General features: G+C 36.8%; 4 protein-coding genes and 1 long non-coding RNA gene across 9 annotated transcripts in view; 3 read left to right on the forward strand and 2 right to left on the reverse strand.

Moving 5' to 3' along the window:
- Positions 1 to 2,023, forward strand: part of LOC107800136 (aromatic aminotransferase ISS1) — a 5,151-nt gene extending 3,128 nt beyond the window's left edge. For both annotated transcript variants that reach the window (XM_016623292.2, XM_016623291.2), the window contains 2 exons: positions 718 to 826; positions 1,353 to 2,023. In XM_016623292.2, coding sequence (XP_016478778.1) covers positions 718 to 826; positions 1,353 to 1,805 — 562 coding nt within the window. In that variant the 3' untranslated portion in view covers positions 1,806 to 2,023. The remainder of the gene's footprint in view (positions 1 to 717; positions 827 to 1,352) is intronic.
- Positions 2,024 to 7,561: 5,538 nt separating this feature from the next.
- On the forward strand, positions 7,562 to 13,020 carry LOC107815069 (cyclin-A2-1). Of its 4 annotated transcripts, none has more exons than XM_075256353.1 (13): positions 7,562 to 7,759; positions 8,459 to 8,811; positions 9,299 to 9,398; positions 9,482 to 9,557; positions 9,942 to 10,078; positions 10,601 to 10,693; positions 11,128 to 11,261; positions 11,622 to 11,697; positions 11,957 to 12,033; positions 12,121 to 12,154; positions 12,256 to 12,405; positions 12,500 to 12,634; positions 12,737 to 13,020. In XM_075256353.1, the coding sequence occupies exons 3-13, from the start codon at positions 9,360 to 9,362 to the stop codon at positions 12,794 to 12,796; spliced, it is 1,011 nt and encodes a 336-aa protein (XP_075112454.1). In that variant the 5' UTR covers positions 7,562 to 7,759; positions 8,459 to 8,811; positions 9,299 to 9,359; the 3' UTR covers positions 12,797 to 13,020. The 4 variants fall into 4 exon arrangements, with proteins under 4 accessions (XP_075112454.1, XP_016496069.1, XP_016496071.1 ...); XM_016640583.2 differs by having other exon boundaries at positions 7,563 to 7,759; positions 9,482 to 9,571; XM_016640585.2 differs by having other exon boundaries at positions 7,563 to 7,759; positions 9,482 to 9,571; positions 9,966 to 10,078.
- A 1,638-nt stretch (positions 13,021 to 14,658) lies between these two features.
- Positions 14,659 to 18,122, forward strand: LOC107815070 (D-glycerate 3-kinase, chloroplastic). Its single transcript, XM_016640586.2, has 12 exons — positions 14,659 to 14,997; positions 15,716 to 16,101; positions 16,230 to 16,309; positions 16,385 to 16,436; positions 16,515 to 16,556; positions 16,645 to 16,723; positions 16,805 to 16,836; positions 16,917 to 16,985; positions 17,235 to 17,309; positions 17,395 to 17,511; positions 17,602 to 17,652; positions 17,762 to 18,122. Exons 1-12 carry the CDS (start codon positions 14,760 to 14,762, stop codon positions 17,903 to 17,905), a joined length of 1,365 nt encoding a protein of 454 aa, XP_016496072.1. The 5' UTR covers positions 14,659 to 14,759; the 3' UTR covers positions 17,906 to 18,122.
- A 696-nt stretch (positions 18,123 to 18,818) lies between these two features.
- LOC107815071 (uncharacterized) lies at positions 18,819 to 21,552 on the reverse strand. Its single transcript, XR_001654692.2, has 2 exons — positions 21,375 to 21,552; positions 18,819 to 19,071 (listed from the first exon to the last, which is right to left on the reverse strand). It is a non-coding gene; the product is annotated as an uncharacterized LOC107815071 (long non-coding RNA).
- A 37,764-nt stretch (positions 21,553 to 59,316) lies between these two features.
- LOC107810577 (protein CDI) lies at positions 59,317 to 60,895 on the reverse strand. Its single transcript, XM_016635369.2, has 2 exons — positions 60,745 to 60,895; positions 59,317 to 60,579 (listed from the first exon to the last, which is right to left on the reverse strand). The coding sequence occupies exon 2, from the start codon at positions 60,557 to 60,559 to the stop codon at positions 59,720 to 59,722; it is 840 nt and encodes a 279-aa protein (XP_016490855.1). The 5' UTR covers positions 60,560 to 60,579; positions 60,745 to 60,895; the 3' UTR covers positions 59,317 to 59,719.
- Positions 60,896 to 72,089: the final 11,194 nt, after the last annotated feature.

The following is a 72,089-nucleotide window of genomic DNA, read 5'->3' on the forward strand; positions in this document are numbered from 1 at the left end:
TCGTCCATGACGAATGATGTCTTAGAATTAAAGATGGTGATGTTGAATGGAATGATCCTAGAATACTTCTGGTTAGACCAGTAAGAGACTGTGAATATAAGCCAACGATATAGGTTTTTGTTGGCATTGTGAGAAGAATATTTATGCTTTGTGAACCTGAACATACATATCCAACATTTTAGGGTTGTTGGTTTCAAACAGTTCGCTGTATATTAGGACTAGTTTGGTAAGGAAACTTCAGACTGCACTAAATTTGATAGGCAACAAAATTTATGCTATCCTGGGATCTATTGCATGATAATTTTAACTGCTAAGAAGAGGAGGAAAGGAAATAGCTGAGGTGACAGAATGATCAGGTTTAAATTTGTTTGAGAGAGAAATCAATCTGAATCTTAATTTTCAGAGTCCAGTACGCGACCAGTTTGTCATTACATTTCACTGAACATGTCTAGGATTTTTATCTGTATTTTCGTCCATTTATTGCTATTTGTTCTCAATTATTAGATGACAAATAAGCCTGGAAAGTTGTCTTTGTGGAGAGCTAAATTATTAAGACACGTTGCTATTGAGTCTATGCTCCTCCATGAATGCATTTTTCTGTCAAGCATCATCTCTGTTCCTTCTTTATCTTGTAACTTTGTTCAGTACACTTTGCTTGTGGTGTATTATTTTTCCTGAATGATATATTCTTATATATATGTAGCAAATCATTTGCAGGTATTTCATGTATGATGATCGGAAACATGTTTGCATAGAAGGAAACCACATAGTCAACATCTTTTCCTTCTCTAAAGCTTATGGGATGATGGGATGGAGAGTTGGATATGTAAGTGATGCTTGTTCTAACTTATATTTAGACCTAAGAATTTTCTCAGGCAAAAAAGTGATTATTATTCTGCTGGCCGACTCTTGATAGTGTTTGAAAGATGATTTTTCTCTGTTTTCCGCAAATGCATCTCCTTGTCTCATGAACTCCCTCTTGTCTTTACTCGCACATCTATTTTAAAAATCAGTAATACGCCACCTCTGATTAATCTCGACTTGCCAGTCATTAACTTTTCTAAAGAATACTGTTGCATGCTGTCATTTGTGCTTGGCTGAGGAATCTGCTGGGATTGTATGGTATAAAATTGGTCTCAATCACTACCAAATTTAAGTTTCCTTCCGCAACAAAGACAAGTTGTTCCAACAGATGAGACTTATTGAAATGAGACATAATTGCTTTACAACATGTTTTGGCTGCAACCCATACATTTTGCTGTGAATTCCTCTGCGAACTTTTGTACTGAATATTTACTCCAGATTCTAAACTCACAAAGTACTAATACCTGTCTGTGTCTTAATGGATGCAGATAGCATACCCATCGGAAGTGGAGGGGCTCGCAGCTCAACTCCTTAAAGTTCAGGACAACATACCTATTTGTGCTTCTATAATCTCTCAACGACTTGCTCTTTACTCGATGGAAATGGGACCAGAGTGGGTAACTGATCAAGTAAAAGACCTCGTCAAGAACAGAGAGCTACTTCTAGAAGCTTTATCTCCTTTGGGAGAGGGAGCTGTTAAAGGGGGAGAAGGTGCCATTTACCTGTGGGCAAAGCTGCCAGATAAATACGAAAACGACTTCGAAGTAGTTCACTGGCTAGCTAAGAGGCATGGAATAGTCCTGATCCCCGGAAGTTCCAGCGGTTGTCCAGGTTATGTTAGGATCTCCTTCGGAGGATTGATCGAAAAGGACTGTCGGGTAGCTGCCGAAAGGCTCAGAAAAGGTTTGGAAGAACTGGTAAATAGTGGAATGGTTTCATGATTTTCTCTTGAGTAAAAATTAGTATCAGCTTGTTCTCCTGGACACCAGTCATCAACAATACAGGAAAAGACACTTTTAATCCTTAATAATTGAAGGGGTTTTCAGCTTTTGCAACTTGATCATTGGAACTGCAGGTTAAAACTTGCCATTTGTATAGTTTCAAACAATGTACTCATATGTACCTGATTTTCTTAAATGGATAGTGGAAGTGTCTCATATATCTCTGAGCCTGTCTCTTGGAACTATTTATACATATAGGTCAGTTACCAGGTTGTCAGAAATTGCCGAGGTCTAATGGCACACGGTTCAAAACTTGGTAGATAATCGGCCCGTCTCTCTGTCGTTCTCCACTTAATTATAGGTTGATGTTAGCTAAGCAAAAAAAATGGACTTCTAATGGACAGGGTATTTTCACTTAGATGGACGTGCTATGATATACAATTGAAACATGGCACCTCTCTCCGAGGGGATGACCTAGTGGCTGAGGCATGCGAGTAATCTAGAAATATAAGGTTGGAATTAATGCTGTATTTTGTCCCGGGCCTTAGTGGGCCTAACGGGCCGGGCCTCGCGGTCCCGGGCTTCGTGGTCCCGGGCTCTGGCGGTTCCGGTCTTCGTGGGCCTAATGGGTGGAACCGGCCCGTGACGGGCCTAAGCCCACATGGTCTTGTGCTTAACGGGCCGGGCTCGTGGGCTTCGCGGACCTAGCGGTTTTTTTTCTTTTTTTCAAGACAATTTATTGTACTATCATGGCTATATTAAAAATATATATGTAGTATATATGTATATCTAATTATTAAAGTGCTTGACGAAAAAGAAAATAACAAAACAATAGTAAAACACTAAATTGTCATGCATAAATATCACTTCTTGAAGTATATTATATTGTATCTTATGTATATATATTCTCTTATATATTTTCTTTTAGTATATGTATTGTATCTTATGTATATATATTCGCATAATAATATATTTTCTTGTAGTATATATATTGTATCTTATGTATATATGTTCGCATAATATATTTTCTTGTAGTATATATATTGTATATTATGTATATATTGTAGCATAATATATTTTCTTTTAGTATATTATATTGTATATTATGTATATATATTCTCTTATATATTTTCTTATAGTATATATATTGTATCTTATGTATATATATTCGCATAATATATTTTCTTGTAGTATATTATATTGTATCTTATGTATATATATTCTCTTGTAGTATATATATTGTATCTTATGTATATATATTCTCTTATATATTTTCTTGTAGTATATTATATTGTATCTTATGTATATATATTCTCTTATATATTTTCTTGTAGTATATATATTGTATATTATGTATATATTGTAGCTTATAAATAATTCTAAGTATAGACAAAGAAATATTGCGAAAAGAAGCTCATGGGTAGAAGCAATAAATTTTATTACCAAAAAATGACATATCTTTCTTAGTCATCCTTCCCCCAATGGAATGAGCACAACAAGGTACTAATACCACCATTAGAAGGAAAAAAACTAAGGAAGATGTGCCAAAATACAAGTTACATATTATTCTATGTATTATCTCTAACAAATCTCATAAATCCTTCAAGGTTCGGAGGAGGTTGCGTTGGTGGTGGTGGAAAAGAAGCTTGTTCATCACCACTTCCGGGCGAAGCTGAATCCTCCGCAAGTTCCGCTATCATTTCTTCATAAGCTTCATCTATCGCCGGTTGTGCTTCTGCAATTCCAAAGTTTCTTCTTTCCGAGCGGATCCAATCTCTAAACAATACTGATTTTTCCAAGCTATCCCTCATAGACGCTCTATGATCACCTATTTGCAGTCTTGCTTGACTGAAAGCGCTCTCTGATGCAACAGTTGAAGCTTGAATTGATAAAATATCCCGAGCCATCCTTGCAAGAACAGGAAAATGTTTTTCCCTTGCCTTCCACCATTCCAAAAGATCAAAAGAGCCATCTGGATTCTCCTTTTCAAGTCCCCGAGACAAATAAACTTGAAGCTCATTTAGATGTGAAGTTTCATCATAATTTTCACCTTGAGACCCCCTGAACTCCGTCCAAGATTTAAGAGCTTTTAAGCCCGTAACTCTTTTAGAGGATTGTGAGCTAGACGAAGTAGGGGTTGGAATAGTTGGCCTAGCATGCTCTAAGGCAAGTTGATAAGCATTATAAACTGTTTGAGCGTTAATCTTAATTGAAGCTTTTGCATCTGCAACTGCAAGTGTCGCAATTTCCTCATTTGAAAGATCTAAAGCCTTATAAATATTTGAATACCAAAAATGAGGACCTCCCAATTTCATTGTAGGATTTAGCATTGCAGCAAGACCATAAATAGGAGGGATAGGAAAAAAATATTTTTTAAACTTTTGTTTCATTTCATTTATAGCAAGTTCATAAATATCCCCACCCTCACTAAATTCAACAAACAAATCAGATAGTGCTGCAATATAAACTAAACAGTTTGAAATAGTAGGATAATATTGCCAAGAAAATGCATTTGTTGCAATTTGAAAATGTTCTAAAAAATCTAAAAGAATTTTAACATTAGTCCAATCTTGAGTGGTAAGCATTTCATCATCATCTTCACCACCTACCCGAGAATTAAACGTTGCATTAATTGGGTTTCTATATTCATATGCTACTACTAAACTTTCGTACATACAATTCCATCTAGTCGGGCAAGGTTTATGAACCTTTCTTTCTCTAAGGCCATATTCATCACATTTTTTAAAATACTCTCTAAGTCTACTTCTACGGTTTGAATAAAAAAGCCAATTAAGAGCCATTCTAACCTTTTCAATTTCTATGTTTAATATTCGCATACCATCACCGACAATTAAATGATAAATATGACAAATACATCTAACATGGAAAATATTAGTAAATGCAGGATTTAGTGTTGTTGTAAGCATGCCTATAGCACTGGTGTTACTAGAAGCATTATCCATTGAAATTGCCATTATTTTATCGCTAAAGCAAAAATATCTACAAATATTTGCAACAGTGTTAGCTATAAACTTACCTGTGTGATGCGAATTAATTATTCTATATGCAATTATGCGTTTTTGCATTATCCATTCCTCATCTATCCAATGACTTGTAACAGTTAGGTAATCACAATCATTACCACTTCTACCAATATCAGTAGTAATAGAAATCCGATTAGGTATATGAGTAAATAAATAACGCAAATATTGTTCATATTCATGTTTGAATTTATAAATATCACTCTTAACTGTTGCGCGAGGCCAACCTTTATAAGTAGGATTAAACACTCTTCTAATATAATGAACCCAATTAGGATTAGAAGCAAAAGTATAAGGTAAGCACATAACAGTAATCATCTTTGCTAATTCTTCACGATCTCTATTTGGATCGTAATATAAAATACCTCCAGTGACAGTGTTAATTCCTGGTTGAACTAGATTTGAACCTGTACTAGGGTTAACCGCAGAATCTACACTTGTCCCCTCTAGATGCGCTTTCATTTGAAAAAATCTAGCCTTATCTCTAGGGTGTGTTTTTATGTGCCTAGTCAAACTACCTGTGCCGCTACGGTCTCCTACATATTTATGCGACATTAATTTCCCACAAGTTTTACACTTAGCTTTATTTTTTTCTCTTACTTGAGTAAAAAAATTCCAAACTAATGATGTTTCTAAGCGTTTAGCAGGTTCTCTATTAAAAGTAGGAGTTTCTACAGGTGGGTCGACCGGTGCATCACTTGGGTTATTAAGAGGACTAGTAGGTGTATCATCTAAATCCGGTGCTTGAGTTTCATCATCATCCTCATTTTCCTCATTATTTTCTAAGATGGTTTCATTAGGATAAAGAGCATTCATAATTTCATCATCTAATCTATCACCTGGTGCAACATTATGATAAAATTCACTATCGGTAAATTGAAAATAAGGGTGATCACTATCAAGAATTACGGAAGGAGGAGGACGTCTAGGTTGGCGACTACTTTCAACTTGCTTATCATTTCTAGGTCGGGGAGCCGGGGGAAGGGTAGTTGGTTGGCCACTACTTTCACCGGTTTTATCTTTTCCTTTACCAAACATTTTTTTCAAAGTAAATGTCATATTAATTATAATTATGCAAACTAAACCACACAAAAATATATTCTAAAAACGTAAGAGTTGAAACGAGTTTACCGGATTGCCGAACAACTTCTTGAAAATTGAAAATCGTTGAACACTTGAAAACTTCAATTCAACAACTTCACAATTTTTCACGAAATTTCAACAATAAATTAAGTAATTGTAGTAGAGAGATTGAGAGAGATTGAGAGATATTGAGAGATATTGATGAATTGGTGAATAAAAATGAAAGAATGAGGGGGTATTTATAGTTGAGAAATGGGGAAAAGTGTAATTATATAAAGTTTGGGGTTAAAATAAAGTTTGGGGGCCAAATGGCCATTTTTTAACTTAAAAAACGGTCATATTTTCAGCCCAAACGGCTAGATTTTAAATATGGCCGTTGGAGATTTTTTTTTTTTTTTTTTTTTTGAAAAATAGCCGTTGGGCCCGCCAGGACCGGGCCAGGCCCGCCTGCCGGTCCCGGGCTAAACGGTCCCGGGCTCGTGGGCTCAACCATGGAGACCAGCCCGTGACGGGCTCAGGAGGCCCACCAAGACCGGCCCACCCAGGACCGGCCCACCAGGCCCACCAGGCCCGTTAGGACCGCGGGCCCGGTCCGGTCCGGTTCAGGCCCGACCCACCGAGCAGCCCTAGTTGGAATCCTAGTTACAACACTCAAGTATGAGTCCATCATCTTTAAATTTCGTAGAAATGACACCAAGTTAGCCACTCTAAAGGGCTGCTCTTTCGGAATTAGCCAGTGCATCCTTAATTTTTTTTTCAGTCTATTTTTTTAGGACTAAAATGTCCTGAGTTGTCCTGAAGTTAAAATTTTTAATTTAAAATTTCAAGACAAAATAAGTACTGGCTAATCCATGAATAATATCCTGAGAATTGCTATTTGTGCACTTGCCCCTTAAATTTTGTGGGTAGGATTAAGGTGGCATTTGAGATACGCATAAGCTAACTCATTAATTATGGTATAAGTATGCTAAAAATATGGCATGAAGGTCACTTTAGTAGCTCATTGTATAATTTTGACCTAGTGAGGAGTAACAGTAGCTAAGTTACAATGCAAGAGAATATTAATTAAGTTTTTTTTTTCTATTATCATTCTTTATCGCGCAATCTTGTATGGATTTTCATTCATCTTACAAATTTTCAAGTACAAAACTATGTCAGCTCGTGCTATACTTACGGTAAATATTACTGATGTTGTTACTAATATTTTGAGCAAAATCGATTCAAAAATGGCAGTGTATAATATATTTCCTAAGAGTATGAGTAAAAATACCAAATTAAACTTTATTTAACCTAAGCAAGTACGAATTGGACAATTCATTTTAATTTTTGAAACTCTATTGGTGGAATCACTCGGAAAGTACATCTTAACAATCAGTTGTAACTTGAAAGTTGTGGTTAATCAAATATCATGAGTAACAATATTAAATTAAAATTTATGAGTAGATAAGGACCAAATGTGTATAATTTTCACAAAGAGGGGGGGTACGTCGGTAATAAAATAGCCAGAAAGGATGGCCTTTGCAATTTACATTTTAGACCGGGTTACCTTATAATAACCAAACATATTAAACTAAACTAACTCCTCGTCTCCTCCTATAAAACCGTTTTGGTCAAACGAGTCAAACCTCTTTCTGTTATGTCAGAGGCCATTACTGTAAACCCAAGATAAGGAAATATATTTGGATTTCTAATTTCATTTTCTTTTTATTTTGTATTTTCATATCCCTTCTATTTCTTAAGTTTTAACTTCAAACTCAACAGCCCGCCTCTTACAGTTCAATCTCCATTTTTTTCTCGATCACTTTCTTGAAGGTGAGATTGCAAAACAAGGTACCTAATCTACTTTTTTATTTAATTAAATTGTTAATATGGTCTCTGTAGTTTCTTGAAATAATGAAATCTTAACTCGCCGTTTTTACATTGTTATTTTTTTTTCCTATTTGATTGTAGTGGGTTGTCTGATAAATTTGAATTCTTGGAGTTTTCAAGATGTGGTTGAGTAAATAAAGAAGAAGACTGTAGGCAAATTTCCTTTTTGGGTTTTGATTATCTAGATGTTTGGTAAAGAAAGTATTTTGAATGTTGCTTTTAGGAGAGCGTAGTTTAATTTTGAACAACATTTTAAATTCTTGATGTGAGGTACCTGCTGTTTAAATTGAAAACATTTTCATTAGTGGATTATTATTTTTATGAATTTGAATATGGAATCTTGGGTGTTTCTTGTGCGCATGTCATTTTGATTGGTATTATCTTGTGAATTCGAATTCTTGAAGCTTAAAGTTTTCCTTGGCTAATTCCAAAATCTGCTTAAGGAAATGTTATGTCCAATATAATTTGATAAAATTAGGAATTAGGGAGAACAATTTCTTTTGCTGCAAGAAAACAAAAGTTTAAGCTAATCTATGCTAATCATAGTGTCACTTGCTTTGATAGATGTGAATTAAATTCTGTTACCACTCTTAGTATCAACTTTTCTTGAGCTGTATGATTCTTGATATCACATTGTTACTAATTTTAACAAGTTTGCAGGTAAATGAGCGATCAGTTCAACTTAAGAGCAAATTGACTAGCCAATTTCCATGCCTCCACTTACTATGAAGAGAGAAAATTCAGTAATCTCTGCTGAAAACGAGCCCATGGTTCGAATTACAAGATCTCGAGCTGCTGCCCCTGAAAAATCCACGCTTGCACGCTGCGCAGAACTGCCAAAGCCACGGGGTCAGAAACATTCTCTGCAGATAAATTCTAACACAGCAGTCCTCAGGGAGAGGAAGAAGAATGCTCCACTTGTGGAGAAGAAATTCCGGACAGTGCTTAAGGATGTCACAAATCTATGTTGCAAGAGTTTAAATGGAGACGGCCTCAATGCTGCCAAAGTCTCAGTTAGTAGTTCTTCTGTTTTACTTTTATTATCTACATTGCCATTGACACAATCCCGTGTCTTATTACCTTGTTGTTGCTACTGTTTGTTTATTGCTTCATTTTTACTTCTCTTGAACGGAGGGTCTTTCGGAAACAGCCTCTCTACCGTCATAAGGCAGGGGTAAGGTCTGCGTACACTTTACCCTCCCCAGACCCCGCTTATGGGATTTCATTGGGTTTGTTGTTTTTGTTGTTGTTTCCATTGACACAACGTGAAACAAGTTTCATAGTTTGACTGTTGTAGAGTCCCTTAAATATCAGAAAGAGTTTTGAATTGATCTGAAATATTGCATATAGAGAATACTAAGGTGCATTAGCTAATTCAAGGATTTATGTCTTTATGTGCTTCTATTTCATCCCAATAAAGCTTTGGTGATATTGTGTTTGCTCCTGCTGGTTCATGTTATTCCTTTTATTATCTGATTTAGTTTATTATATAATTTTCAGAAGAAGATCATGCGAGTTGGAAACAGTTCTCTGAATTTGTCTAAAGTGACCACTTCAGTCAATGCTGAGGTCCATCAATTTCCAACCAAGTTACCACCAAGTAGGCTGAGAGCATGTCTTTCTAATATGAGAAGTACTATTTGAACCACTTTTATGAATATCACCTGATTTGACTAACTGCAGGGAGTAGCATTAATCAAAGTTGCTCCGACCGAAAGTTCCATGAACAACAGCAAGGAAATCCAACAGAAATCAAAAGGTTTTCAAGACAATGTTAGTTCCTATTTAATTTGTTTCGCTGAAACAATAAAACTTTTGATAACTTGTGGTTCTACTGACTATACAGGATCATAAAGAAAGAGAAATGACAATAACAAATGATTTTTCTGTAGTAACATTTATAAATCATAGAGGAAGCCTTGGTCTTATCTTTGTACTTTATTCCTGAGTACTAAGTGAATATGTTTCTAAGTTAAATCTAATAACAGGAGTTCTCCACCACACTTTCTTTTTTGACTTTTTTCTCTGGAGAAAGGATTTATATCTACTAGTTTCCTGTGTTTCCATGTAATTGCAACCATGTTGGCCTGTTAATTTTTCTCCTTTTGCGTACCAAAGTAATTGAACCTTTTAATGGGCACAGTTGAGAAAGCTCTTCATGATGCAGCACCATTGACGTCAACAAAGTTGGACTTAATAGACATTGATTCTGATCAAAAGGATCCACAACAATGCAGCCAATATGCTCTTGAGATATATAACAATTTCCGGGTTGTAGAGGTTCGTTGAATTGATATTCTTGCACATTTCTCGTGGTTTCCTTAGTTGTTCAAATTGTTGTGAGATTGCATTTTCTCAGACAAGATAGTTCCTTTTTCCAGCTGGGAGCTTTTAGAATAAAAAAGTAACTGACACTTCGGCAAAGGTCATCTTTGCACAACTGACACAAGGATGCTTTTTCACTGTTTTGCTTTAAAATTCGAGTTAGACCAATGAACTTTTGATTATAATATCAGTGTTAGGTGTAACCACTTTAGTACGTTCGATGTATGTTCACTTATGAAATAATGCTGGACGCTTTCGCTCTGGAATAGTGATGCCGGGTATGCTGCCTGCTTATTGGAATGTTTCTCAGCATTATTAATAACTGTATGCATAATTTTCTGAATCCAAACCTCAACCTGTATAACTTCTGAGATTTCCTTGTTTTGGGATAATGGTGTCAAGTCTTTCCCTAGTCTTTTCAGTTGACAGTAGAGAATTGTAACTTTATAATACAAAGTCTGATTTGTGTTTCTCCAGCTAATGAAAAGGCCACAATCAAATTTTATGGAAACGCTGCAGCGAGATATCACACAAAGTATGCGAGGAATCCTTGTCGACTGGCTTGTGGAAGTAAGTTGATGTTTATCTCAGAAAAAGAAATTGAATAGTCAAAGTATATGCTGACATTTTCTAATTATTAGTACATGATTCGTCTTGAGCAGATAAATGTGAAGTAAACTAATTTCCTAACAGTATCTGCTCGGATACGCAATATCACATTTTCATTTTGGCTTTTCATCATCCACTCCTGATCTCATCTTAGATTGGTTTGAGAATGACTTGTAAAGATCTTATGTGTGTTTTTCTTAGATAAAAGCATTCATAAGATTTTTGTGAATTGTGGTGCTAGTTAACTCTGTGTAGTTTCAACTTTGTGTTGGACGCATCCCACCTCTCTCCCCCTTCCTTTTGATCTCATAATGCTTGTAAGTCTATTCGCTAATCTAGAAATGCTAATTCACGAGAAAGCTGGTTACTGAGGTCGTTGTCTAATCTTGTGTCAGGTGTCCGAGGAGTATAAGTTGGTGCCAGATGCACTCTATCTTGCCATTCACTTCATCGATCTATTTCTCTCTCAAAACTATGTGGAAAGGCCAAAACTGCAGCTCCTTGGTATCACTTGCATGCTAATTGCCTCGTAAGCTCGGTTCAACTGTTTGTACTACTATAGGTTCTTTGTAATATTACTTTTTAGTAAAACACTTTCTTGAAATACTTCAAAGAGAAAGAAATTCAAGCCGAAGAAATATGGGATCTTAGTACTCCACTCATTTTAGAATCTGACAAGCTCATTATTCCAAAGATATGTGTGCTTATGAAGAAATTCTCCTATGTAAGCACATTTGCAGTGTGACCTTCACCTGTAACAAAAATGATATCAAGTCTTTAGTGCCATCACTTTGCATGTTATAGTTGAAAATCTTTTCCCTTTTATATCTGAATAAAGGTCAATATATTGTATCTGGTGGCTGAACGTGGCTTTTCTTTTTATCTGAAGGAAATATGAAGAGATTCGTCCTCTACATGTTGAGGAGTGCTGTTTTATCACTGACAATACTTACACAAAAAGTGAGGTAGAATACTGCTCTTTCAAGTTTTGACTATTCAGGATCATGATAGTCAAAACACAATGATTTTCTTGTGTAGATTTCAGAAGTTAATTTTCTCGAATGCTACTTGAAAATACATCTTCATGAAAACTCATGGTTGTACCAAAGAAGAATGTTGACACTTTCCCGTCCCCCTTCCCTTCTCTACGATCTTACAAAATCTGATAATTATTATAATACTACTTGAACAAACTGAAGTTTCTGACGATGTAAAGTGGATCAGGTCCTGGCAATGGAGAGTCTTGTGCTGAAGTTTCTTGGTTTCCAGCTCTCAGTTCCAACTGCAAAGACCTTTCTTAGGTACTTTAGCGACTTGCCCGCCCTCTTGATCCATTTGTCTTTGTGAAAATGAGAACTTCATTTTCTTATGTATGATGCTATTTGCAGGAGATTTTTAAGAGCAGCACACGCTTCTTACAAGGTATTACATTAATGTGCATAACTGGATTTCCTGAATGATAACAAATATATTTTCTCTTGTTACTGAAATATAACCGTGGTCCGAATTATACATGGTTTCAGAATCCCAGTTTGGAGCTAGAGTGCTTGGCTAATTATCTAGCTGAACTGACATTGGTCGCCTATGACTTCTTGAAATTCCTCCCTTCGGCTATTGCTGCATCATCTGTATTCCTTGCGAGATGGACACTAGATCAGTCAATCCACCCATGGGTTTGCTCCCTGAATTCTTGCTGTTTAGTTTACTTCTATTTCACTAGCTTTTCCTGCTACTGATGTGTAGAACCTATGCCTGCATCAACAACAGAATCCGACATTGGAGCACTATACATATTACAAGGCTCGGGATCTGAAAACCACAGTAGTTGCATTACAAGGCTTACAATTGAATACAGAAAACTGCCCTCTAAATGCCATACGTGCTAAATACCGGCAAGATAAGGTACTTTTGTGTGTTATTATTCAAAGTTAGTATGGTCTATTCGTTTCGAGTTGTTACTATTATATATGGTCCTAATAAGTCTCTTTTTTCCTCTGCTAACAGTTCAAGTCTGTCGCGTGTTTGTCTTCGCCAAAACTACTTGAGACATTGTTCCAAACATGAAATTTGAAGATATGATACTTAACCAAATGGAGCACTGCTGAAACTGACAGGGAGATGAGCTTTTTTGTAACTTAGCCCATTTTTGCTGTAAAGATTTTGACACCCTAGAGATATACTTAAATTGCAAGTTTAGCAGTAGAAAAGTAGCAACTTTCTCAGTTGTATATTCAAGAATATATTCTTGTACATGCTATTTTTAACAGAGTTAATTTTGCCATTTTTTGTAATTTGGGATGGTCGATCATCTCCTTCAATGCAGCTTCTAAATGAAATTTGGGAATTACTACAAGTATTGGTAACTTTTTTCCTTTCAGAAATAAGCTCTAAAATTTATGCCGTAAACTTATATAAACTACTCCTTTCCCACAATATATGACGCTGTTATTCATGGGGTAAAATATTTTTGAAATGATTTTTCATTTTAAAAAGTACTTTGCATGATTTATACTTTATAGTATATTTTACGAAATTTAAAATAAATTTTAGGCGAAATACATAAAGCGCCCCTTAAGTTGTCCCAACGATCATTTGAACAACTTAACTTGCTATGACCAAATAAATACTTCTGCTTGGTAGAAGCATATTCTCTTAAACCCCACATGGCAAATATTGTGTGTTACATTTAAATCTAAAATCTTTAAAATTAAGTTTATCTTTTTTTTCCCCCTAAAATCAATGTGGAACCCACCACCTCCTCCAATTTTCTCATGCATCTTCTGCCATTGCCCCAAATTATCTTCTCCATCTTCACCCTCCGGGAAAAAACACAAAAAAATTTCATCACCACCACAATCACCGTCCGTCATTAAATAAATCCAAAAACAATAAATCTCCACCACTAATTAATTGACTGTAAAGTATTTGATATGATACTTTTTTGGGAGAAAGAAGATGATGAAAGGTGGGGAGAGATCAGGGAAGAAGACGGGGGATTTAAGTCTGATTTGGGAAAGTAGGTCTTTTTCTTATTTTTTGAATTAAAAACTACAACTATTTGTTAATATAGACTATAATTTATTTAAGAAGTACACATGTCATTCAATAATTTGTCATTCGTGAGTGTAACTCATGAGGCTTGTTAAACTCGAGTGTTCACGAGACACACCTGTATTAAATAGAACTGCATGTCTGGTCATATGGCAAGTTAAGACGTTCAAATGATCGTTGGGAACAACTTAAAGGGGCGTTTTATGTATTTCGCCTAAAATTTAAGAAGATGAGGAATCAAGTATTCTCTGACCCATACTGTATATTTCTTTGTTCTTTTTTCACCCTTTTCTTAACTTTAAGGGGTCGTTTGATATAATGGTGGGATATCCTATGGTATTAATTTTGTACCTTCTATGTGGGATAACTAATCCCATAGTTTTAATATAAAAATTATCTGATGATTAGTTAATATTCCAAACCAAACACATGATAAAGTTAATCTTCAAACTATATTTTGAAATTATTATTCTTATCTCACATGCCAAAAAAATATAAAGTGTAAGATAAGGTGCTATCTATAGGTAATAGTTAGTACCTAATTAGGCAACGTATAAGGTAATCACAAATAATTCATAAAATAACATAAGGGATAGTCTTTAACTATTATTATTCAAGGACATTTGTGCCATAGTCTATGACTCATAGACCCAAACAAAAATATATATGAAAATCATTAATTGATAATTTGATAAATTTTTAACATTACATTACACTGCTAGCGTAAGAAAAATCTTCAAACTGTATTTACCTTTAACTATGTGGCGGGAGATTTCGAGTGGCAATTTGGTACTTTCAGGAATCCGACATGGCAGCAAGGTCAGATTGTTCGTACGTTCTAGGCCAACCTTAACCGATCGTTTTTAACTAACAGTATCGACTCCTCCCGCAATTCTAGACTCAGAAAAAACTGCAACACACACTCACACACTGCTCTCTCAGTTTCACTGTGTGTGTGAGAGAGAGAAGGCCGACAATGGCGGGATTGAATATATTATCTCAGACTCCGTCGCCATGGCAGCTGCCAGCTTCCTCCACATCATCATCCTCATTTTCTTTACGCTGTCGTCATTTTTACGATTTTAATATTTACAATTGCGGCGATATCAAATGCTATAAAATCGGGTCGTCCACTTTTCCCCTTTCTGGAGCTCCAAGATCAAAGCCTTCTGTCTTTTCATCTCAAATGCTGCCTCAGCTCTCGAATTCTTCAGGTTTTAATTTTTGGGAAATTTTCCAATTTTTGTCTACTGATTGTCGCTTTATTTCAACTTCGCTAGAAATAACTTCAATTATATTTTCTCTATGTAATTTGGTTCCCACAAAAACGTGTTAAAAATTAGCAATTAGCAAATATTTGCTGAAGTGGGTGTAAGCTAAATTTTCAAGATTCTTATAATTGGAAACTAATTCTTGGTTATATTTAACTTTCGGCTCCAAATTTGGGGTTGTCCTAGTGCTGGAAATAATGCTGTTAAGATGGAGTTGACTATAAATTTGTTGAACAAATTAACTGCTTTGTTGGGAGGGAGGTGGGTGGGTAGGAATTCAAGAGTGGGAGTTGGAAACTGGAAATAATTAAGTAAGATCCTGAAGTTTTCCTTCTAATTTCAAAGCCACATCCCTAATTTGTATGCTAAATTGAGGGTTAATAGTATTTGCATGTGCTATTTTTAATTAAAGAAGAAGAAGACAAATACAAAATCTACCCGGGGGGTGGGGAGGATAAATGATATATCTGCAGGCTGCAAGACTAAATGCAGGTTTTGAATATGAAATTAGTGAACCCTTCAAATATGTATATTATACCACTTGTATTTGTATGAGTTATTTCTAGTGTCAGTTGACGACCAGTGGTGTCACTTCTGTTAAATGCTGTGAGACCATGTTCTTTTAGCCCATTTGCGTTCATGGTTGGTCATGGTTGTGCAGGCAGTGGATATTCCTGGATGCAAGATAATTCTGCTTCTTGTGGTAATTTTTCCCCCAATGGAAGGAAGCAAGGTCCATTGAATTCTGTGGCTCCAACAGAACGAGCACAAATTTCTTCTGTGGACGATCTTTATGAGTTTATATGCTCAGGCCCCCTCATCGATAAGACAGGTCTAACACCCGAAAAAGTGGCTGAGTCCATTGATAAGTGGATAGAGTATGGATTTCGCCTTTGTAGATTGTTTCAGCTCAACCAGCTGGCTCTCAACGAGCCCCAAAAAATTAGACTCTACCACTACTATATTCCAGTCTTCTTGTGGTGTGAACAGGAAATTTCACAGCATAGTTCAAAGTTCAAAGACAACGAAGAAATTCCTCCTTTGGTGGTAGACACATTTTTATCATTCACTTGGTTCTTGTGTGTTTGATTTCCATTGAGGTCTATATCATGCTGGTCTAATTACAAAAATTAAGCATAAACAACGCTAAGATAAGGTATATTCTTGGCATGTAGATTGGCTTCAGTGCACCTCAAGGATGTGGAAAGACAACACTAGTATTTGCATTAGAATATCTGTTTAAAATCACAGGGAGGTAAGTTGCATCATGATATTTTGCTTCCTCTGTGGAACGGAAATGACCAAAATTATGCTGAACATGTGTAATCAGGAAAGCTGCTACACTATCCATTGATGATTTTTATTTAACAGCAGAGGAACAGGTAAATGTTTCATGAGTTTGTGTTCTGCTATTTTGTTCTGTGTATTATCACTAATGCTGACAAATTATGTGGTTTTAGGCCAAACTAAGAGAGGACAACCCGGAGAACTTGCTTTTGGAGGTATTAAATGGTGAATTTCACTTAAAATGGCTGGTAGCTCTTTTGGTCTCATAAACTTGAGATGTAAAATTTTCATTTTTCACTTCAGTTCCGTGGAAATGCTGGAAGCCATGATCTCTCGTTGTCTGTTGAAACACTGACAGAGCTAAGCAAAGTGACAAAAGAAGGTGAATGCACCTTTTTAGTTTGTGCTATTTTCCAGTTAGACATTGGATCTATATGCTGAATTAATATTCAACTCCATCCAGGTGTGAAGATGAAGCTTCCTCGATATGATAAAGTGAGTAAGAGTGATCATAAACATTTAAATCTCAAGTGGGTTCTGCATATTATTTACTAATTCTAAAACTTTATCTCCAGTCTGCGTACAATGGGAGAGGTGACAGAGCTGATCCTTCCACATGGCCAGAGGTTGAAGGGCCTTTAACGGTAGGAAGCTCTTTTTATCTAGAGCTCGCAATTTAGTGAGTTTCTGGTCATCTATGTTTAATGATTCAAGAGTGACCCCAATTCCATCATTTCTACGCCTAGAAGTAAAAGTACAAGTTCTAAAATGATGTAAGACTGTAAGAGTGGCATCATGGCCTAATTCTTGTAAATACATAACTTTTCTCATTGATCCAACTCAAGGGAAATGATATGATTGTCTCACATCATTGTCAGTACTTTGGATACTAGGTAATTTTGTTCGAGGGTTGGATGCTTGGTTTCAAACCCCTTCCACCTGAAGTAGTCAAAGCTGTTGATCCACAGGTTCAATTACCTGACTCTCCTATGGATGCTTGTGCTTTCTATTTAGATCTATATTTGTTGGATCATTAAATTTTGAAAATTGCAGCTTGAGACAGTCAACAAGAACTTAGAAGCTTATTATGATGCATGGTATAAGTATGTCGAATCATGGATTATCATCAAGATTCATGATCCAAGTTATGTCTATCAGTGGCGGTTGCAGGTTCGTTTTTGCGATATCATCTACGTTTTTATCCTTCTTCCATATTTATGCTTATGCTATTATTTGACTAGAGTAGTGGGATGTTTTCAGGCGGAGATTGCAATGAGGGCTGATGGGAATCCTGGGATGTCCGATGAGGAGGTGAAAATTTATATTTATTCTTTCTCAAAAAATCTAAATGACAATCCATCACTTAACGCTTCAGATGAATGTTGTCCAATATTTTCTTTTTCTTTTTTGTTTCCCGTAGGTGAGGGATTTTGTATCCCGCTACTTGCCAGCATACAAGGCTTACCTTCCCACACTCTACTCAGAAGGACCTCCTGGCGCTGACCCGGAGCATGTTCTTCTCATTGAAATCGATGAAGGGAGAAATCCCATCCTTGGTAGCTAAGGTAAAACTGCAATTATGGAGTTGGTTTGATCCTTGATTGATTTTTGTTGCAAAGAATGGGACCTTTACAAGCATCATTTCCATCTGAGAGTTTCTTCACTTGTACATTCAAATGTAATATTGTAAATTAAGCCCCATGTGAAGGTAAAATGTCCGAATAAATTTTACTCGAGTTACATTCTTTAATTTGATCCTGGATTTTATTTTGTTGTGCAAAGACTGAGACCCCTTGCAAGCATTTTCTCCACATGAGAGTGTCTCCAATTGTATTATCAAGTGTAATATTGAAAATTCAGCCATAGGTGAAGGTAAAAATGTCATAATTTTGGTCGAGTTGCTTTCTTTGGCTTGGCGTTTATAGAGCCTAATAATCATTGACCATAATCTTTCTGTGTCAAAGGATTATATTTGATGATAACATGCCTAAGACCTAACTCCACGCCTTGAGAATCCAACATTTGAACTGTATTTCTTGTGCGAATATGGTAAAAAATAACTTTTTTGCGCATGTATAAATTGGTGACTCTCCTTAGCTTAAGGGAAACTTATAGTGTACAAGTTGGTTCAAGAATTGTTCTAAATTTCAGATTTAACTCTCAGGTCTTGGTTTTGCATTTTTTTGAATCCCCTTCTCACAAATAGCCTTTTGCAGAAATGCAGGGTAAGCCTGCGTCCGGTGCATAGCGAAAGCTTAGTGCACCGGGTTGCATTTTGCCTTTTCAAAATTGTATTTTTGCTTCTTTGTTAATTTCCAAGTTTGAAAAATAGATAAGTAACCTCTTACATATTGTATATAGATTTTTTTTTAAGTTCCTTTCAAAATTATAACTATACTGATCTCCCACGCATAGCTGATTATGATAATATTTTAGAGAGGAGAGTGAAAATCATGGAAACAAATTGACACAGCCAGTAAGATTCAATACATAACAAGTTTATTCAACTTCACAGTTTTAAATATACAACGGCAGATAACAAAAGAGAAGTGGAAGAAACAAAGAGTTAAAGAGAGGGAAACAAATTGTATTTTGTTAGCAGAAATGCAAACAATAACATACGTGACATCACATGGCTAGGAAGGACATCAAGCACAGTTGCAGCAGAGCATGTCCAAACAGCACTCACAAGTCTCGTAGCAACAGAAGCAGCAACACATTGCAAACAAACTGCACCCGAAAAATGATGATAAAAATTATAAGCTGCTCCATTTAAAATGGCGGAACCAATAAAGGGGTCAAATGTTACTTGGGCTGAAATGGGTTGGCTCAATATGGCCTAAATAATGGGTTATAGCCCAACCCGCCCAATTTAACCCATTATTTTTACAATGTAATATCCTTTTGTTTTTTTCTCGTAAGACAACCAATGTCATGACAAATCTTTACTTTTTTTGTATTTGTTCTCTTTTATTTTGAATTTTCTTTTTGTAATACACCATCAACAGCTCTTTCTGTGACTAAGATCACAACTAATTCGATTTCTTAGATCTGGTAGTATTGACCTTGTTAATTATGTAATTGATAAAAAATAAATGAAAATTTTAGAGAATCATTTAATTTGCTAGGTAAATTTTTGTGAATAATACTAATTCAATCACGTCGAATTAATATTTTGATTTCTCAAAACGAAAATTTTCAAAAATAATAATTATATGAGATCCATTCTTTCACCTTTAAGATTAAACTAATTCCTATTTTATTTTTAAATATTCTAAAGAGTAGATTGATCCACAAATGTGATTTATAAAAAGAACAAATGTTTTGACCATATAAAATAATTCTATTTCATCATGAGATTATAAATTAAAATTCACCTTCCTAGACAAGGAATTACTCCTATTTTTATTTGATTGAGCATCATCGGAGGTTACATATGTCCAGCTTCTAGAGAGAATTTTGGGCATTAATGGGTCAGAATGGGCTATAAAATATAATGGGAGAAATTCAAAAATAGCCAGATTTACAACTGGTCGTTCAAAAATAGTCCAGTTTTAAAAGTAATCGAAATTTAGCCATTTTTCATGTAAAGATAAATCTGAGCGAAAACACTATTCAAAACCCGAAAAATATGTCAGTATATTATATTGGAGTTCCAGCATAAGTATGCTTGAACTCCAGCAGATTATACTGGAGTTCCAGCATAAGTACAATAGAACTCCAGCATAATATACTGGAGTTCCAGCAAGTATAATTGTCCAGTATAATATACTGGAGTTTGGAGCACCGGTGCTCCAGTCTCCAGTATATTATACTGGAGTCAGCAAAGTATATCGGTCCAGCATAATATGCTGGAGTTCATACACAGGTGCATCGAACTCCAGTATATTATGCTGGATCGGTCTTTGTTGCAGTAAAATAGTGGCTATTTTTCATTGACTTCGTAAACACTGACTATTTTTGAATGACCAGTCCGAAAACTGGCTATACCGTGCTATTTTTACTAATTTGGGCTAGTGGTTTTTCATGGGTTACTTTGGGCTAGCCAAATCAGCCCATCAACAAAATTGCTCTAGCCCAAACCCATTAACACTTAGGCGGGTTGGGCAGGTTACATGGTTTTGGGGTTGTTTTTGCCGCCCCTAATTTACGGGAGAAATTCAAAAATAGCTAGATTTACAAGTGGTCATTCAAAAATAGCCACAATTTCAAAAGTAATCGAAATTTAGCCACTTTTTATATAAAGATAAATTTGAAAAAAAACTATTCAAAATCCAGAAAATACTCCAACATAATATACTAAAATTATACTGGAGTTCCAGTTTTATTATACTGGAGTTTCAGTATAATATACTGGAGTTTCAGTATAATATACTGGAGTTTCAGTATAATATACTGGACTTCCAGCATAATATACCGGTCCAGCATAATATGCTGGAAGTTCATACACAGGTGCTCCAATCTCCTGTATATTATGCTAGAACTTTCCGCGTGCTGGAGCCAGCATAATATGCTGGAAGTTTATACACGGGTGCACCGATCTCCGGTATATTATACTGGAACTTTCTGTGTTGCAGCAAAATAGTGACTATTTTTCAATGACTTTGCAAACGCTAGCTATTTTTCAATGACTAGTCCGAAAACTAGCTATCCCATACTATTTTACCTAATTTACACTGGGTTTATTGTTGTTGTTGTTGTTGTTATTCTTTCAAAAATAATTACCATCAACGGACTTTAATATCAATACTCGTATGATCAGTCTTTCCCTTTTCTAGTTGATAAATCAATGTTTAGACAAGATAATTTTAAGAGCTAATTATAATAGACAAAGGTGACGTGCTGTTTGATGGTGTAAAAATTTCAACTCTTATTTTTATAGATAATTGATAACCTAGCCAAAGTAAGAAAGAGAAGCAACAAAAGTAAAAGCACAGTCCACTGCCACCAATAATCTTTATACTAGTATTTGATTTCTAAATCCTGAAAAGGAAAAAAAAAAAGATGTGGCAAAAGTTAAAAGAAGTACGAACCAAGCATAAATGCATCCTTTTTCCTCGCGTCTGCGTTGCACATGTTCAACATAACTCATCTCCTGATACATGGGTGCATCCATTTTTGTTCTAAGCTTATTGCACCTAAAGGCTTTTCAGAGAAGTAATTTATATAATACTGAGAGAGCTTTTGGTATACCTTGAGTTGAGTGAACCACTTTAATTCCTTGTATGGTTTATATTTATAATACAGCAAACTTTGCATAAGACAACTCAAAAAGTCCGTATAGCTAAAGACACATGATTTGTCACATTTTTTAATACTATATATATCCTTATCAAATATCTGGCAGTAGTTAGAAAATGGGATTGAGTCGTTTTCATTTTACTGACCTACCAGGTATCTTTGATAGTATATGCTGGGAGAAGTTATACTTCATAATATAATATAATTGCAGTTTGAACAACATAAAGATATCTGCAAGGATAAAACTACTTGTCTTCTCATAATTGGCCAATAATATCGATCACTTTCTCACTTCCCAGTAGACATTGTTGGAGTTTCAACTTATTATGTACTATAAATCCCTCATTAATCACAAGTAAGGCTTAATTTATGTACTAGAGGCCGAGTTGCGGGTTCCAGAGGCCAATAACTTTGGTGCAAACTCTGTATTTTTATTAAAAAAAATTATGTAATATGTACAAATTATTAATTCAGAACTCAATAACTTAAAAGTGCCAGAATTTGAAACACATAAGTTTTAAGGTTTGAATCATGTGAAAAGTAATTTTTGAGAAATGATATTGTATAGCCAATTATTTTGTCCAAATAGTATCAATATTTATCCTCTAGGGAAATCAGACTCAGTAGAGATATGATGTTACTATTCAATGCAACTAAATTTTTTTGGATAAGCTTATGATTGTAAAGATTGGTATTAAGTCCCTGTCGTAGGGTAGACAAACGTGTGACATTACTTATTTCCACAAAACCTAGAAAGATCAATGGGAGTTATATCAAATGAAGGGTACGGGTGTTAATGGTTCGGTTCGGCAGGTTATTTTATAAAATTTGTATCATACTATTTTTTCGGTTATTTTATTATGTATAATCAAAACTAGACTTTTCGAAACTGTCCCAATACATGTCGGTTTCACTTCGGTATCGGTATAGTTCGGTAAATTTTCGGTATTTTTAAAATGTCATATAAAATTTACTAGTAAAAATAGAATGCAATAACGTACGTTCTATTATAGGACTTAGCGAATTCTCTAGACATTTTTACTGTTTAAAGGATAATGAATTAAAAAACATGAAAGATGGCCAGAGTATAGATACACAACTATTCGACACCAACGTAAGAGAAACCAAGTAAAAGCAAAGAAAGTATAAATCACATGAGTGGAAAGATATTAACCAAGTTGGGACTCAAGAATAAAGTCTATATTAAATATTTAAAAAGATAAATCTAAATTATATAAAAGGAATCATATTCAAACATTGTAGTTTGCTACTCAAAATCGTTAGAATACTTTGTGTCTTGCTAATAAAGATACTTGAAATAGCTTAGTTTAAGTATAAGTAGCAGAATAGGTTTTAGGAATTAGTATTTTGAATTTAATTACTTATTGGCTTGTAACAATTTTTATAATTCCAAGACCCAATGAAAAATTTAATACTTTATTAGTTTTAAACTTACTATATGAATATATTTTTCACATGTAAAATTTATTCGGTACGGTTCGGTATTTTTTCGGTTTATTTTTATAAAATAAAAAACCTACCATAATTATCGGTACAATTATAGATTTATATAAAAACCTACGGTTTCTTTAAAAAAAATCTAAAAATCGGTTCGGTGCGGTACGGTTTGGTCGGTTTAGTCGATTTTCTAATATCCATTGACACCCTAACGAAGGGATTAGGTAGCACAAAAGCTACACAATTTTCACGTAAAATCATGTTAAAATAACAAGTATCCGAAGCCTTTTTAATCATTTTTTGGACAAAAAACACTTTTGTACTACTTTAAAAAAAAGTTACATAAATGAGTAAAACACAGTATTATACTGCGAATTACGTTAACGGAAATTTTGCCGTTAAAGTAATTCGCAGTATAGTACTGCGTTTTACTTAGATTTTTTTTTTTGTAAATCGCAGTACTATACTGCGTTTTACTAAGATGATGGGCACAACTATATTTTATTGAAGCTGTTTGCAGTATTATACTGCGTTTTAAGTAAAACGCAGTATAATACTGCGAACAGCTTCAATAAAATATAGCCCTTCTTCTTCCTTGGACCACTGAACCGAAGGACCTCAAAACCTTCGATTCTGCTGGTCCCCCCCACCCCGCGTCACACTTCAAAAAAAAAAAAAAAAAAATTTCGGCCCCACCCGTCACCTAAAGAGCAAGGAGTGTAGGTCCCACATACAAGACAAGCTTTGAATTCCTTCTTTCGGGTGCAAAAATTCGATTTCAATCAAATTCAAAAAACTTAAATCGAGGTATTTCAATTTTGTTTATGTCGAAACTCGTATAGTACATGCATATTTGTATTGTTTAATGTGTTTCCAAGTTAATTTGTGTTATATTTGTGTTTAAATTTGTATCTTATTTATACCCGGATTGATTTATTAGCTTTGATACAAAAAATTGTTAAAATTTGATAAATTATTTGTATTGTTAAAAAATTAATATTATTTATTTTGTTTGTTGTTCATATTTGTATTTTATGTTAGTTGTTTTTATATGTAATAGTGACCTTTTAGCGTAGTAAAATAAATAGCCTTTTAGCGTAGTAAAATATAGAGCCTTTTACTGTAGTAAAATATAGAGCCTGATAGTGTTGTAAAATATAGAGCCTTTTAGCGTAGAGTCTATGTAGTTTAAGTATGCAGTAACTGCAAACTCTATCCAATTATACTTTACAAAATTAATTATTTAATTATAACAATAAACTTACAAAAGTAACAAATTCCTATATGTTGTAAAATTAACTCAAATATCGAGTTTGGAACCCATACATAATTATTTAGTCCAATTGTAAACATAATTAATTATTTAATTTATTAAGCTAGCACACACAATTCTAAAAATGTTAAAATTGACACGCATAATAATTAAGGATAACTCGGTGCTACCGAGCCTCAAAAATCGAGCCTGGAACCCATACATAATTATTCAGTCCAATTGTAAACATAAATAATTATTTAATTTATTAAGCTAGCACACCCAATTGTAAAAATATTAAAATTGACACGAATAATAATTAAGGATAACTCGGTGCTACCGGGCCTCAAAAAATGAGCCTGGAACCCATACATAATTATTCAGTCCAATTGTAAACATAATTAATTATTTAATTTATTAAGATAACAGACACTATTCTAAAAATGTTGAAATTAACACGCATAATAATTAAGGATAACTCGGTGCTACCGGGCCTTAAATATCGAGCATGAAACCCGTACATAATTATTCAGTCCAATTTTAAATATAATTAATTATTTAATTTATTAAGCTAACACACACAATTAATTTTGTTTAAATTATAGTAGACGAGATGGACTTTCCTCCGCCTGCGCATCCCGGACCTGCCGAGGATCAGCTACTAGTGTTGCAGGGTGACCATAGGTCCTCATTTGTATGGGAGGGACAGCTATCGATGCAGCCTCTCCGCCCTAGGAGACCTGACGATTTATGGGAGTTCATCGGGGAACATCCTTTCCATGCCCGCGTAGTCGCGCGCCTACAGGCTACGGGCTTCTATACGATTTTTGAGCTTGGACGGATGCAGCTTGATTGGTCTCTCATCACGGCCTTGGTAGAGCGGTGGCGACCAGAGACGCACACTTTTCACTTGCCCACTAGAGAGGCCACCATCACACTGGAGGATGTTCAGGTTTTGTACGGGCTGCGCGTAGATGGACGGGCCGTAGCACTGCCCCAGTACATTGGATCCATGACGCGTACACAATTTTTGGATATGATGATGCATTTTACTGGTTATAGACCTCAAGGTGACGCTGGGGGCAGTCGCGTTGCTTTGTCAGTCATCAGAGATCATATGGCGTTTTTGCACCCAGACATTACCGGCGAGACGGAGGATCTCCATATTGAGAGGTACATGCGGTTGGCGCTGCTCCTGCTTTTCGGGTGTGTCTTGTTCCCGAACACTTCGGGGAGTAAAGTGAGTATGCGCTTTCTCCACCATCTTCAGGAGTTGGATGGTTTACCCCAGTACAGTTGGGGTGCTGCTATTCTCGCATACCTGTATAGGAGCATGTGCCGGGCGAGCATGGGCCCAGCGGTGGACATATGTGGTTTTCTGCCCCTCCTACAGGTGACAACATTTTCGAATACTCTATTCATTTCTCCGAATTCTATATGGTCGAAATGACTCATAAATTTTACATCAACCTTTTATCTTAGGTTTGGGCCTGGCAACGGATCATACCGTTGCAGCCACCTCTACCAGCACTTGCACCTGGTGAGGCTTATTCGTTTCTCCCTCTATCTTCTAGGTGGATTCTCAGGCGTGGGAACTACCGAGGGACCGATGCTCATCATAATCTCCCCCTTATCAGGGATATGCTAGATATGCTGGTGGACGGACAGGTAGATATGTACCTACACTTACTTGTTTAAATTGAGTTGTGTTGCGCATACTCACTTTTATGTTATTATTTGGCAGTTCATCTGGACGCCATACAGTGACGAGTTGGTAGCTCAGCTGCCCTTTTATTGCTCAGTCGATTGAATGCTTTGGAGCACCTCCGTTCCGATGATCTTCTTTGATATTGTTGAGTATCATGCCATAGAGCGTGTGCTTCGCCAGTTTCACCGTCCCCAGCCTATACCGAGGGATCCTGGATGGGTGGCTATACACTATCAGCAGGATGACCGTGCCAGGCTGGACGATATATATATGGGATGGCTAGAGCAGCAGGTCCTTATTTGGGAGGAGCACCGAGCTGACCGTATTCCGCCAGCACCTACATTTTCCCAGGAGGCCACTATTCATATGTATGCATCATGGTACCGCCGTCACACCCGACTGATTATCGGGAACCCCATTCATGTACTTGGCGAGCGCTACAGACCATACGTCGGGAGACACGAGGCACTGGTATGTTTTTTGGCTTATTAATATCGTATAATTGTGATATTGCGTTATTTAATTAATATTTTAAATATTTCACAGGCTATTAGGCATCATCACCTCTACCAGTTGGGACAGGAGATGCAGCAGCATACTGACATCCCTGCAGTCGTTGACTATGTCCGGCGGGTGGCACAGTTGGCTTGTCGGACCCTGTTTCAGGCGAGAGATGCCGTGAGGTTGGACCACGAGGCTCAGTATGCGGCGCTAGAGGACTACCATCGGGGTAGGGGTGTCCCACGAGGCAGGGGTAGGGCACGAGGGAGGGGTGCCCCATGAGGTAGGGGTGCTCCACGGGGTCGCGGGGGACGGCGAGGAGGTGGTCCCCAGCAAGGGGCGTTGAGGCACCTGTCGACCCACCTGTTGAGGGACATGATGAGGACTTTGGAGTTGTGGCGCTTGGAGATGATCAGTCGGGTTATATACCCCGGCAAGATGAGCCTTCCAGCAGCATGCCTTCGTACAACCTTCAGCTATCTCTGCCAGCAGCGCAGGTCACCCCGCATGAGCCACTACATGCTTTGATAAGGACACCACTGATGCGTATATTCAGGAGGCCGACGAGACCACGGTGGGAAAATATTTTTTGACTTAACACGTACAATACAAATATACTTTGTCACATACTAAGTTTAGTACTTGTTTTGTAGGTTGCTGACGGCCCAACGGCCTATTCTTCCGATCCTGCCAGTTGTGGTGTCGATGCTGCTGCACATCCTCACATAAAGAGGCGGCTTGATGATGATGATCCAGATAGTGTACCCGGGCGACAGGGGATGCGACTCAGGCCAGCAACAGCACTAAAGCACACAGGCTGCGGGACTCACTAATTTACTTAGGTTTTTAGTTTGTGTAAATAGTGCATTATGTATATAATGATAACAATTATCGTTTAACAACATTTATATTTTAATTGCATTTGAACAACAGTTTCACTTAAACAGTACACAAGAAACACAAACATTGCAGAACGTAGTACTATACTAGAACTAAAACCATCACTGCACAAAGGATAGCTGTACACAGAAAAACAAACAATAGAACTAAAACCATCACTGCACAAAGGATAAGTAAAACCAGCTTTTTCATATGGTTTTCGTCTTTTTCAGAACGACAAGACAACTCCATAAAACGTAGTACTATACTACGCTTTATGTGTTAAATTTTTCTGCAATAAACCAGCTTTTTTCACATGGTTTTCATTTTTGCAGAACGACAAGACAACTCCATAAAACGTAGTACTATACTACGCTTTATGTGTTAAATTTTTCTGCGATAAACCTGCTTTTTCACATGGTTTTCATCTTTTTTCAGAACGACAAGACAACTCCATAAAACGTAGTACTATACTACGCTTTATGTATTTTGTCTCGCCTATAAATAACGACATCATTATAGTTATTTTGTGTGCTCAAAAATTAGTAAAAGCAAATATTTCATTAAAAGTAAGGTTTTTTTTACTAAACGCAAATATTTTATCAAATGGCTCAACCTCTTCGTGCACCAAAGTGCAACTGTGGAAAAGAAGCTCGATGCAAAATTGTTGGAACGATGGTGAAGTTGGACGCCGCTACTGGTGCTGTATGAACCAGTTATACAAGGTTTCCGGCGAACCTATTTGTGATTTTCAGGAATGGGTTGATGAACCATGTTATCAGGAATGCTACAAAGAACAACTGTAGTTTCTTTATAATATGTGTTTATGCCAACGGGAAACACAAAGAGAAAGCGATAGAAATGAGGGCGAAACTGAAGGAGGTGGCAGAAGAAAAATGGAAAGCATAATGGAATTGTGAAGCACAAAAGGAACGAAAAGAAAAATATAAACGGGAACTTGCGGAGGTGAAGGCGAAACTGAAAGAGGTAGAAGAAGAAAAAGAACGAATCGAAGAACGATTTAAGTGGTTGGAGCGGAGAATAAATGGCAACCGGGACTAAACATTTGCTTGTATGTGTTTAGTGTATTTTTCATATTTCATGTATTTTTATTATGTTGGCCTGTTATGTTTGTGTTTGTATTGTAGTAATGCTTTATTTTAATTGATGTGCAAGTTAAGTTTACGTGCTTGTGTTGCGCATATGAAACTATCAAACCACGCTTTACATATTACATTTCCTACAATTAAACAGCTTTTTCTTCACTCATTTCAAATTGTGGAACATAATTTTATTTGATATATATTGCAATATACACAAGTAAAAACATGTATTACAAAAAACAATACCAAAATAAAAGACTATGGGTATCCTTGATAGTTGGGTACATTCGACGAACTTGCACCAGGAGCCGGATTACCACCGCCACACACACCACCTGAAGGACATTTATGACGGTCGTGTCCTGTTTGCGAGCATATGCCACATTTACGCGCATAAATGGTGTCACCAACATCTATTTGGTTCCGTATACGCGTTTTCTTTTGCACTTGCAGCTTGCACAAATAGTCCTTGTTACATACCATCTTAAAAGGTTCCAGCGGCCAATAATGCTCAGCACTTCATGGCTGCAACTTCCCACTATACGTGTCTATGTATGCAGCAACACTGTATTGCCTATCAATATAGTTTGTTGCCCCATATCCAACTTGTTGAAAGCACTTCAACGCATGTGCGCACGGCATGTGGTAGATGGTCCATTTCCCACATGAACATAACCTTCTATTTTCATTCACCATCTGTAGATTATTCCCACGGTGTCCGCGGATAGCGGTCTTAACTTCAAAAATACCCCGTTCATGATCGTACTGAAGAAATGAATGCCACTGTGCTCGCCTCCTGGACCTTTCAAATCTTCTCATGGGTATTGGCATAAATTGAACACCCATGTCCATCAATGTTGATGCAGCTACATGCCTTTCAACAACCTCTCTGCACTCTGTTTGAATGTCATGCGGACCATGGCAGTGACAGGCAGTCCACGGGCAGACTTCAACAAGACGTTGAATGACTCCGACACGTTTGTAGTGAGGGCTCCCCATCGTCTGCCGCCATCAGCATGCAATGTCCACATGTGAAGCTCATGCCCCATCAACCAAGTATAGGCTCGTGGTTCTAACTGCCGGATCGCTTCCATGCGCCTCGTGAATTTGCACTGCTGGTGCTCAGTTGCAGCCAGCCACATTAAGTCATGCAATGCCTTGTCAGGATATTTCTTCTGGAAATTGGCCTTCAGGTGACGCACACAGTAACGGTGGTATGCATATGGTTCCTGCCATTCAGGCAAGTGACGTACAGAACTTAAAATACCACCATGCCGATCAGATATTAGACAAATACCTGAACGCTGTTTGACAACGTGCTGCTTCAAGTGGTTCAAAAAAAGCGTCCATGCCTCTTTACTTTCGTTGGCACATATGACAAAAGCTAGTGTAAATATTTGCCCGTTGGCATCTACTGCAACTGCAATCAAAAGCTTAATATCATACTTTCCATAGACATAAGTGCCGTCTATGGAAATAACAAGACGACAATGCACAAAACCATCAATTGCTTGTTTAAATGACCAGAACACATAGTTGAAAATATATTCGGGTCTGTCCGGACTCCACTCACCTCCATTCAACAATAGTCCCGGGGTTAAAGTGTTACAGTGCGGCCATGTACCTGGGCAGATTTGAAAAAGACTTATCCTAGTCGCCATAAATAAGTTCAAAGGCACGTTTGCGACCGAGATATGCCTTTCTTTTGGTTATAGTACAACCATACTCCTGGTGGACGACTGTAATACACTCTTTAATCTTGAACCTAATGGACACTTCCAAATATGGAATCAAGACAAGAGAAATCAAGTCCACATCCAAGTTGAAGTGATTCTCATTGTATGTGTCCATTTCACATCTGTGCTCGCTAATAAATTTACCCACTTTCCACAAACCTGATTTCTTCTTGGTGGCACGCAACATCCAGTGACAACCCATAAAGTCTCTACGGCATACAACCTTGTATTTCTCCCTAGTTGATTCACTTACCGTCATCTCACGGCACTCTCTTATACTGTAGATTTTTACAGCCCTAATTAGGCGAGCTTTATCGGGGAAATACATGCCCTTTGTTAGAACAGCTGGTCTAGACTCATCCCACATCGCTGACCGAAATTCATCATCATCCCTTGTGAGGGCATCCACGTTCGGCATGCTTGGCAAATTATCAAGGTAGGGAATATTCTGCTCATGAAATGGCACGTGGGACTCGTACACTCTTGGTCTAGCTGGAGGTGGAGGAACATGCTCCCTCGTCAACTCAGGTTCAACATTCACTTCCTCCTCCTCATCACCCTCATCATGGAAGGGTGTGTCATCCCCAGACTCATCCGCATTGTTGTCATAATCACTATCATCTTCCTGACTCTGTGCATCTGCCAAATCACGAGTAAATACGTCGTCTATGGGCAATTGTGTGAGGTCAGGAGCTTCAAGAAGCTCGTTTTCACTGCACATAAAGAACAAAATGATAAGTTACCCAACTAGATAAATACTTTAGATATAGCTATATCACTTTACTTACAAGTCGTACTGTCTTGACGTTTCATGATGGATATTTTCTTGTTGGTGATGACTCCCAGATGGACCACCATGGTCCAATACTCCAGAACTACGCATATTCCAACTAGGTGTGTCGCACCTCCTTTTTCCACGCCCGCGAGGGTGCGTAGGGAGTTTTCTCCAATTGAAGGACAGTCGAAACGGGATTTATTTAATTATTTCAGAGTCGCCACCGGGGAATTTTAAGGCGTCCCAAGTCACCGGTTTTAATCCCTGAATCGAGGAGAATATGACTCTGTTTATTATTCTGCGAACCAGAAATCCTGAGTAAGGAATTCTGTTAATCCGGAAGAAAGTGTTAGGCATTTTCGAATTCCGTGGTTCTAGCATGGTCGCTCAACTGTTTTTATTATTGGCTTAATTATCTTGATTTTTACTAAATATGTTCTTATTGCATGATTTCTACTACCGCTTTTACTTATTGTTTACAATTATATAAACGAATTATGCGTATGTATATTCGTATTATATACCTTTCATAATTACGGGGATCATGTCACGCATACGTATACACAATATAATTGATCATATTATATCCTTTATTACAAATTCATATGTTCGTGATTTAAAATAGAATTAAGAATGTTACCACCCTTATATTTAAACAGTGAACTGCACATCCCGGGTTATATGAAATTATTTTTACATCCTCGAAGAAATCCCTTATATTAAATATTCGCTCGAAATTGCGCGTACGCATAATTCGAATTGCTTTTATCGGTATAATCAGGTTACGCGAACGTATCCCTAATTACACCAAATATTCTTAATGGTATTATGAATTTTTCACAAATTGTTTGTTATATCTACACATTTTATATGAAAATCCTAAGAAATTCATATTTAAGGGATGTCTTTGAATTCTTTTAAAAGAAATTCACAATTTATTAAATGTTGCCCGTCGATTATAATTTTCGGATATAAATTATATTCAGCCCAACTATTCAAATTCAAAGAAAAGAATAAAAATATGATTTTTAGCAAATACAACATATATATATATGCCAAAGAATGAATTGTATATGAAACTAACAAAATGATTTATGAAGGGAAGAAGTACTTTTGAACAATTTTTCATTATTTATTTAGTGCAAATTCTATTTCTAATTGCCATTGATATAAAGTGTTGCAATTTGTATATCTCATCTTATTCTCATATACTTGCTTTTAATCTAATAGGCCTAATTATTTTGTTAATTCTGCTTATGGTTGAACGTAAGATATATATAATCAAACCGATTGGATTCTCAATTTATGTGAACCATTGTTACTAACTTTCACATTATAACATTCTTAGGCCATTTGTTATTTTAAGAAAAAGAACAAATCTACCTAATTGACTTAATAAAGTGATATTGCATACAACATTATTCGCCATATTTTGACGTTTGCAAACATAGCGGAGGATACTAATGCAACTTCCGACTATTGATGTTAACCATAATCACTATTACACCATATATGAATAAAATGCAACCAATCATCATCTAGCCTTAAACAACAACTAATTAACTGACAAAATAAACTAATAGCATATTTTCCTTGATATTTCCATATTATGCTATACCTAGCTAACAATACCATAAAGTGTAAATAAAAGCTAACTTTCTGCCATGCTTCCTATTTACACAACTCAAAGATAACTAAACTAATAAAATTTTGACATGGATAACATTATTACAAAGTTTTATATGAATTTCAAAACAAGACAATTAACTTGTAGCCATCGAATCGAATTCACTACTGGTTAACCAACATGAAACCAAAGCTGAAATTTTTAACCAAAGAACTCAAATGAATAAAAGACAGTATTACAATTCAAACTCTATTTATTTGTCATGTTGAATCTCTTTCCAACATAAAATTTAAAAGACATGTACCTGAAATGAAGGTAGAAGGAGTAAATTTCAGCAGTAGCAGCAGTAACAAAATACTGGCAGAATATCAATAACACAGCAAGTCTGAACAAGACCCGTTAATCCAGATGAACAATGACAGAAACTTGAGGGAAAGATTTCAGATTCAAACTGAATAATATCCACAAAAACAAACAACGGACAGATTCTAGAAGAATAACATTTTTTCAGATTTCAGTTTCTTCCTGTTTCGGATTCCTATTTCTGATTTTTTCTGTTTCTGTTTTCTTCTCTTCTTCAGAAAATCATTTCTGGTTTTTCTGCTTGATTCTCTTTCTTTTTATCTCACTCTAGGTGTATTTTTTCTTAAAATCTCTCTCAAAATCTGATCTAAATCTCCTTAAATCCTTCTGAAAAAACTGATTTTCTCTCTTTCCTTTCTGTCTGAAAAAAAAACCTCCTCTTCAGTTTTAAAATCTGATCCTTAAAACTTATCCCTTTCTCTTGAAAAACTAACTCTCTCCTAAGGTTTGTCCAGCTCCCTGTATTTATACAGGGCTGCCCCTTTCTTTTTTAAAGTGTTGCCTGGACCCTTTCCTTCTTTAAAAATCAGAAAGTTCCATTAAAACTGCTTTTTAATACTTTAAATGATCTTATCCTGATTTTAAGCAGCCCCATTACCCTTTGTTTCCCATTATCACCTTAAATAATAGCCAATAACTTTCCACTTTCAGCCCATTATGATATCATATTACCCTTACTATTCTGTCCCAGAAATACCCTCAGAAATCCTACTGTGATTACTATTATTACTGCTGTCAAACTTAAAATCTAACAATACAGATTTTTTTTAAAAATCTGTTCAAACCTGATTATTAATCTGATTTAAGACAGCTACAACCAATCCTAAAGTTTTGGACTGAATCCTAACTAAGAATGTAACCTTCTAACACAATTACATATAATCAACATTTGTGAAATCACACTGAATTCAACATAACAATTTAAACAGAACTTCAACATTGAGTTAGGATCAAACAGATACAGGAGCATTGTCAATATACTGACAATGCCCTGAAACTTAATGCTCAGAAATAAACACACATACAACATCCATTTGATGGATTTTATTGAACTATAAACAAAGATGACTTAATTAACGAGTATTAATCAAACTGATTATCAAATAAGAAACAACTGATTACAAAAAAATAATCCATCCGAAATAGGTTGCTTCAGTCAACATTTTCAGAAACAAGATTCACAATACAACTAATCGACGAACTTAATCGAGTCGATTACACACATTGTACATAATCACAATCAACAGAAACAATTCACATTTAGAATCAAGTAGACGGGTAGGAGACAGTATAACAGAATTGACTTGAAAATTATGAAAAATTAAACAGACTAATGAAACAAACATAGAATATACGTAGAATACACATAAGAAACAGAAAAATTACCTCTGAACCTTCAAATTCAACCGGACTTAAACTCAACTTGGATTTGGACTTTGTTTGAAAAATACTTCGACTAAGGTCGATTAAACCTCAATCTTTATTTAATTTTGGCAGAATCCAAAAGTCTGGTATTTCTAGGGTTCCTGAAGGTTCGATTTGGGACTTAACCATTTCTGGTCAGATTCGAGGGGAACCAAATACGACACAAGGGTGAGGGAAGCCTAGGGGTCATTTGGTGTCAGTTTAGAACAAATCTGGGTAAGTCCTTGTTTGGTTCGAACCTTCAAAAGAAGATTCGAAGAGTTCTGAGGGGATTCGAACCAAACAAACAACAGATCCATACCTAGGGTGGTTAGGGGAAGCTATGGTGTCGATTTGGGGCTGTTAGGTTTAGATCTGAGTTTGGCTCGAATCTTCAAATGAAGATTCGAGAACCTTCAGGAAGATTCGAGCCAAGAGGCTAACATATTCGGATAGAGGGTGTTCAGGGGGTTCTGGGGTGTTAAGGTGGTGACCGGCGGCGTTGATGCCGCCGGGTTTCAGGCGATGGGGAATAGGGGCGGCTAGGGTTAGGGGTCTGTTTGGGAAGACGATGAACAGGAGAGGAGGGGGGGTGTTTAGTTAGGGGGGCCGGGGTAAGGATTATGGGTTTATATAGGGGAGTGGTGGATTGATATTGACCGTCCGATCAATCAAAATGAAAGGCCATGATCTACTCACTTAACTAAACGACGTCGTTTGGCTTAAGTTTGGGGGGACGGGTTGAACCGGGTGTTGGATCGGGTAAGGATTGTGGGTTAGGGTGATGAGATCTCATCCGTTGGTTGGATTTAATCATGATAAACTACGACCAAACGCTGTCGTTTTGACTCTTTTGGACTGGACCGGACCTGGGCTGTTTGGATTGGGCTGTGGGGGGTAACTTGATTTGGGCCTGGATTTTAATCCAGGTCCGAATTTCCTTTTACAACTTATATATATTTTCTAATTTCATTTTTAATTATAAAAAAATCCTAGTAAAAATTATAAAACAATTTTTAACCTTACACAAAATATTAATTACTTTATAACAATTATTTAACACATAGTCAAAACATTAATCACCCAGAATAGACACATATTTTTGTGATTTTATTTTTTTGAATCAATTATTAAATGCATAATTAAATCCTATATGCATGCAACATGTATTTTATTTTATTTTTCATTTTATTATGGCAACGTAAACATTTACGGATATAAGACAAATATTTAACAAACACCACGCAAATTCAAAAATTGCACAGTAAAAGAAATTTATTTTATTTTTTGATTTATTTTGGAGTAGTTTTTCGTGAGGCAAAAATCACGTGCTCACAGCTGCCCCTCTTTGTGCGGAAACTCGAAGAGTTTTCGTGCAAAGATAAAGTGAGCGGATACGAGCGATTTTTTGCCCGTTCAAATACTCCGTGGGAAGCATTTTTTGAAAGATTTGACCGAACCTCTGCTTCAAAGGTTTCCTACATATCCTTGGCTATAAAGGAATCAGGTCAATGTAGTTCGGGAAGTTTTTGGTAGCTGGGACTACCGTGGGACTGTGATGTTACTGCTGCTTCGTGCTGTTTTTACTGCTTGCTGACCTCCTTATTACACCTTACTTCCAAGGTAATACAAAAAACTAAACTAGACTATGGTAGATGAATTATAAAATCTTATCTAGATCATGCACTTGCGTTTCTTGTTGTCTTGATATCTCGGTGACTCTTGGGCATTTGGCTTATTCCATATTCCTTTTTCATTATGTCCCGTATTTTCTTTATCTGTTTGGGATTCTTGTTGTTTCCTGCTGGGGACTTTGTTGGACTCCTCTGCTTTATTGACTCTAAATGTGCTCATTTCTCATATGAGCGGGTTTTTGATTCCAACACTTCAATTGTATTCCCTTGTTTTCCAGGTGGGTGCCTGACTGCTTCTTTTCTTTCTTCATCCTCATTCTCCAGGTGGACGCCTGACTTCTTCAATTCTTATCCTCATTCTCCAGGTGGATGCCTGACTTCTTTTAATTTTTATCCTCATTCTCCAGGTGGACGCCTGATTTCTTCAACTCTTTGTCCTCATTCTCCAGGTGGACGCCTGACTTCTTTTAATTCTTCATCCTCGTTCTCCAGGTGGACGCCTGACTTCTTCTTTTCTCGTCCTCATTCTCCAGGTGGACGCCTGATTTCTTCTTTTTTCATCCTCATTCTCCAGGTGGACGCCTGACTTCTTTAATTCTTATCCTCATTCTCCAGGTGGACGCCTGACTTCTTCAATTCTCATCCTCATTCTCCAGGTGGACGCCTGACTTCTTTTTAACTTCTTCATCCTCATTCTCCAGGTGGACGCCTGACTTCTTCTTTTCTCATCCTCATTCTCCAGGTGGACGCCTGATTTCTTCTTTAATTCTTATCCTCATTCTCCAGGTGGACGCCTGACTTTCTTAATTCTCATCCTCATTCTCCAGGTGGATGCCTGATTTCTTCAATTCTCATCCTCATTCTCCAGGTGGACGCCTGACTTCTTTAATTCTTATCCTCATTCTCCAGGTGGACGCCTGATTTCTTCAATTCCTCATCCTCATTCTCCAGGTGGACGCCTGATTTCTTCTTTAATTCTTATCCTCATTCTCCAGGTGGACGCCTGACTTTCTTAATTCTCATCCTCATTCTCCAGGTGGATGCCTGATTTCTTCAATTCTCATCCTCATTCTCCAGGTGGACGCCTGACTTCTTTAATTCTTATCCTCATTCTCCGGGTGGACGCCTGATTTCTTCAATTCCTCATCCTCATTCTCCAGGTGGACGCTTGACTTCTTCTTTTCTCATCCTCATTCTCCAGGTGGATGCCTGACTTCTTTAATTCTTTCATTGGGTTTTTCCTGACACAAATGTTGTTTTTGCCCCTGTTTTTAAATCAAAGAAAACTTCGTTAGTTTAAAGCAGAGTGGTTAACTGGGGTATTCTTGCCGATGGTGAGGCTTCTCTTCGTCTCTTTTTTATTGCCTTGGAATGATTGAAAAAGACTGTTTTGTCCTTGTAATTGATCCTTGATTATAGGATTCCCCTCTGTATGTTTTCCTTCAAACCCTTTTAACCGTAATCATATGTCTTTCCTGAAATTGTTGATCCACTTTTGATTTCACTTTTCTTCCTCCCATATCTTATTATTTTTATCTCCCGCCTTTCATGGCCTTATTTTGTATCATGTAACCTTGAGTCTTGGTAGTATACCTTTACATTCCTTCTTATTTGTTTGGAATAAAACTTATCTCAAACCTTTAGAAAAGTAAGATTATTAGTGACGAAACACACTGATTTCGACAATTATAGAATGAAAAGAAAAATCCAAATTTGGATGATTGTTGGAAAAGGAATAAACTTATTTGATTGGAGTCACTGGTGCCAATGATCAGGGTATGCATTTTGGATTAATCAACCCAGTCTTTTAATCAATCTCCTTTCAATTGTCTCATTTTTGTTTTCCCCAAAATTTTCGTAATCCAACTTCATTTTTCATTTTACAGGCATGTTGGACTTGCAATATCTCAAAGAGTTTTCACCGATAAACCTTCCTCATTTGTTCATTTCTTACTTTTTTTTCGCCTTATGGTGCCTGCGAAGGTTTTCACCAACAAGACTCTCTCATTTTACTTTCTCTCAACTTCCGTCGCCTTATGGTGCCCGTTTGGGTTTTCACCTATAAGACTCTCTCATTTTTACTTTTTTTTCTTGTTTGTACCAGAGTGTTATGAACCATCTTCATTTGCTTGTCTCAGCATTTTTCTAAGATTGATCGAAAGGTCTTTTCGGTATGTGGTTAGAAATGGAAAGGTATCAAAAACTAAACAGTTTTGGTTATGGGTTTAAAATTACAACTCTTGGAATCTTTTTCTTATTTCCAATACAACTCGTGCCCCAGTTTTCTTGATTGGGGTCTCTTGATGTTTCTTTTTGTGCACATTATGTATATTGGGCACCCTATGACCGAGCTGTGAGGCTCCTACGTATCCTTTTTTGAGGAATCAGGTCAAACGTAGTTCACTAGATAATAGTGATGATTTATTTTATTATATCTACATATTTCATATTTGATTTTCATTTGATTCCAAGAGAGGGCAGGAAAGAAACAAATATGGCTCAAAAGGGAAAGCAAAGGGTATAGTGTTTGGATAGCAGAATAAATTGCCTTTGTCATTCCAATCTTCGAAATAATGCTAAATACAAACATTCAAAAGTTATGCATAATATCTTTTTACCGCGTCAGAATTGATCGCCATATCTATGCATTTGCCTTCAATATCTGTTAAGCATAGTGCACCATTCGATAATACTCTGGTCACAATGAATGGTCCTTGCCAATTCGGGGCAAATTTGCCTTTTGCCTCAACCTGATGTGGAAGAATACGTTTCAGCACATGTTGGCCCACTTCGAACTTCCGTGGACGCACTTTTTTGTTGTATGCTCTTGCTATTCTTCTTTGATATAATTGACCATGACATACTGCGGTCAATCGTTTTTCATCAATCAAGTTTAACTGTTCTAGACGGGTTTTGACCCATTCATCATCATCAATCTTTGCTTCGGCGATGATCCGAAGGGAAGGAATCTCAACTTCTGCAGGAATTACTGCTTCAGTGCCATACACCAACAAATAAGGAGTTGCTCCTACTGAAGTGCGAACAGTAGTGCGGTATCCCAATAATGCAAATGGTAATTTTTCATGCCATTGTCTTGAACCTTCTACCATTTTCCGAAGTATCTTCTTTATGTTTTTGTTGGCTGCCTCGACTGCTCCATTCGCCTTGGGCCGATATGGGGTAGAGTTGCGATGTGTAATCTTAAACTGTTGACATACTTCCTTCATTAAGTTGCTGTTAAGATTAGCCCCGTTATCTGTGATGATCACCTTTGGGATTCCGAATCGACATATGATATTTGAGTGGACAAAATCGACCATAGCTTTCTTGGTCACCGATTTGAATGTCTTGGCCTCAACCCATTTGGTAAAATAATCAATGGCTACCAGAATGAACCTGTGCCCATTGGATGCTGCCGGCTCAATTGGTCCAATCACATCCATGCCCCAGGCAACGAAGGGCCATGGTGCCGACATTGTGTGCAACTCGGATGGTGGAGAATGAATCAAATCTCCGTGTATCTGGCATTGATGACACTTGCGCACAAAACTGATACAATCTCGCTCCATGATAAGCCAATAGTAACCAGCTCGGAGGATTTTCTTTGCCAACACATATCCGCTCATGTGGGGTCCGCAAACTCCCGAATGTACTTCAGACATGACAGCTGTAGCTTGTCTGGCATCTATGCATCTTAATAATCCAAGATCTGGTGTTCTTTTATACAAAACTCCTCCGCTTAAGAAGAATCCATTTGCCAATCGCCTAATGGTCCTCTTTTGATCTCCTATGGCTTGTGCGGGATATATCCCCATCCTGATATACTCCTTGATGTCGTGGAACCATGGTTCACCATCTAATTCTTCTTCAACCATATTGCAATAAGCGTGCTGATCGTGGACTCGAATATGTAGGGGATCCACATAAGCTTTGTCTGGATGGTGCAACATTGATGCCAAAGTAGCCAATGCATCGGCAACCTCATTATGAATCCTTGGAATATGCCGGAATTCCACTGATTGAAACCGCTGACAAAGATCATGTAGACATTGTCGGTATGGTATGAGCTTCAAGTCTCGGGTTTCCCATTCTCCTTGAATTTGATGTACCAAAAGATCCGAATCTCCCATGACTAAGATTTCTCGGATACCCATGTCTGCGCTAGCCTTAACCCCAAAATGCAAGCTTCATATTCAGCCATATTATTGGTGCAATAAAATCGCAATTGAGCCGTAACAGGAAAGTGATGCCCTGTTTCAGAAATGATTACAGCTCCTATCCCGACTCCTTTCATGTTAGCGGCTCCATCAAAGAAAAGTTTCCAGCCAGGTTTTTCAATTCGCTCCACCTCGTCGATATGCATTATTTCTTCATCAGGAAAATAGGTTTTCAACGGCTCGTATTCCTCATCGACTGGGTTTTCGGCTAAATGATCGGCCAGTGCTTGGGCTTTCATTGTAGTCCGAGTCACATAGATGATGTCAAACTCTGTGAGCAAAATTTGCCACTTTGCAAGTCTTCCCGTTGGCATAGGCTTTTGAAAAATATATTTCAATGGATCCAAACGCGAAATGAGGTAAGTAGTATAGGACGACAAATAGTGTTTCAACTTCTGAGCCACCCATGTTAGGGCGCAACATGTCTTTTCCAGATGAGTATACTTGACCTCATAAGCTGTGAACTTTTTGCTAAGGTAGTAGATGGCCTGTTCTTTTCTGCCGGTGAGGTCATGTTGCCCCAATACATAACCAAATGAATTTTCCAAGACCGTCAAGTAAAGAATCAAAGGTCTTCCTGACTCTGGCGGGACCAACACGGGTGGGTTCGACAAGTATCCTTTTATCTTATCAAACGCCTCTTGACATTCATTGGTCCATTCGACCGCATCATCCTTTTTCAACAATTTGAAAATTGGCTCACAAGTTGTTGTGAGCTGAGTAATATACCTGCTGATGTAATTTAACCTTCCCAACAAACTCATTACTTCAGTTTTATTCCTTGGAAGTGGCAATTCTTGGATGGCTTTGATTTTTGAGGGGTCTAGCTCGATGCCTCTTCGACTGACTATGAATCCTAGCAACTTTCCAGATGGAACTCCAAATGCGCACTTGGCAGGGTTAAGCTTGAGGTTGTACCTGCGAAGTCTTAAGAAGAATTTCCTCAAATCCCCAACGTGGTTGGCCTGATGCTTTGATTTTATGATCACATCGTCCACGTATACCTCAATCTCCTTGTGTATCATATCATGAAACACTGTGGTCATCGCTCTCATGTAGGTTGCCGCGGCGTTCTTCAAACCGAATGGCATTACCCGATAGCAATAAGTTCCCCATGGTGTGATGAATGCCGTCTTTTCTGCATCTTCTTCATCCATTAGAATTTGACAATACCCGACATAACAATCCACGAAAGATCCTATATCATGCTTGGCACAATTGTCGATCAAAATATGGATATTGGGTAATGGGAAATTATCTTTTGGACTTGCTTTGTTGAGATTGCGGTAGTCGACGCATACTCTAATTTTGCCGTCTTTCTTTGGTGCAGGAACGATATTAGCCAACCAAACAGGATATCGAGTGACTCGAATGACCTTTGCTTCCAATTGTTTGGTGATTTCTTCCTTAATTCTCACATTCATGTCAGGCTTGAATTTTCTCAGCCTCTGCTTGACAGGAGGCACCGTTGGATCGGTGGGCAATTTGTGAACCACCAAATCGGTGCTCAGGCCCGACATGTCGTCATATGACCATGCAAAAACATCTTTGAATTCTATGAGTGCATTAATTAACTCTTCTCGGATCTTTGGTTCGAGATGGACACTTATTTTAGTTTCCCGGACATTACTCGTATCTCCTATATTGATGTCCTCGGTATCACTCAAGTTAGGTTTGGTTTTTTCCTCAAAGTGAATTAACTCTTTACTAATCTCTTCAAAATCCTCATCTTCATCATATTCTGATTCATAATCACAATATATTTCTTGAATTAATATTTCGGAACCAGATTGATATTTAAGACTGGGCTGAGGATTCCTCATGCATGCCATATCACTAGAGCCAGCGTAAAAAGAACTGTACAGGAAAGAAAATAAAACTATCAGGAATGATAATAAAAAGGAAACTGCTTTTTATTGGATGATGAAAGATAACAAGGTTTTGCACACTTCAAACAAACTGTAAGATAATCTTTGGGATTACAACCCTGAAGTAACCCAAACAAACTGAAAAAAAATCAAAATAAACTACCAAGACTCCTTTCGAATGGGGAGAGGAGTGACTTTCCAATTATTAAGCTTTGTTTCTGACCCAACGAATTGAACTTCTGCGTTTCTACACCCTTCTCCGCTTTCCAACATATTCACATCATCAAACAATTTCTCGAATCTTTCAATTAATTCTTCCTCAGGATTGACCCGGGATTTAGGAATTGTTGTTATCGGGCGGTTTTTAGCACCAGTCTTGACAAAAGACTTTGACAGACGTGGGACCGGTTTTTGAAGAACCCATGCCTTGTGTTTCAACTTTCTGGCCTTTATCACGTCATTGACAGTGGGTATGAACCCCAAACCGAATGTTCCCCAGTTCTCGGGGAGAGATACTGGTTGTATAATTCCTTGCAAAGATGAGCCCAGACCTTTGTCGGGTATGAAACCATTTTTTAACATTTCATAAGCTACCATGACTGAGGCAGAGGTTATCTTTGGATTCGGAAGGTATTTCCCCTGTGGAATTTTCTCTACCGACATTGTGTCGGACACTTGGTATACCCATGGTCCCTGGTCATTTTCTGTTCCCTTGACCGGTACAATGGTACTGCTGTGAGTATTTAAACTTTCTTCCCCATGCACAACTATTTCTTGATGATCCCATTCAAACTTGACAGCCTGATGTAGTGTTGACGGGATTGCTTTAGCAGCATGGATCCATGGTCGACCCAAAAACAAGTTGTAAGAAACAGTTATGTCCAATACTTGAAATTCCATTGTGAATTCAACTGGCCCTATTGTTAGTTCCAACACTATGTCGCCAAATGAATCTCTGCTTCCACCATCAAACCCCCGTACGCAGATACTATTCTTCTGGATCCTCTCCTCTTTAATTTTTAATTTGCTTAAAGTAGAGAGAGGGCAGATGTTTGCACTTGACCCATTGTCAACCAATACCCGGGTTACTACGGAGTTTTCACATTTCACGATGAGGTAAAGAGCTCTGTTGTGCTTGGTACCTTCCACAGGCAATTCATCATCAGCAAATGTAATTCTGTTTGTCTCAAAGATTCTGTTGGCTATTCTTCCCAAATGATTTATAGAGATTTTTTCAGGAACATGAGCCTCATTCAGGATTTTCATCAAAGCCAGACGGTGCTCCTCTGAATGGATCAGTAATGACAACAATGAAATTTGAGCGGGCGTCTTCTTCAATTGATCCACAACAGAATAATCATGGAGTTTCATTTTTCTTAAAAACTCTTCCGCCTCTTCTTCCGTCACAACTCTCTTTATTGGTGTTGGATTATTTTTAGTTTTTCTTAACTCTTTGGGCGTAAAGCATCTTCCCGAACGAGTCAAGCTTTGCACCTCACACACTTCTTCCTTGACTTCTTTTCCCTTGTACATTAGAGTCACCCGTTCATAGTTCCATGGGATGGCTTTGTTGTTGATCACTGGCAGTTGGGTTACAGGTGTGATAATAACCCGATCTGTACGGGCTCCGTCCACGAATACAATGGGTTTGTTGGCAACCCCTGGTACTATCACTTTCGGCTTTTCTTGTATTGTGGCAACTTTGCTCGATGATCCCTTCTCGACTATCATAGATGGTTCGTCACCATTTCTACTCTCTTTAGGTACCGGCTTCTCCTCTGTTAACTGCTTATCTGGCTTGGCTTCATGAGACTTGATCATCATGACAGTTTGTGACGGCTTCTTTGTCTCCCCATCAGCTTGTATGATTTCTATCATATTGGCCTCTTGATGGGCTGGCATTGGATTTCTATTGATATTGGGAGCTTCGGGGGTTTGAACCTCGATTTTATTAGTATCAATCAGCTCTTGTATTGCATTTTTCAAATGCCAGCATTTCTCCGTATCATGGCCTGGTGTACCGGAGCAATACTCACAGCTAATGGTATAGTCCAGATTCTTTGGAGGAGGATTGGGTAGCTTGGATTGTATTGATCTTAGCATGTCCAGCTGTCTCAGCCTGTGGAACAGACTAGTGTAAGACTCTCCCAATGGAGTGTACGTTTTCTTTTTCTGTTCCCTTTCTCCCCTGAATGCTGGCCTAGGCCTGAAACCTGGTCCAGGATAGGCTCGTGGGTAAGTACTTGGTATGGCAGGAGCACGCCAATTGGCGTGAACAGGTGGCTGATTGTATGCTTGCGCATGGTTAATGGAAAAATGAGGCTCCGAAGGGTGATAGTAGTGTTGGGATGAATCTTGATGGTAAGTTGATTGGCGAGGTCGTTGTTGATTATAGTAAGGCGGTGAACCTCTGGGTCCTGACCAAATTCCTGAATCAACTACTGCTGCCTCTTCCCTTTTCTTTCTTCCGATTCCTCCTACCCCGCCTTGAATAGCTTGAGTAGTCACCTTAATCGTTGAATAGCTCATGATTTTATTTGTCTTGAGGCCTTCTTCCACCATACCTCCCATCTTTACTACTTCGTTGAATGATTTCCCAACCGCTGAAACCAAGTGGGCATAGTAAGTTGGTTCCAAGGCTTGGAGGAAGTAGTCTACCATTTCACTCTCCTTCATAGGAGGATCCACTCTTGCTGCCTGTTCTCTCCACCGAAAACCATACTCTCTGAAACTTTCATTGTGTTTCTTCTCAAATTTTGTCAAAGATAGTCGATCTGGGATGATTTCCAGATTGTATTGGAAATGGTATGCGAATGCCTGTGCCAGGTCATCCCAGGTGTACCATCTCCCATGGTCCTGGCGTGTATACCACTCCAAAGCTGATCCGCTTAAACTTTGACTGAAGTAAGCCATCAATAATTCATCCTTTCCCCCAGCTCCTCGCATCTTGCTACAGAAACCCCTTAAGTGGGCCACTGGGTCGCCGTGCCCGTTGTATAGGTCAAATTTGGGCATCTTGAAGCCAACTGGTAATTGTACATTGGGGAATAAACACAAATCTTTGTATGCTACACTGACTTGCCCACCTAATCCTCGCATGTCTCTGAATGATTGTTCTAGACTCTTGACCTTCCTGAACATCTCTTCTTGTTCAACATTTTTGGCTGGCTTGTCAATTTCGGTTGGGAGATCAAAACGAGGAGCAGTTGAATGGATTTCGGAGGCTTTGAGAGTGGGCTCCGGGGGGTAATATTGGTTGTCCTGGGCCTGGAATGTAAGCTCACTAGGAGATTTGTGGAATGTAGCCGGGGGAGGTTCTACGAAAACATGAGTCATAGGTGGAGGAAAGTATGGAACTGGTTTCGGAGGTGGAGACTGCGGTGTCTGAGAGGTGGTGCCTCGGTAGTGCTGGTAAATGGGGAAATTTGGGGATAATTTAGTGGTAATATTATCCTGAGTTTGGGTCATTGATGGAGCAGGGTTATTTGGGTAAGATGGGGGTAACTGTCCTGTAGACCAGGCTTGGTACATCTCAGCCATTTGCTGCTTGAGTTTAAACATCTCTTCTTTCATTTTCCCGACATCCATCTCCTCTAGCTCCATACATGTGTCAACATCTGGGATAGACATACTTTCGGGTATTGGTCCTTTTGATCTTGTGTGATAATGATAATATGCCAGTATACTCTTTAGAGAAACTAACTGCTTGAATTCTGAAAATGAACTAACTCGTTAGTCTTGAGAGTTTAACACATATATAATTACACGTTGAGATGCAATGCTCCTAGACAAATATCCCCTTTCTATTATGCATTTGCTCGGCCGCTTGTGTCGTCCCAGCTTTCTTGAAATTTTTATTGTTACTCACTTTTATTTTATTTATTATATTCCTTATTGTGGTGGTCGAATCTTATAAAGATTGCCTACGTATCATGCCCCCGTATGAATCAGACCTGGCGTAGTTCGGACATGAGGCAAATATTTTTATTCATTATACAAAGATGAACAGACATTACATTTGAAAACTTTGTAAGAAAATGGCTTGAAACACACACACTTAAATCAAAATAAAAGATACAATTCTTAACATCTCACAACGTGCCCCACTTTCCACTTGTGTTGTAAATTATTAGATTATTTGCTCAATGTGGGGCTTGACCTGGATGACCTCCCAGCGTACGATACATCCTTTCCAACTCCATTGCTAGATGACGGGCAAAAATGGGTGCATGCTTTGTAAACCTTTCATAATCCATTCCTTGGCAGTTTACGTAACTTTGAGAGGTGTAGACCGCCAGGTCGTGGATTTATGCCCTGAAATCTTGGAGACGTTGGTCTCGGTCCTGCAATTGCTGCTGGCGAGTGGTGGCTATATCTCTGACACGGTTTTCACGATCTAGAGCTGATTCTAATAGAGCTCGGAGTCTGGCCTGCTCTAATCTTGCATGCGCTCTTTCCCTGTCGATGTCTGCTTGTTGATGTTCTTTGTTGCATCTTCTTGTCTCTTCTAGTTGTGCACGAAGCTGGTCTTCTGATCGCATCCAATGGTCTTTTTCCTTCTTGAATTGTGCCCTGTCTTTTTCGGATTGCCTATCTTGGCGTTCCTTATTAGATCTGGCTTCTTCGTTTAATCGTTGGATCCCTTCTTTTGCTTTGCTCAACGCCCTTTCATTTTCTGCAAGAATGGAATCATAATCTTGCATTCTTTCAAAAAGATTGGCGATGATTTTTTGATCCTTCCAGCTCCTCTTTGGTGTTTCAGGAACTCTTTTCATTTTTTGGAATCGAGCATGAAGATTTTCATTCTCACAAGCTAGACTCTTCTTCTCGCCTTCGGCTTCTTGTCATTGCAAATCTTTCTCCAGACTGAGGCTTCTCAGATTTTCTTTTAGGGCATGGATAGTTGCTTTGTACCCTTTTTCCTTTTCTCCCCAGATCAACCGCTCTTGGATTTTATCATTGAAGTTTTGTACATGGGGTCTTTTTGTTGGCCTTCTTAGCTCAGGCTCTAGTACATCATCCACGCGAGACCGTTTTTCAAACCACCTTGCATATCCAGGATTTATCTCACCCTTTGTAGTGTCTGGGACTTGAGTATCACTTTTCAAGTATCGACAACCATTCCACATCTGCTGAAGTAGAGCCTCGGGAATAGTGGCTTCTGGGTGTAATTCGATTACTTGCATACTCAAATCTTCATCATCAAGAACTACTTGATATCTCCCTAGTTGTCTTAGGACTCTTAGTGGCGCATATGGCTGAATGTTTCTCAATCCCAATAGTAGCAGATAACTATTTGAGGTTGACATGTGTATCACTTCCCTCATCGGGAGCCATCCCAAAGTCCATTCAATCTGATTTGCCGTTAAAGCCCTTAGATGAGATACCCATGCTTTTATCCCTTCTAGAGCCTGATAATTTTTTGTTCTTTCCTCATAACTCTCAATGTAATTATCATTGTTTGGCCCATATTGTATGATCTTGGGCTGTTGTTGGAGATGTTCAATCACCCACATTTGCAACAAAATTTTGCATCCTTCGAAGACTTTTGCTCCTGATTTACATAAAGTCAAAGCCCGATAAATGTCTAATAGAATGATGGGGACAAGGGTGTGATTTTCTTTGGTGGTGAGGATTTGCACAACTTTCGCGGTGCGAATATCAATTGTTCGCTCTTTGTTCGGGAAGACCATGACTCCTAGAAAAGCCACCATGAAGGCAAAGCGACGGTGAATCTGCCAAGTGTCTTTGTTTTGCTTGTTAGTAAGGCCTTTCTCATGAATTTTGAACCCATCTGACTTTCCGAACCTTGAATACAAAAAGTTGAAGGAACAACATCCATTGATGACATTGCTTTTCCTGATTTGACTGCTGATGTTCAGAAGACCGAAGAATCGATGTACCGAAGGAGCCTTTGTGAATATCAGGCTTTGATTTCTTAGACTTCCGTCAAAACCAGCATATCCAGCTATCTCCTCTAATGTAGGAGTAAGCTCGAAGTCAGAGAAACGAAAGACATTGTGAACAGGGTCCCAAAAAGTTACTAACGCAGCAATCAGATCATCACGGGGTTTAACTTTCATAATGTCCGTGAGATTTCCCAAATGCTTGACGACTCATTTTTGACCATCTTCGCCTAAATCATACCACCACATTTGAAGCTGAAATTGAAACTCTTCTGTATTCGTGGATGGGGGGTTTTGTGTGGTGCTCATTTTGTATCTGAAATTTAATTTAATAAAGTCAAGACTCATTTTGAAAATATACACTAAAAAAAATCATTTTATTTATTAAATACCTTTATTTCAAGATTTAAAACTACTTTTTTTTTTGAAATTTTTAAAACAACCCACTTTATTCCTCGGTTCTCACCATGATTTCTTTTAAGCCAGTCAACAAGCATGTTCGAGGCAAATGAATGCACAAATAGCAAGTAGGATGCATCAGGATGATCTTTTTGTTTCGGGTTCACCTGTCCTAGACAGACCCAACCCCTGTGTTGAGTCTCCAAGGCCAAATGTACATGATGCAAATAGACGTTCCTACTAGGGATCCGGTACATGGCTGAGTTATTCTAAATGCAAAACCTGAGGTTGATTGTTCTAAACCTGGCTCACCCAAACGGACAGTTTGAGCCGAAGTGGGGGCAACGTACCGGGAGCACGAAAGTCTACCCGGCCTAGTTACTTGTCCCAACTCCGTCTTACTTGGTATGACTTTAACAGAAAGGTGGGCCACACGCACGTGTACACCATAAATTCAGAAAACTCAGAAAGAAGGGGGTTTCGTAGCAGTTGTATATATTCACAATTCAAATAATATTAAAGCGGTAAAAACATCATTTAGCACATTAAGCATATATCATGTAAAAATCAGATAATAAATAAAGCCAACTATAACAGTTATTTTAAGCTCGAATTCTTGAACCTTGAACCAGAGATTCTGGGTTCGGTTCCCCAGCAGAGTCGCCAGAGCTGTCGCACCTCCTTTTTCCACGCCCGCGAGGGTGCGTAGGGAGTTTTCTCCAATTGAAGGACAGTCGAAACGGGATTTATTTAATTATTTCAGAGTCGCCACCGGGGAATTTTAAGGCGTCCCAAGTCACCGGTTTTAATCCCTGAATCGAGGAGAATATGACTCTGTTTATTATTCTGCAAACCAGAAATCCTGAGTAAGGAATTCTGTTAATCCGGAAGAAAGTGTTAGGCATTTCCGAATTCCGTGGTTCTAGCACGGTCGCTCAACTGTTTTTATTATTGGCTTAATTATCTTGATTTTTACTAAATATGTTCTTATTGCATGATTTCTACTACCGCTTTTACTTATTGTTTACAATTATATAAACGAATTATGCGTACGTATATTCGTATTATATACCTTTCATAATTACGGGGATCATGTCACGCATACGTGTACACAATATAATTGATCATATTATATCCTTTATTACAAATTCATATGTTCGTGATTTAAAATAGAATTAAGAATGTTACCACCCTTATATTTAAACAGTGAACTGCACATCCCGGGTTATATGAAATTATTTTTACATCCTCGAAGAAATCCCTTATATTAAATATTCGCTCGAAATTGCGCGTACGCATAATTCGAATTGCTTTTATCGGTATAATCAGGTTACGCGAACGTATCCCTAATTACACCAAATATTCTTAATGGTATTATGAATTTTTCACAAATTGTTTGTTATATCTACACATTTTATATGAAAATCCTGAGAAATTCATATTTAAGGGATGTCTTTGAATTCTTTTAAAAGAAATTCACAATTTATTAAATGTTGCCCGTCGATTATAATTTCCGGATATAAATTATATTCAGCCCAACTATTCAAATTCAAAGAAAAGAATAAAAATATGATTTTTAGCAAATACAACATATATATATATATGCCAAAGAATGAATTGTATATGAAACTAACAAAATGATTTATGAAGGGAAGAAGTACTTTTGAACAATTTTTCATTATTTATTTAGTGCAAATTCTATTTCTAATTGCCATTGATATAAAGTGTTGCAATTTGTATATCTCATCTTATTCTCATATACTTGCTTTTAATCTAATAGGCCTAATTATTTTGTTAATTCTGCTTATGGTTGAACGTAAGATATATATAATCAAACCGATTGGATTCTCAATTTATGTGAACCATTGTTACTAACTTTCACATTATAACATTCTTAGGCCATTTGTTATTTTAAGAAAAAGAACAAATCTACCTAATTGACTTAATAAAGTGATATTGCATACAACATTATTCGCCATATTTTGACGTTTGCAAACATAGCGGAGGATACTAATGCAACTTCCGACTATTGATGTTAACCATAATCACTATTACACCATATATGAATAAAATGCAACCAATCATCATCTAGCCTTAAACAACAACTAATTAACTGACAAAATAAACTAATAGCATATTTTCCTTGATATTTCCATATTATGCTATACCTAGCTAACAATACCATAAAGTGTAAATAAAAGCTAACTTTCTGCCATGCTTCCTATTTACACAACTCAAAGATAACTAAACTAATGAAATTTTGACATGGATAACATTATTACAAAGTTTTATATGAATTTCAAAACAAGACAATTAACTTGTAGCCATCGAATCGAATTCACTACTGGTTAACCAACATGAAACCAAAGCTGAAATTTTTAACCAAAGAACTCAAATGAATAAAAGACAGTATTACAATTCAAACTCTATTTATTTGTCATGTTGAATCTCTTTCCAACATAAAATTTAAAAGACATGTACCTGAAATGAAGGTAGAAGGAGTAAATTTCAGCAGTAGCAGCAGTAACAAAATACTGGCAGAATATCAATAACACAGCAAGTCTGAACAAGACCCGTTAATCCAGATGAACAATGACAGAAACTTGAGGGAAAGATTTCAGATTCAAACTGAATAATATCCACAAAAACAAACAACGGACAGATTCTAGAAGAATAACATTTTTTCAGATTTCAGTTTCTTCCTGTTTCGGATTCCTATTTCTGATTTTTTCTGTTTCTGTTTTCTTCTCTTCTTCAGAAAATCATTTCTGGTTTTTCTGCTTGATTCTCTTTCTTTTTATCTCACTCTAGGTGTATTTTTTCTTAAAATCTCTCTCAAAATCTGATCTAAATCTCCTTAAATCCTTCTGAAAAAACTGATTTTCTCTCTTTCCTTTCTGTCTGAAAAAAAACCTCCTCTTCAGTTTTAAAATCTGATCCTTAAAACTTATCCCTTTCTCTTGAAAAACTAACTCTCTCCTAAGGTCTGTCCAGCTCCCTGTATTTATACAGGGCTGCCCCTTTCTTTTTTAAAGTGTTGCCTGGACCCTTTCCTTCTTTAAAAATCAGAAAGTTCCATTAAAACTGCTTTTTAATACTTTAAATGATCTTATCCTGATTTTAAGCAGCCCCATTACCCTTTGTTTCCCATTATCACCTTAAATAATAGCCAATAACTTTCCACTTTCAGCCCATTATGATATCATATTACCCTTACTATTCTGTCCCAGAAATACCCTCAGAAATCCTACTGTGATTACTATTATTACTGCTGTCAAACTTAAAATCTAACAATACAGATTTTTTTTAAAAATCTGTTCAAACCTGATTATTAATCTGATTTAAGACAGCTACAACCAATCCTAAAGTTTTGGACTGAATCCTAACTAAGAATGTAACCTTCTAATACAATTACATATAATCAACATTTGTGAAATCACACTGAATTCAACATAACAATTTAAACAGAACTTCAACATTGAGTTAGGATCAAACAGATACAGGAGCATTGTCAATATACTGACAATGCCCTGAAACTTAATGCTCAGAAATAAACACACATACAACATCCATTTGATGGATTTTATTGAACTATAAACAAAGATGACTTAATTAACGAGTATTAATCAAACTGATTATCAAATAAGAAACAACTGATTACAATAAAATAATCCATCCGAAATAGGTTGCTTCAGTCAACATTTTCAGAAACAAGATTCACAATACAACTAATCGACGAACTTAATCGAGTCGATTACACACATTGTACATAATCACAATCAACAGAAACAATTCACATTTAGAATCAAATAGACGGGTAGGAGACAGTATAATAGAATTGACTAGAAAATTATGAAAAATTAAACAGACTAATGAAACAAACATAGAATATACGTAGAATACACATAAGAAACAGAAAAATTACCTCTGAACCTTCAAATTCAACCGGACTCAAACTCAACTTGGATTTGGACTTTGTTTGAAATCAAACAGACCTTAGTCGAAGTATTTTCCACTGAAAATACTTCGACTAAGGTCGATTAAACCTCAATCTTTATTTAATTTGGGCAGAATCCAAAAGTCTGGTATTTCTAGGGTTCTTGAAGGTTCGATTTGGGACTTAACCATTTCTGGTCAGATTCGAGGGGGACCAAATACGACACAAGGGTGAGGGAAGCCTAGGGGTCATTTGGTGTCAGTTTAGAACAAATCTGGGTAAGTCCTTGTTTGGTTCGAACCTTCAAAAGAAGATTCGAAGAGTTCTGAGGGGATTCGAACCAAACAAACAACAGATCCATACCTAGGGTGGTTAGGGGAAGCTATGGTGTCGATTTGGGGCTGTTAGGTTTAGATCTGAGTTTGGCTCGAATCTTCAAATGAAGATTCGAGAACCTTCAGGAAGATTCGAGCCAAGAGGCTAACATATTCGGATAGAGGGTGTTCAGGGGGTTCTGGGGTGTTAAGGTGGTGACCGGCGGCGTTGATGCCGCCGGGTTTCAGGCGAAGGGGAATAGGGGCGGCTAGGGTTAGGGGTTGAACAGGAGAGGAGGGGGGTGTTTAGTTAGGGGGTCGGGGTAAGGATTATGGGTTTATATAGGGGAATGGTGGATTGATATTGACCGTCCGATCAATCAAAATGAAAGGCCAGGATCTACTCACTTAACCAAACGACGTCGTTTGGCTTAAGTTTGGGGGGACGGGTTGAACCGGGTGTTGGATCGGGTAAGGATTGTGGGTTAGGGTGATGAGATCTCATCCGTTGGTTGGATTTGATCCAACGGTCCATGATAAACTACGACCAAACGCTGTCGTTTTGACTCTTTTGGACTGGACCGGACCTGGGCTGTTTGGATTGGGCTGTGGGGGGGGGGGTAACTTGATTTGGGCCTGGATTTTAATCCAGGTCCGAGTTTAACGTATTTTTTCTAATTTTATTTTTAATTATAAAAAAATCCTAATAAAAATTATAAAACAATTTTTAACCTTACACAAAATATTAATTACTTTATAACAATTATTTAACACATAGTCAAAATATTAATCACCCAGAATAGACACATATTTTTGTGATTTTATTTTTTTGAATCAATTATTAAATGCATAATTAATCCTATATGCATGCAACATGTATTTTATTTTATTTTTCATTTTATTATGACAACGTAAAAATTTACGGATATAAGACAAATATTTAACAAACACCACGCAAATTCAAAAATTGCACAGTAAAAGAAATTTATTTTATTTTTTGATTTATTTTGGAGTAGTTTTTCGTGAGGCAAAAATCACGTGCTCACAAGGTGCAGGGTCATAACTTGTAAAATTCATATCAGGACGGTACCCCCTATGAAAAATATGAGTGTTAATACAAATCCAATTAAAACATAAATTAAACATCGCTAAAGCGTAGTAAAATTGAAGTTTACCAGTCGTCTTGTTGATTATCTAAAGTCAAAAAATTATTTTGTGGCTGCTCATTCGCCGGTGGTGACAAGTTTAAATCAAGGCAAGCTCTTTCATCACCAATCTGTCCGGCAAAAACTGCTCCAGAATAACCACCCGATGACTGGGGGTTATCCCTACTATGCACGCCCTCATTATTGGGAACGTCTTCCACCTTGACGTACATTTCCAATAATTTTATTACAATAAATTCTGTATATTCATCCGGAATCAGCAAAAAATCTCTAAAAGTTTCATCATCCTCGATGTTAAACTTAGAATAATAAGCAAACCCTTGCGGAGTCACTGAATACGGAAATCTACCGGTTATTTTAAGGTTAACCGAACGCCTCCTCTCATTCATTTTTTTACGTAATAACGATACCAATTTATCGTACTCCATAGTAAGCGGCAATTTAACATGACATTGCGGAGGTGAGCTATACCTCACAGAGTTATTCTCCAACACAACCTCACAACCTCACCCCCCAATATAGTGAAACCCTTATTTTTGTCACTTCAGACATTGTAAAAAAATAATTGATAAGAAGAAGAGAGAAGTATGAACATAAGTTTGAAATAAAGTATTGAATGAATTTTTATAAAATTGAAACGCCTTTAAATAAGGCAAGTCCGACGTTGGAGTGTAGAATTTTTCTATGTAAAACGCAGTACAATACTACGTTTTATGTATTGAATTATTGTTATGTCAGTTCATTATTGATGGGGGCAAAAACCAGAGTACAACACAATTATTTAATGTAAAACGCATTATTATACTGCGTTTTACAAATATATCTTAGTAAAACGCAGTATAGTACTGCGATTTACAAATTTTTTTTTTTAAGTAAAACGCAGTACTATACTGCAAATTACTTTAACGGCAAAATTTCCGTTAACGTAATTCGCAGTATAATACTGCGTTTTACTCATGTATGTAACTTTTTTTTTTAAAATAGTACAAAAGTATTTTTTGTCCAAAAATAATTAAAAAGGTTTCGGACTCCTCGCATTTCTCACTCTTAAACCGAGACGTGAGGACCAAAATGCAAGACTGCAATTAAGAAGTTGTATCAATAAAGCGAAGCACTCAAACCTAACCTATTTCTTCTTTTTATTTATAGCACGGAGTAGTTATTGATTACCAAATCTGATGTCAATAAAAGTACAATCACTCGTATTTACAAAATTGCTCGTTCAACAGACAGATGATTTTAAAGAGGGACACTCGTGCACTAAGCTTATGTTATGTGCGGGGTTTAAGGAAGAGCCGACCATGAAGATTTATTGTATGCAATTCTACTCTGTAATTTTACAAAAAGCTATTTTTACAGCTCGAATCTATAACCTGCTGATCACATGACAACAACTTTACCAGTTATGTCACAGAAGATATCATACCAACCAAAAAAGTAAGAGGCCACTGCCAAAGTTCAATCATACACATGTAGGACAAATTAACATTAAGAGTTGGGACCCTCGAATCTCCAAGATGAAATCACGAGCTACCTTACATTGTTGTATTATTAGTTGATCGTCAGAGCTCATTTTTCACGTTTGAAACCTCACCTACCGGGCATGGGCCAATGCTGATTCCACTGTTCTCTGTTCAAGTTTTCTGCAAAACGTTAAGTGTTTGTTTGGTACGAAGGAAAATATTTTTTGGAAAATATTTTTTAATTTTTTCATGTTTGGTTAACTTAAATATTTTGGAAAATATTTTTCTTATGAACAAATTTTCCTCCAATTGAAGGAAAATATTTTTCTTATCAAGGAAAGGATATTTTCCAAAACTCCTTCTCAAGCTTCTCCATCCTATTCTCCACTCTCACCAATCCATCCCACACCCACCCCACCCCGCTCTCCAAAAAGGTTTTTTCTTTTTCAAATTTCAATTTTTTTTTTCATCATCACCCACCCTGCTACCCCCTCCCTACCCTCTCCCCACAAAAAATTTCTTATTTTTACTCTCTTTTTTCTAATTTCAAATTTCGATTTTTTTTTCGTTTTCCTGCACCACTCACCCCTACCCCGCCAATTCCCACCTCCCCCTCCCGCACAAAAAAATAGTTTTTTTTATACTTTTTTTTTGTAAGTTTTAAATTTCTGCCCCTCCACTCCACCCCACTTCCCCCTCCCCCCTCCCCAAAACCCTCGCACACAAAAAAAGTTTTTTTTTTTTTCTTTTTTTTGTAATTTCAAATTATTGTTTTTTCGTTTTTGCACACATCATCCCCTCCCCCCCTCCCTGGAATATTTTTTTATATATATTTTCAATTTTAGTTTTTTCATCTTTCGATTTAAAGGTTCGAAATTTTACTTGTTCCAAAGTTATGAGTTCGGAGGTTTATGTGTTTGAAAGTTTACGGGTTTAGAAATTATAAAGTTTACAGATTCGAAAGTTCGCGGTTTCAAAAGTTTAGTGGTTCGGAAGTTTATGAAATTTGGGTTCGGAAGATTGTTGGTTTGAAAGTTTATGACTTCATGTTTATTATATCTAAATTATCTATAAATACTCTTGAGAAGTTATTTTCTTTAATTTGCGTACCAAACATCAAAAAATAAATAAGATCACTACCTGTTTTCCAAGAAAACATTTTCCACGAAAAACATTTTCCTTTATACCAAACACACCCTAGAAGTTTTCTCATTTTCTATTAACTCATTTTGAATAAAGCTAGAAACCAGAGCATTTCCTATGTGTCCGTTCTACCCAAACTTCAGGTTCCACAAATACAGTTTCCATCCCAATCACCACAAACATCGTACTTATGTATAATAAATACTCATACGAAATGAAAATACACATACTTTTTTAATTGTGATATGAAAATACACATACTTTTTTAATTGTGATACTGTTGCTTAAGAGGGGTTTGAAACAGGCTAAGTTGCTCGGATACAGGTGTGAGTAACCGACACAAGTGCGGATCTAGAGATCGGATCTTTCGAGATATAAATTCTAAGATTCGGGGATACGGATCCTAGTACGGATATGGATGCGGGGATCCGGCTAAACATAATTCAAAAAAATTAAAAATATCTCTAAATTATGAGAAATTTTGTGGAATACTTATGTATAACTTGTAAAGTGTGGATTTCTTTTTCATTCTCAAAATGTAGATACGTAAAGGATTGATTTCCTAGAAAAGATGTGCTATTTTCTTCAAATTTATCCTAATTTTGATTCTAATTTTGGGAATCGAATTGCATTTGGTCTCGAATTTTTCTGTCCGTCATGGTAAAAGTACCCAAAATTGTTTGATCAAATCCAATAGGGATCTCATACCCACACCCATACTAGTGTCGTGTCGACACGGGTGCGGCACCTACACTGCCATGTCGGAGCAACTTAGGAAACAGGTCAAAGTTAATGCTATCAGCTAACAAAATATCCAAATCCATTTTAGGAATAGTGACATGATACTGCGAATGAGGGGTTTGAAACAGGTACAAGTTATTTCAATAGCTAAAACAAACAAAAACACTTCACTCACGGATGCATGTTATTAATCCAATAGTAATAATGTGAAGGACAACTTTAAAAGAACAAATGAACTCAAGATTTGTCATAAATGGACTCTTGGAATTAGGAAATATGAATCATAGGGAACATACCAGATTGACTCTTGTGATAAATTTTGACTCTTGGAATTAGGATAAATTGACTTTGAGGAGACATACAGGACCCCAATATATATGCATGACTAAATGCTTCCTTCCGGCTGTTTATCCCAATTTTTTGGGACAAAAACCAACCATCAAACACAAACAATTAGATGGAAAAATGGTTGACCTTTTCGCCAATACACATGAACCTGTCCTTATAATAGGGGAAAAAGTGCTATTTAATCGCTGATGCCCCGTAGACAGAACAACCGGTGTCTAGTGAAAGACGCAGAGGGCTCCCCTGTTCTACTGGATCACTGGAATATGCTCTATGAGGTAGAAGGATATCCCGGAAGAACAAATTTGCTTCTTCCGTCTCCTGCAGCAAATCCACACATTAGGTTGTACAAATATTATCATTCGCAATCCGATAATAATACAACTGAGGGACTATCAGTGAGAACCACAACCACAGTACATAGGCGGACAAAGTATGCTTCACACCCATGTTCAGTTAAAGGATTTGCGATATGTGGTGTACTTAATGAGCAAGTTAAATGGCAGAAATAGATTCTTATCTATAGTGCTTCAAAGTAACAAGAAGTTTAAAATTATCTACTTACTCATGCTTACAACTGATAACAGTACAAAAGTAACATTCTTCACATACAACGTAACACGCAATCAAACAATCCAATACTGATAACATAAGAGAGTATACTCTTCAACTATGAAAGTAAGCGACTGTAGAGTTATGATATATAGGTTGGAAATAGGAAGTCCCAATATATATGGAAAGCTAGGCTTACCTCTTTAAGCAAGTAGAAATCTGAAGAGAAGACAGGCCAACAATCCTGTACAGTATGATGCTTCTGCAATCTGCACTGTTAAACCGATTTTCATGGAGAAAACCACTGCCAGCAGAAATATAAGTTTGAAACAAAGGTCTTAGTCACTCAGTACACCTGAGTATGCGTCTTACAGGAAAGAAAAGGTAAAAAAGCTACGATGTCTAATACAAGCATACTCCAGATGTCTAATTAAATATGTTTATCCTTTCACCTTAGCAAGTGATACGAATAGAAGCTCCAGGTGTATTTCATGTTTAAATAAGTGTATAAGTTTTAGATTCATCACCTGGAAAGCAATATCACAATTTAGCACAAGTTAGTGACCAAAAAAGAGAACAAAGGCACATACTGCCTGAACAAATCAGTTTAACTGAGGTAAAAGGGAAAGTTGAAATAAACAAGGGAGTAATGATGGTTGGCCAATACATATCTTGAATCAGTAACAGAGACAGAAGATTAGGTGACAAATGATACCCCGATGTTTAGGAGAATTAAGGATTAGATGGCATCATTTTTACCAAGCAAGAAGATTCAGAAGGACAAGCAATTTGCCTGAGAAGAATAACCCCAATAGCTAATAGACGTGAAGGCAACTGCATCGCAGTAGCCGTTAGACTAAAGCACAGACATGAACGAATCTCACAATTATAAGTCAATGCAGCACAAGCATAACTAAGCAATTACGATCAGTACACTTCTTCAAAGCGCTCTCTTGAGCAACCTTAAAGAAAAAGATATCATATGGCACACCTCCTACTCAAACCCCACCCTCCAGAAAGAAAACCCCAACCAGGAAAAGATGACAATAAAATGAGCAATATCAGATAACTCAAACTAAGAAGAATTACGCTTTATTCAAAACCTTATGACCAACTCAACAAGCGCCTCAAAAACGCACTAATGATCAATACAAAATCAATGAGAGAACAGAAACATCTTGCAAAAAGAGAGGGGGAAGGAGGCAGGGGGCATTTTCTAAAACCAAATTGCAGAAGCAATTAATAGCAACAAAGCATCCACCATGTAGAGGGGATAAAGCCTTCTCATTTATATAACCAAGTAAGAATTACATAGCGGGATATCAATAATAAATTCATAGTCATCACACAATCTACTACCTTCTATACTAACAGACATCTATTACATTACAGCACAACTCAAGAGTTTCCTTGTCCAACAATACAACTCTAGGAGACTTAAAATCTTCTTAACAGATGTAACAATACACAATCAAATATTGGCATAAATCGGGGAAAATCTCAAAGTGAGATGATACAAATTGAATAATGTGGAAGATTACATTAATGACATAGCCTATCTCTGAACATAATACTTGTAACAATTACCACCAGCCGATTACCTTAACATACACCCTGCAATTTAAATGAACATTGGCTACATTGGCTTAACCCAACTTCTCCTTAGCTTTCTCGCACTCCTCCAACTCCTTCAACCACAAATCACCAAATTCACAATCTTTCCAAGCCTCAAACCATGGTCCACCAAGCGTATAGTGAATTGCCTTAGGAAATGTGGCGGGATCACCCTCGACAACCTTATTATGCCCCACGAGAAAGTTCCACACAAATGGCACCTCCCCAATCTCCTTATCCTCCAACCACATGAATCGATGAAGAAATGCCCCCGACTCAGAATTCACCACCTCAGGTGTTAATGCCCGGTTCTTGGGATGTCCACAGTTATATAAAACCATGGATGACCAATTCTTCCTAGGATAAACCGTTTGCAGTGCGCCATCCATTTTCGTAGTCTCTTTAGGAGTATAATCATGTTGTACACACATTAAAGCATATTTATCATCAACCAAATCCCTCAATTCTTTAATGTCCCCTAAGTACAAGAAGTCACAATCAACAAACATAGCCCATCCCTCAAAATTTGCCAAGTGTGGTGTCAAGAAACGTGAAAATGAAAACTCAGTGCTTTCTAATTTCCCTCTTTCACGCCAGTACAGGCCTTGTTGCCTCAGCTCAGATTGCTTAATGGGGGTGATCTCAAGTGGGATTGATGATCTTTTTAAAAGGGAGTGGCGACAAACCTCATATGCCACATCTTCTCGTGGATCATAGCCTATGAAAATCTTGAATGCCTTTGAATTTGTGCCATTTGTTGAATGAGCATTTCCATTGCCATTGGCCATAATGGGATCAGAAACAACAAAAGGGGTCTCAGATTTCTTTACATCTACGCCATTTGAGTGCAAATCCTTCACCACCGACGACATTGCAGTCAAAGATTTCAGCTCTGTAAAATCAAGAAAACTTTTAACTCGCAGAAAACATATTCAAATCTGGAGGGGAAAAAACGTTGCATTTGGATAAATAATAACGAATCTGGGAGCATAAATATGACGCGAAATTGATTAAACTACAGAAATGTGAGAGCTTGAAGAAAAATTAAAAACTATACCTTGTGAGAGCGATATTAGATCTGGTTTGGACGGGAAGAGAAACAAGAAGGATTCTTTTTTCTTATTTTTGTGGAAGAAAAAGAGTCAAAGATTTGTTTCTGAGAAGTACAATAATTGTGAGGGATCCCGAGAAGGAGGGGAGAGTATTTATAAATAGCGGCTTTTACTGTTGTATTCACTACCGACAAATTTTTTCTATGAATATAGGGATTTTCGCTTTAGTAATTTTGCCTAATCTGTGGGAATTTTACGTTTATCTCTCACTAATAAGCTCTCGTACGACATATGCTCCAACCAATTTTAAAATTAGGAGGTGATGGAATTAGGATTTGAGTATGGTGGAAAATATACCTTTTTTTTATTTAATCAAATGTTTTGAATTGAAGCTATAATAATTTTAAACAAATCATAACATGAAGCTTTCACAATAGATCGTACAAGGCACGTATCTAAATTAGTTGAATTAGTGAATACTAGATATAAGCAGCTTGCCAAACAAAGGCTAAGAGAAAAAAGAACAAAAATGTGAATGGCATAATATCTACGATTGGATTCAAAAAAGTATAGGCCTCGAGCCTATTTCTTCTTCTCGAGTGAAATAACTTACTCTTGCTACGTGCGCTAGGGGGTCACACTAAGTCACTAACACTATATGATTTTTTTATACTTCCAATAAATTTTTAACCTATAATAGCACTAGTTAAGGTAAGCCCGTGCTCAGCTGTAACACCTTTTTTTTTAATTTAGTTTATCCTAAAAAGAAGTATCTTTTATATTAAAAAATAATAAATTTTAAAATTATTATTTTATTCTTAGTGAAATAATTTATAGCTACGCCTATAATGTATTTTAAAATACATTAAAAGTTTTTCCTTTTCTCTTCAATAGAGTACCCAATCAAATACCATCACGTAATTTAAAATAGAAAAAAATATGTATTTTTAATGTGGTGTACATAAAAACAAAATTAAGTTGTACATGCTATGTTACAATTACTAATATCGCATTATGCTTGTTAGGGCTTAATTGATCTGCAAAAAAATTATTGTATACTTACTTCACAACAAAAATAAGCTGAAAGACTATATTGTAACTAAGAAAATTATTAGGAAGTGACTAAATTGGAGTCGCTCATGTTTCTAGTCCTTGTAAAAATTAGGATGTATCATCAACTCTGGTTAAAAATTCAATACAATAGCCAGTAGACACGTATTTTGCTTTTTCTTGCTCGTTGTTTAATTTTATATATTACAAAGTTCGATTTCACATTTTTCAATTAATATCTAATTGCATTGAATTGTGATTTTTTCCTTTGTGAAAATAAACATTAAAGTTGACTAAAAAAGATTCAGCTATTATTCTTTAAAAGATTTTACACATCGCTAATCATGTCTCATGCCAAATTACATATTTTAGTTACTAAACTTTAAAATTTAGAATAAGTAAAGATATGATATATTCTTTTTTTATAATAAAAAAATGTTGATTCTCTCTCTTTCCTAATTGTGTTTTGAACTCTTGAATTAACTTTTTGCAACTGCTTGATATGTTTTTACTTGGATGTAGTTATCAGTCGTTGAAGTAATAATTTTCGCTATTAAATAATACTTTTCATCTCTTTTGCATAGATTTGCACATAATTCATAGTGTCATAGTTAACTAAATCGGCTATTGGTTAGCCCATTTTAAATATGAAAATTTATTTTTAAGAAATGTGAAAAGCTTTTATAACAGCGGAATATCTTGGTCAACACAACCAAAAAGTTTAATAGGAGCTACAGTAAAATGTATATTTGGCCAATAGAATTGCTCCGTGCTTTTTGCAATTACAATCATATCCTCTGACCCATATTCTAACCGGATGCAGCTCTCTGAAAACCGGAGACAGCTCAAATTCCGGCTTATTAATAGTAGTAATATCAGTTACCATTTATATTAATTTTGTATTATCAAGTAATACTTATCAAAAAATTACAATGGCATAACAAATAACTTGATTATATTATAATTTTTATAGAGTTCATGCATAGAACTTAATTCTATGTCCTTTTTCTCACAATTCATAATTCCACTCTTACTCGAAAAATATTGAAAAATAATTGACATTGCAAATAAAGATTAAGGGAAAAGAAAAAAAAAATCTTTAGTAATTTAGCTAAAATGCAGTGTGCAAGACACGGGGTTTTGGCGTTGGCATTGCAGATGGAGAGTGTCGACACGTGCTTGACTTATTGTTTTTCCATCTGTTGCAAAACAAAGCTTACAGACAAACAGTGGAAATTGTTATAAAATAAAGGCTATAAAGTAAAGACAAGTATAGAAAGAAACTGATATATTATTCGAATTCAAACTGATGTACATAATGAACTGAAATCTCTTCTATTTATAGAAGAAAAGAAGCTGCTGTGTAAGCTGCTACTATATCAGATATGGATAATCTTCTACTGAGAGCAATGTTTATCCATAACTGGGTACTGAAAGGATAAGCTTATTATACCCGGTATGAATAATTTTCTACCGGAGATAGTATTTATCCATAACTGGGTACTGAAAGGATAAACTTATTATACCCGGTATGGATAATCTTCTATCGGGGGTAATGTTATCCATAATTGGGTACTGAAAGGATAAGCTTATTATACCCGGTATGGATAATCTTCTACCGGGGGTAATGTTTATCCATAACCGGGTATCGAAGTGATAAGCTTCTTCAGGAAGCTTATTTCCAATAGAGTACTTAAATAGATAAACATATTTACGGTGGAGTCCCATATGGATAAGCTTCTTCAGGAAGCTTATTTACAACGGAGTACTAAATGAACATCCATAATATAATATATTTATAACACTCCCCCTTGGATGTTCATTAAAAGATAATGTGCCTCATTAAAACCTTACTAGGAAAAACCACGTGGGAAAAAATCCTAGTGAAGGAAAAAGAGTACACATATTTAGTAATACGCATTGCGGGCTGCCTCATTAAAAACCTTATAAGGAAAACCCTGTGGGAAAAACCTTAGTAAGGGAAAAAGAGTAAAACGCACATTTTACTTCCCCTGAAGAAAACCTTATTTCAAATATTTGAGTCTCCGTATTCCAATCTTGTATACCATATTCTCAAAAATTGATGTTGGTAAAGACAATCTGTTGGATTGTCACTTGAACTAATTTGATGCACATCAATGTCACAATTTTCTTGAAGATCATGTATGTAGAATAATTCTGGTGAAATGTTCTTCGTTCTATCTCCTTTTATAAATCATCCCTTTAATAGTGCTATGCATGAAACATTGTCTCCGTATAATATTGTGGATCTTTTATCACATTCCAACCCACATGTTTTTCAAATGAATCATTGATCTCAATCATATGCACTCCTTGCTTGCCGGTTTGAAATCGAGCTTTATGGGTATCAGATAAATAACCTGCATCTGCATTACCAATACGATCTGCACCACTTTTGTTAGCATTAGCAAGATAAATAAGTGCACCATCTATACCGAGATAGAGTATTTCAGGACCAAGGAACTCTTCATCCTCTTCTAGAGGTTGGAACAGATCCTTATTCACTTTAAGTGATTGAATATTCATTGGTGTACTTAATGGGTACACTTTGTCCATGTAAAAGTATTTTTAAGACCCTCTTGGAGCTCTTTCGGAGTTCCAATAAGATTTATGTCACCAACATAAACAGCAAGTGTAACAAATTTTGATGACATTTTCTTTATAAAAATACATGGACAAATAACATAATTTATGTAACTTTCTTTCAGCAAATATTTACTGAGGCGATTATATCACACGCGCACATATTGCTTTAAACCGTACAAAGATCTTTATAATTTGATCGAGTACATTTCTCAAGACTTTGAATTATATGCTTCGGGCATTTTCAATCCTTCAAGGATCTTCATATAGATTTAGCCAAATAAGTCATATAGGTTAAGACTTGTATCTAAATGGTATGATATCTTCAAGTGTCTGGACTGCTAGTCCGAGCCTCACAATCTTTTACAATATTGTACACTATATTGTATTGAATATATCGTCGACGATAATTTTGTGTCAGTTCCGAAATGACATAACTTGTGGAGATCTCATCACTTTCTTTATTTTCAGGTACCTGAACTTTTTCGGGAGTTTCATGAAATGTTATGTCGTGGGCTCTTCTAGAGCTTATTTCCTCCTCATTATGATCATTTTGATCATTAGCTCCTACTATTTTTCAAGGATTGTTACCTTTGGAACCAATTGCTCTACCACGCTTCATGCATACAGTAAACTCTATCCTTCAGGGACTTTAATTTTAATAGGAGCATTTGCAGCTGAAATATGATATTTAATTTTGGATCAGCAAATGCTTCTGGCATTCGACTTGAATTATCTTCTAAGTGAGGATCATGATAATTCGATTCATATAACATATTTTTCAACTGTTTATTCTATCCCCCAAATGTTAGAAAAACTAACATATATCCCCAATCATCTTTGGGAAACATATCTTTGTGTATTATGGTAGAGAAATTAATCATATACCACACAACAAAAGATAGTAAAAATATTTGGTTTCTGATCCTAAACCAATTGTGAAGGGAGGACTTATCATATATTGTTGATCTGATGCATACAAGTGCTGCTATATGCAATTTAGAAAATCTTAGACCAACACATGAAGTTTTGTTCTCATAAGTAATTGTTTAGCCATTAATAGGAGGTATTCAATGCTAAACCAGCTTGGATATAAACCAGCATTATCAAGATGAACTGTCTTGATTTCATAATCTGAAAATTATGCTCTTAATCGAGAAAAGCAATTCCAAATGCCAAGCTGCATGTTGGCAATAATTACACATGTAACCATCTCATATATGCACCTATAAGTGGTTCACATGATAGGTGAACGGACCCATATTCACCTTTTATATATTTCAGAATCAGGGGTCTTAGTCCCAACTTTAGCTGGTATAATCAATTCATTATGAGAACAAGCAACACATGAGAATTCCTGAAGAATCTTCTAGTTCTTTAGTATATGCTTATCTGAATTCTCAAATAGCTCATTTAAAAATGGCAAATGAAAACTTCAAGTTTATCATGTCATGTGCTATCTCTTAGTAAACTTCTGGTTTACTATGGCATAAACTTTTGCTTTAGTAAACTTCTGGTTTACTGTGATACATGATATAGTACAAATTAAAGAATAAGGTGGGTAATTTCTCACATACATATTATTTTACCCCTATGATTGTGAAAATATGAAGATTATCAATCTTCCAATCATTTGTAGTCTCAATATGATAGCCATTTGTATTAGTAAACTTCAAGTTTACTACAACATATGTTTTGACCATAATCATATAATATGAATGACATATTTGTATATAAGCTCTTCGAGAGCCTTCATTTATTATCCACAATCTAATATTTATCTGGCACTACTGGTGTCATGTATTCTTTAGGCAAACATTTAGCTCTTCAGGAGTTGTTGATACATTTTGTACTATCAAATATTGCTCGGACACTGCTGGTGTCATGAGAGAAAATCACAATCAAATAAACAATGTAAAACAATTGTTTAAGCACACGAAAACTCCTCTTCATAATATTTTTCCACTTCAGGAGGCAATTTCAATTGTGTTACTTTTTCAGGAGCAAATTTAAAATATGAAATATTGAGTATATATTCTCTCAATTATATTCTTCTGGAGGTGAATTGTAATGTATTCACATCAAGAGCGCGTTCATATTTACCCGACTTATTAGTATTGTCACATTCACTTCAGGGAATGGATTAATTATCAAAAGTTCTCATTCTTCAGGAAATCGAACATAATTATCTAAATGCGCATTAATCACATCAAATTGTGATGCCTCAACTTCTTTTAAAATATTTACTACTTCAGGAGCAAATCGAGGCGTGCATTTAATATAGAGAATATTTATGTAGCTTATCTTCAATTGTAACCATAGAAAGCCTAAATTATCACTTCCGGTGATCATAGGCATATACCACTTCTGGTAGTTAACAAAATATAGATACAATGAGATATACGAAATATAACCACTTCTTGTGGTTGTATATTTCTTGCAAACTCTGCTAGAGTTTAAGTTGATCTAATAATGTTATCCATATTCTTTAAAATGATATAAACAAGATATATTATAGTAAACATCATTATCAAATCATAATTTTTCTTTATGTACAACAATTACATAACCATACTATCTATTACAAATAACAAAAATTAAAATATTTACATTTCTACAGATTCACCACCGATTACATGACTTGTTTCTCCTTCTGGGAGTGCAAGGTAATCAGTTACATCCAAATGCATGAAGTCTAAATTATCTTCAGAAATAAAATTTGCTTCAGCATTTTTCTCTGTCTTCTTTAGGGAGGCTTGATAAAGCTCAACCAGGTGCTTTGGCGTACGACAGGTATGTAACCAATGCCCTTTTTGTCCACATCTATAGCATGCATTTTCTGCATTTGGTGCTTGCACCGCTTCATGCTTTTGTTCCTTCCTTTTCCACTACCGGTGGTGAGAAGTGTTCTTTGGTGCATTATTATTACCATGATTAGAGTTTCTTTCCCGACCACGACCATAACCACGACTGGGGCCACGACCTTTTCCACGTTTAGCCTGGTGGAAGTTCGTTTCATTCACTTCAGGGAATGGACAAGAACCAGTAGGTCGACATTCATGATTTTTCATTAATAGCCCATTATGTTGCTCGGCTATAAGAAGATGTGAGATAAGTTCAGAATACTTTTTAAATCCCATCTCTCGATATTGCTGCTGCATGAGCATATTCGAGGCATGAAAAGTGGTGAAAGTTTTCTCCAACATATCATGATCAGTAATATTATCACCACATAACTTCAATTGGGAAATAATTCTGAACATAGCAGAATTATACTCACTGATAGATTTAAAATCTTGTAGCCTTAGATGAGTCCAATCATATCGTGCCTGTGGAAGAACGACCATCTTCAGGTGGTCATATCTATCTTTCAAATTATTCCACAATATGACTGGATCTTTAACAGTAAGATATTCCATTTTCAGGCCCTCATCAAGGTGATGGCGTAGGAATATCATTGCTTTGGCACAGTCTTGGTTTGGTGCCTGATTTTTGTCTTTGATGGTGTCTGCCAGACCCATCGCATCAAGATGAATTTCAGCATCAAGCACCCAAGACATGTAGCTTTTGCCCGATATATCCAGAGCTACAAATTCATGTTTAGAAAGATTTGACATTATTTAGGAAAAGAAAGTTCTTACCTCAGATACTCTCAAAATATTTGCTCGAGATGGCAGAGTCTCGTGCTAATAACGTGTTATAAAATAAAGACTATAAAGTAAAGACAAGTATAGAGAGAAACTGATATATTATTCGAATTCAAACTGATGTACATAATGAACTGAAATCTCTTCTATTTATAGAAGAAATGAAGCTGCTGTGTAAGCTGCTACTATACCAGATATGGATAATCTTCTACTGAGAGCAATGTTTATCCATAACTGGGTACTGAAAGGATAAGCTTATTATATCCAGTATGGATAATCTTCTACCTGGGATAGTATTTATCCATAACTGGGTACTGAAAGGATAAACTTATTATACCCGGTATGGATAATCTTCTATTGGGGGTAATGTTTATCCATAATTGGGTACTAAAAGGATAAGCTTATTATACCAGGTATGGATAATCTTCTATCGGGGGTAATGTTTATCCATAACCGGGTATCGAAGTGATAAGCTTCTTCAGGAAGCTTATTTCCAATAGAGTACTTAAATAGATAAACATATTAACGGTGGAGTCCCATATGGATAAGCTTCTTCAGGAAGCTTATTTACAACGGAGTACTAAATGAACATACATAATATAATATATTTATAATAGAAATGATATTGTATAAGGTTTCCTGCCAGCTGAAGCATCAATAATTAGTGTAGAAACAAATAAAGCAAGGAAATTATTTATTTAAAGAACATGAATACCTTGTGATATATACCATTTAGGGGTGAGAAACCCTGTGCTCTTAAGTTATTATTTCATTAATTTAAACAATCAAGTAGTGACGGATCCAGAATTTTTCATCGAAAAGTGAAGGGGAGTCAACGTATAGTAAATATACATAAAATAAAAAAAGTTATCTAGCAAAATAGTGTAATTTTCCGTCGAAGGGGTGTCGCTTGACACCCCTTGCTTCAATGTGGCTCCGCCACTACAATCAAGCTCATTATTTGGCAAACTCTCACATATTCTTTTTCAACTTTCAATTCAAATATTTGTTTACCTCAAAAATATGAGTAACAATTAAATTTAATTGGTGGTTTTAAAAATACATGATTTGATTCAATACCAATTAATAATCAATAAATATGAAGTATAAGTGAAAGATAGAAGTGAATCAAACCAATGTTATTTAGCAGCAGTGACCTCGAGCTTAGTGACCTCGAAGTGGCTTAGGGCAGTAAGAATAATCAAGCAATAAAAATAAAGTAAGAACAATGGAGCTAAAGGACAATGCTGATGAACAATAGACAAAAAGGTAGAGAGTATATGACTATATTCTTTTCTCAGTGATGATAAGATGATCTTACAAATGGTTGAGGTCCCCTTTATATAATAGGGGAGCCCTAAATAAGGAATATTTCTATTTACAGTAAGAAATATTTTTGGTAAAACTGTCTAACCGCCTAGTACGGAGTAGTACAATCATATTCCGGGATTTGCGCCATGACTTTGGGGACGTGGCAGGAATCTAACTCATTCTGGTACAAATCCACAACAGTATCTTTTCGGGGTCGAACACACTCGACCTCGGTATGCATCGGGCTTTGCCTTCAAACTCGGGTCTAGTTCCTCGAGCTTGAACTTGATCTTACCCGGACACGGACTCAGAACGGCCCCTCGAGCCTATAAGTCGGAGGTATACGATTGTGACCGTATACAGATAGTCCCCATATTTCTTAGAGTAAGATGATAAGAAACGATCTGAACCTCGATTTTCTCGAACCTCTTATGATGATGTCATGCCTGTGACGTAGGTGCTTGAAGTGATCGGAAATGTCAGCTCGCTTCCCCAAAACATCAAATGCGCTACAGCACTGGTCGGCCACTTGCACCGCCGATCAGTTCGCCGCCTTTCTATAAAATAGGAGGCTACTCTGTTGAACAAGAATTGTACTTTTTTCATCTTCATCTACTTTTGATCTTTTCCCTTCTTTGCTTCCTTCTTTAATCATATATTTCTATGGTTCGAACTTACGATCACAAGGTCATATGGCAACAACTTTACCAGTTACGCCAAGGCTTCCTTTTTCAAAGCTTCGATTCGAAACAACGAGAGAATGGCGCTGAATCCTTCCTGCACCAGAAAGTATGCGAACTTTACACTGCTGCTCATCTCTCTTAACTTCAACCTGGTGTAGCACTTCGTTCCTTTTGCTTTCCATAGAATGAGGTGGCACTATCATCTACTAACTTTTGCATCCCATATCGGAATAATGTCCTAAGGATGAACATTCTTGGATCGTTGCTCGTGCATCTTGCAACCATTTTGGTTTTTCTTGTGATAGAAGGTGAAGCTACATCTTCTGGTCTTCTCTTCTGGTTTTCTTCTTTTACTGTTCTTTTTAAACGTATTATGGCCCAAAATTTCAACAAAATGCTCAATCCGTGCTGCTGGAAATATAGTTACATTTATCGGTGTTTTTCTACCCTAAATTTCTTCGGGTCATACAAACATATTCAAAGATCAAAATGGGGTCCCCGGGGAGGAGGTTCCCGAAGATGACGATCTCGAGGACGCTTCCTTAAAAGTAGATTAGGTTCTTGGCTTTTGTTTTTTGCTTCTTTGTTCCCATGTGAGTGCCCTTAGTGGATGTTATAGTTATATTTTGTAACCATCCCTTGTAAATATAAAAGGATCTCTTTGTCCCATTTTTGGCTCGTGTTGAATTTCATTTCATCTTTATTTGCGGAAAATTTGATTGCATAACTTTGATGAATGGCCCAAACATCGGACTCGAAACATAATAAACCCTTAGGTTTTAATCGATCAATATAATACCCCTTAAGGTATTTTTTAATCCTTGAGCTAGGCTTAGATTAATTTGATACGAGCTCGGGACATCGGGACTTCTGAGTCCGAGCTGAGTGAGAGCAGGGTTTCGAATTTGAATTAAAGTTAGCCCTTAAGCTTCGTAGATAGTCCCCGAGTGAGGATTTCCTCAAAATCGGGTAGCCCATGGGCTCAGTAGTCGAGTGAGCATTTGCTCAAACTTGAAATAAAGTTAGCCCTTAGGCCTTTTTCTATAGTCTCCGAGTGAGAATTTTCCCAAACTCGGGTAGCCCTAAGGCTTAGTAGTCGAGCGAGCACATGTTCGAACTCGAGGTAAGATGATAAGAAATGACTTGAGGCTTGATCTCCTCGATGTCTTGATCACGATGCCGATCTCGTGATGTCAACATCTAAAGTGATTGAAAGGTCGCATCTGCACAGTTTTCAAGATCATTGATTAGAGGCGATTGACGGTCGGCCTTTTGGCTTCCCCACTACGCTTAAGTGACTTCTATAAATAGGCTAACTTCACAATTTTTGCAAACTTTACTTCTCAATTCGTTGCCAAATCTCGCTAGTTCTTTCAATTTTCCTGAAATTGTACTTTTCTCAATCTGTTCTTTACTCCATCCGCAACCTGTTTTTATTTACTTGAAATACAATGGATAAAACATCCCAAATCATTCCCCAACAAGAAAAAGCCTCTTCATCATCACGGCCATCCAGAAGTAAACTGGTGGTGCCGCCTCGAGTCGAGGAGTGTATTCTCCCACTGTGTGAAATAACATCCGATTTTAAAATTGAAAAACCTATATCGGCACCAGGCCGATGTGAGCCCATGTCTCCATATATCTATCTGATAACCAAGGATGAGCTTGAGCAGGTAAAGAAGGATTGCAACTGGGATGACAAAGATGTAGTGATTCCTTCCCCAAAAGAGGACATTACTACCCATAAAGCGGGGTACTTAAGCATGTACACCTACCTATTCACATTGGGCCCCATAAATCCAGCTCTAGGTCCCATAAACCTAGTTATTCTCGACTTATTCCAATGATACCAAGCGACGTTTGGCCAGATCTACCCTTCATTCTGGCGAATTGTTCATCTGATCAGATTTTTCTCAAGCCAGGTCGAGGGAATGCCTTTCACCCTCGACCATCTAATCAGGTTGTACAGACCTCGAATCATGCTCGTGGCTTCGATCTCTCAGCCGATATTGAAAGGGCAAAGATTTTGGAAGAAGAGGCTGCCGCTCTGCTTTC

The sequence above is a fragment of the Nicotiana tabacum genome, chromosome 6, assembly GCF_000715075.1.
Source record: "Nicotiana tabacum cultivar K326 chromosome 6, ASM71507v2, whole genome shotgun sequence".
NCBI classification, from domain to species: domain Eukaryota; kingdom Viridiplantae; phylum Streptophyta; class Magnoliopsida; order Solanales; family Solanaceae; genus Nicotiana; species Nicotiana tabacum.

Excerpts from the sequence above, each read along its gene's own strand:
- LOC107815069 (XM_016640583.2), top strand. The coding sequence starts at position 8,509 with ATGCCTCCACTTACTATGAAGAGAGAAAATTCAGTAATCTCTGCTGAA. Across the intron at positions 9,399-9,481 it reads TCCAACCAAGTTACCACCAA|GGAGTAGCATTAATCAAAGT; the intron begins GTAGGCTGAGAG and ends GACTAACTGCAG. Across the intron at positions 12,635-12,736 it reads CTAAATACCGGCAAGATAAG|TTCAAGTCTGTCGCGTGTTT; the intron begins GTACTTTTGTGT and ends CTCTGCTAACAG.
- LOC107815070 (XM_016640586.2), top strand. The coding sequence starts at position 14,760 with ATGGCGGGATTGAATATATTATCTCAGACTCCGTCGCCATGGCAGCTG. Across the intron at positions 16,986-17,234 it reads AGGTTGAAGGGCCTTTAACG|GTAATTTTGTTCGAGGGTTG; the intron begins GTAGGAAGCTCT and ends TTTGGATACTAG. Across the intron at positions 17,310-17,394 it reads TCAAAGCTGTTGATCCACAG|CTTGAGACAGTCAACAAGAA; the intron begins GTTCAATTACCT and ends TGAAAATTGCAG.
- LOC107810577 (XM_016635369.2), bottom strand. The coding sequence starts at position 60,559 with ATGTCGTCGGTGGTGAAGGATTTGCACTCAAATGGCGTAGATGTAAAG.